Source organism: Hypanus sabinus, chromosome 10 (assembly GCF_030144855.1).
Source record: "Hypanus sabinus isolate sHypSab1 chromosome 10, sHypSab1.hap1, whole genome shotgun sequence".
Classification (NCBI taxonomy): Eukaryota; Metazoa; Chordata; class Chondrichthyes; order Myliobatiformes; family Dasyatidae; genus Hypanus; species Hypanus sabinus.
In genome coordinates, this window is record NC_082715.1 from 93,236,189 (window position 1) to 93,308,277 (window position 72,089).

Below are 72,089 nucleotides of genomic sequence, written 5' to 3' on the forward strand. Positions count from 1 at the left end.
TATGCCAGAGCATTTTGAGGTAACTAAGAATAATTCAGGATCTCCTGAAGAAAATTAATGTGGATAAGTACCCAGAGCCGAATAGGATATACCTAGTGTATATATGTTCTATGTGATATGTACTTCATTTTGTTTTTGTTTCTTTTCATTCACTCAATATAGTCATGTATGGAATGATCTGAATAAATGGCATACAGAGAAATGGTTTCAGTACATGTGACAATAATAAACAAATTACCAATACAGCATCAGACAATTGATGCAAAATGGAACATAGGAAGGATTTGCATTGGTGGAGGTTAAACATCCAAAGTTATCATTCTTCCCACTGTGGTTGAAATTCTATCCAAGCCAAACTACAAATAGGTTAGAACTCCAGCCATCAGCTGGAGAATTGAAATAAGTGCCCTGATAGTTCCTTGCTTGTTAGTTCCATCCACACACTATTAGCTGGAGCAATGGATATGTTTCTGAACATTCTCACCCTTGGAAAGAAGTTAGGGCAATCACAAAATACTCTGAGGGCTGAGGTCCGTGAGCTTATTTCAAAGGGTCCATATCTTACCTGAAATTTGCTCACTGAGGCTATTCTTCACCTAATTTCTTGAGTCAGATTGTATATTATTTAATCCACTGATGAGTTTGTGTGGTCCAGGAAATCTGTAAGCTCCAGCCCTGTACAAAGAACATTGGAACAGATGCTGCTAAAGTATGTCTGCAGATACTGGATATCCTAATCTCACAATGTCATTTCCACACTGTGACAGGATCTTTGTAGTCTGTGGAATTCCCACACAGAAGAATACAGCTGAAATTACTAGGATCATGTGCAGTGCAGCCATCTCTGCAAAATTGGCTGAAAATATGTTCTGTTTTATTACATTTTATTATAAACCATGTCTTGCTTACAAGCTTCAGCTCTTCCCTGGGCTTCTTCCAACTGTTGAAATCAAGATAAGTAAATGGAAACATGGACATTTGAGTGACTGTGATAAATCCCAAAGAAGTAAAACTGAATAGAATTAAGATCTTGGATATATTCTACAAGTGCTAGCTCATGAAAAAATAGGAAAGTAGGTTTGAAGCATTATAAAGTATAAGTGAACACTTTAGGGAACAATCATTCTCAGTTGTCTCCTTAATCACACAGAAAATGACAAGTCTACCTTAAATGGCAAGAGAGCAAACTCTAGTCCATCTAAAACATTGTGGTGATTTTCTCAACAGCTTCACTGTGAACTTTCTCAGATAAAGCAACAACACTGTTTGTAAATGAGACTGATTTATTCTTATTTTGGCATATTGAAATGTGAAACAGAATATCTAATGTAGAGCAGCGCCTTTCTGTAATGAAACTCTCAATCTTATCTTTGGCAATGATACCCATGGACTACAGGTGACTACCCATGTACTACTCTATGCAAGCACAAGGTTTTCCATTATTTTACTTTTGCCCAACATTCATGATCATTGATCTACATAGGCTCCTAACTAAGCAGTACCATCATACTGTTCTCATATCCACCCTTTGCGTTGCTTCATCTTTCTAAAGTCTTCCAGCTCAAATTTCTAAGAATCTTGCACTCCTCAATTTAGAGTCATAGAGTCAGAGCACAGAAAAAGTCCCTTAAGCCTGTCCAGTTCATCCTGAGCTATTATTCTCCCTAATCCCATTGATCTGTACACAAACATATCTCTCCATACCCCTGCCATCCATGTACCAATCTAAATTTTTCACCAATGTTGAAATCATACCTAAGTTCACCATTTCTACTGCCAGCATATTCTCCATTCTCACCACCTTCTGAGTGAAGAAGTTCACCCTCTTGACCACCTTAACCAGTTCACTTTCGCCATTAACCAATGACCTCTAGCTCTAATCTCACCCACACTCAGTGGAAGAAGCCTGTTTGAATTTATCGTGTCTATATCCTTCGCAATTTTTTATACATCTATCTTATAGAATAAAATCCTAACCTGTTCAACCTTTCCCTATAAGTCAGATCCTCAAGTCTGTCAACATTCTTGTAAATTTTCGCTACACTCTTTCAATCTTATTAGTATCTTTTCTGTAGGAAGATGATCAGACCTGCACACAATACTCTAAATTCGGTCTCACCAACATCCTATACAACTTCAGTAGAACATCCCGACTCTTGCACCCAATGTTTTGATCTATGGAGGCCAATATGCCAAAAGTTTCCTGTACAATCCTGTCTACTGCTGGGGGACTGGGAATCAAACTGTAGAGACATAGAAAGGAGTGGTTGGCTCACAAATACAGAAAGCCTGTTGTCAGTGTGAGAGGGAGGATAGGCAGGTGATAGAGAAGGCATGCGCTCAGACTAATGGCTTGAGATGTGTCTATTTCAATGCAAGAAGCATGCACAATGTGAATGAGCTTAGAGCATGGATCAGTACTTGGAGCTATGATATTGTGGTCATTACAGAGACTTGGATGGCTCAGGGACAGGAACGGTTACTTCGAGTGCCAGGCTTTAGATGTTTCAGAAAGGACAAGGAGAGAGGCAAAAGAGGTGGGGGCATTGTGCCACTGATCGAAGATAGTGTCATGGTTGCAGAAAAGGAGGAAGTCATGGAGGAATTGATTACTGAGTCTCTGTGGGTGGAAGTTGAAAACAGGAAGGGGTCAATAACTCTACTGGGTGTTTTTTTTTATATAGCTTACCCAATAGTGAGAGGGACATCGAGGAGCAGAAAAAGAGAGATTCTGGAACGGTGCAATTATAACAGGGTTGTTGTGATGGAAGATTTTAATTTCCCCAATATTAATTGGCATCTTCCCTGAGCAACGGGTATAGATAGGGTGGAGTTTGTTAGGTGTGTTCAGGAAAGTTTCCTGGCACAATATGTTGATTACCCTACAAGAGGGGAGGCTGTACTTGATTTGGTTTTAGGAAATCAACCTGGTCAGGTGTCAGGTCTCTCAGTGAGAGAGCATTTTGGAGATAGTGATCACAATTCTGTCTCCTTTACCATAGCATTGTAGAGGGATAGCAACAGACAAGTTAGGAGGGCGTTTAATTGGAGTAAGGGAAATATGAAGCTATCAGGTAGGAACTTGGAATCATAAATTGGGAACAGATGTTCTCAGGGAAATGTACAGCAGAAATGTAACAAATGTTCAGGGTGTTCTGCATAGGTACATTCCAAATAGATGGGGGAGGGAACCGTGGTGCACAAAGGCTTTTATAGATCTAGTCAAGAAGAAAAGAAGAGCTTATGGAAGGTTCAAAAAACTGGGAAATGATAGAAATCTAGAAGATTACAAGGCTAGCAGGAAGGAGCTTAAGAAAGAAATTAGAAGAGCCAGAAGGGACAATGAGAAGGCCTTGGTGATCAGGATTAAGGAAAACCCCAAAGCATTCTACAAGTAGGTGAAGAGCAAGAGGATAAGACATGAAAGAATAGGACCTATCAAGTGTGATAGTGGAAAAGTATGTATGGAACCAGAGGAAATAGCAGAGTACTTTGTGAATACTTTGTGAATACTTTGCGAATACTTTGTGAATACTTTGTGAATTCTTTGCTTCAGTATTCACAATGGAAAATGATCTTGGTGATTGTAGTGATGACTTACAGCGGACTGAAAAACATGAGCATGTAGATATTAAGGAAGAGGATGCACTAGAGCTTTTGGAAAGCATCAATTTGGATAAGTCACTGGGACCAGACGAGATGTACCCCAAGTTACTATGGGAAGTGAAGGAAGAGATTTCCGAGTCTCTAGCAATGATCTTTGCATCATCAATGGAGACAGGAGAGATTCCAGACAAGTGGAGGGTTGTGGATGTTTTTTCCATTATTCAAGAAAGGGAGTAGAGATAGCCCAGGAAATTATAGGCCAGTGAATCTTATTTCAGTGGTTGGTAATTGATGGAGAAAATCCTGAGAGGCAGGATTTATGAACATTTGGAGAGGAATAATTAGATTAGGAATAGTCAGCATGGCTTTGTCAAAGGCTGGTTGTCCCTTATGAGCCTGATTAAAATTTTTGTGGATGTGACTAAACACACTGATGAAGGAAGAGCAGCAGCTGTAGTGTATATGGATTTCAGCAAGGCATTTGATAAGGTACCCCCATGCAAGGCTTATTGAGAAAGTAAGGAGACATGGGATCCAAGGGGACATTGCTTTGTGGATCCAGAACCGGTTTGCCCACAGAAGACAAAGAGTGGTTGTAGACGGGTCATATTCTACATGGAGGTCAGTCACCAGTGGTGTGCCTCAGGGATTTGTTCTGGGACCCCCTACTCTTCGTGATTGTTATAAATGACCTGGATGAAGAAGTGGAGGGATGGGTTAGTAAATTTGCTGATGACACAAAATTTGGGAGTGTTGTGGATAATGTGGAGGGCTGACAGCGGTTACAGTGGGACATTGATAGGATGCAAAACTAGGCTGAGAAATGGCAGATGGAGTTCAACCCAGATAAGTGTGAGGTGGTTCATTTTGGTAGATTCAAATATGATGACAGAATACAGTATAGTATTAATTGTAAGACTCTTGGCAGAGTGGAGGATCAGAATCATCTTGGAGTCTGAGTCTTTCGGACACTCAAACCTGCTGCGTAGGTTGACTCTGGTTAAGAAAGCTTACGGTGCATTGGCCTTCATCAATTGTGGGATTGAGTTTAAGGGCCGAGAGGTAATGTTGCAGCTATATAGGACCCTGGTCAGACCCCACTTGGAGTACTGTGCTCAGTTCTGGTCACCTCACTACAGGAAGGACGTGGAAACTATTGAAAGGGTACAGAGGAGAATTACAAGGATGTTGCCTGGATTGGGGAGCATGCCTTATGAGAATGGGTTGAGTGAACTTCACCTTTTTTCCTTGGAGCGATGGAGGATGAGGTGACCTGATTGAGGTGTATTTGATGATGAGAGGTATTGATCGTGTGGATAATCAAAGGCTTTTTCCCAGGGCTGAAATGGCTAACATGAGAGGGCACAGTTTTTAAATTCTTGTAAGTAGGTACAGAGGAGATGTCAGAGGTAAGTTTTTTCCACAGAGGGTAGTGAGTGTGTGGACTGGGTTGCCAATGATGATGGTGGAGGCAGATATGATAGGGTCTTTTTAGAGACTCCTGGATAGGTGCTTAGAAAAATAAAGGACTATGATTAACCTGAGGTAATTTCTAAAATAAGTAACTGTTCAGCACAGCATTGTGGGCCAAAGGGCTTGAGGGCCTGTATTATGTTCTAGGTTTTATGTTTCTTTGTTTCTTCTTGTGATGCCACTTTCAATGAATTATGGGCCTGTATTCTCAGATTCCTCTGTTCTACCAAAGTCCTCAGTGCTCCAACGCTCATCATGAAACTCCTTTCCTGGTTTGTGCTTCCAAGGAGCAACACCTCACACTTGTCTGCAGTAAATTTCATCTGCCATTTTTCTAGCTGTTTCAGATTCCTCTGCAAGCTTTGATAGTCTTCCTAACAGCCTACTACACCCCCAATCTTGCTGATCCTCTTTCAATCATTGTCATCCAAATCCTTGATATTGATGACAAACAACAAAAGACCCAGCACCAGTCCCTGTGATACACCGTTATTCACAGTCCTCCAGTCAGAAAGGCAACTATCTACTACCAGTCTGTGGCTTACTCTGTGAAGTCAACGTCTATTCCAATTTAATACCTCATCCTGAATGCCGGACGACTCAACCTTCTGACCAATCTTCCATACAGAACCTTGTCAAAGGCCTTACTAAAATCCATGTAAACGATATCCACTGTCTTGCCTTCATGAACTTTCCAGGCAACTTCCTCAAAAAATACTATAAGATTGGTTATATACAACCTACCATGTTGACTATCCTTTAATCAGTCCTCGTCTATTCAAATACTTATGTAGCTAGACCCTTAGAATACCACTCAATAGCATAGCATAGCTACTACTGATAATCGTCTTACTGACCTATAATTTTGCAACTTATTTTTAGACCCTTTCTTAAACAATGGAACATTAGCTATCCTCCAATCCTCTGACACCTTATCCAGCCTTTATAGCCTTTTAACAATTCCTAATCTTACCTTAACATACTGTCATTTGCCTTAATGCTAATTTCTCTCATAATCTTTCCACATCTCCATTTCTCCTTTAAGTTTTCCCTTCGATTCTTTGTTCTCTACCTAAACAATACATAAGGAGCACAAAGAGCATAGTTACTGGAGAAATAATATTATTCAAGAACATAACAAAAACCTCTGGTAGATGTTGTGTCCAATTGACAAAAATATCAAGACAAGGGCCAATTACAAACAAGCCGACAAGACGATATTCCAACTATTAAATAACATTAAGAAAACCCCTTTAATTTTGCTTGCCATTTTGCTTATTGTGCTATACAAATTAAGTCATTCTGTTTATAATAATGCAGGAAATACCTGAGACAGACCACATGTGTGGAGAAGGAAATGTTTAACATTTCTAGGTAGTGATTCTTTAATAGAACTGGAGAAGTATGAAAAATACATGCTTTAAGTTGTGGAGCTGGTGAGAACAAAGGGGATGTTTATGAAAGACTGGAGAGCAAAATTGCCTTGCTGGCAGAAGTACTACAAAAAGAGATTGATGAATATTAGTTTGTCACTGCTGCTCTGTCTGAAGAGAGAGAAACAAACAAGAACACTAGAAATAAAAATAAAAGAACTGTGAGATATGCTCTCATTGGCCACTTTATTAGGTACACCTATATATTATGCAAATATCTAATCAGTCAATCATGGTCAAAATATTTAGTTGTTGTTCAGATCAAACATCATAATGGAGAAGAAATACAATCTAAATGACTTTGATCATGGAATGATTTTCTGTGCCAGATGAGGTGGTTTGAGTATCTCAAAAAAGACTTATTTCCTGGGATTTGCATGTACATCAGTCTCCAAAATTCACAGAGAATGTTGTGAAATCCAAAATAAATCACCCAATGAGTGGAAGTTCTGTGGGTGAAAGTGTCTTGTTAACAAGGGATGTCGGAGGAGAATGGCCAGATTGGTTCATCAGACAGGAAAGTAGCAGTAATTTTATTAACCACGTGTTACAAAAATAGTGTGCAGAAGAGCATCTCTGAAAGCATGCCACATTGAACCTTGAAGTGGATGGACTAAGGCAGGTTCCCCTCCTGTACCTAACAAAGTGCCTAATAAAAAATTGCTGGAAATACTCAACAGATCAGGTGGCATCAGTGGAGAGTGAATAACTGAGTTAATGACCCTACGTCAAAAATGGCCAGCTCTGATATAGCTGTTGTTTCATTCAATACTGAATTCCAACATGAACAAATGTGTACAGATGTGGAGATGAGACATTGCTCCTCAATCTCATGTTGGGTTTCGTTGAAACAATGTAGGAGGTCAAGGACAAAAGAAGTTTAGGATTTAATCTGACAGGCAACTTCATCCAACCTGAATCAGAACTAATGGAATCTCACAGGCATAGCAGTCTTTATTTCTCTCTCTATTGCCCTCATTCATCTCCTTGTCTTTACGTTCCTGCAGACAGATCAGTTGTAGATGATAAGCAATCATCACCCTCTCCAAGATAGCACCTCCTCTATCTGAATCTTCTCGTTGTCTAACCAATCCTCTCTGCACCGTTACCTTATTTTTTTCACTTTTCCTGCTTTTCAGAAAAAAATCATTGATGTGAAATATGAGCTCTGTTTCTCTCCCCACAGGTGCTGCCACACTTGCCCTCTTCGCTATTTTTGTTTATATTTCCATCGTCCATCATGTGCTTTGTTTGCTTTATTTCTTGTCCATGTGGATAATCTACAGGATCTGTACAGATGACTTCTCTGATAGACACCTTGCACAAATGTACCTTGGCTACAGTGTGGAAAGCTACTGGATCCATTCCCATCTTCATTTCAGAGCCAGTGTCACAGTTAGCATCATACAGTACAGACACAGGTCCATCATTTCTATGCCACACTAATACACATTTTTATTAATTCAATTTACGCGCATCATTTCGTGCTTCATCCTGGCATGTCTGCACCCTTCCTTATTGCCTGGCCCATTCCCAAACACACCACTTTCCCTGTTTCAACCTCTGCCTGATCACTGTTGTGCATTCATTGATTCATTAACTCTTTACTCTGTCTACTGTGTTCACTGGGTTTTCACCCACTCAGGTCTGCTCGTTCTCTCCCCTCCCACTCCCTTTCAGGTCAGTCTGAGCACCTCTCTGCCAGATCCACTCCCAATTAGCTGGATACCTCTATGCTTGTCCCTGCTGCCTGATGCCTCTGCACTCCTGTAACTTATTCTTGCTTAGCCCTGCCTTCTTAGATTTTCCATGATTCGCCTAAATAGGTGCATGAAGTTGTCACCTGCAAACCTTCACATTCCCCGCTCCACACCTGAACAACCCACTCTCCCTTCTTTAACCAGTGGCCTATCACTGTTGCACATTACTTGGTCAGCCGACCCTTTGCTCTGTCCACCCTTTTTCCTGGTTCAGCAAGGCCAGCAGCCTTTCAAATCCGCATCCTCCATAATGTTTTCCTTCCAGGTTCCCTTGTCCTATGTTTTTTTTTTCCCTTTCAGCTCCATCCTAGTGTATTAATGGAAGCAACCTTTCTGGAAAATAATGTCAGACAACTTCCCTGGTCAATTTGCAATGAACAGAAGGAACTTGTCGAACAATATTTTCAAGCTTTAAGGCTAGGAGATCCTGGATCAGTAAAGCTCACCAATGTTCTTCAAAATAAAAATTTTCTTTTCAGGTCACCATTGTCCACCCATCACCATTTTGTTCTCAGTGAAGTTTAACTGTATTTGCAGATTGTATCGTATCAATAATCAAATTTCATTCTCCAATGTTGCACTGAGTAAGCAGAGGCATGCTTATGTCTGAGAATCCAAACACACATGTGTATTCCTCCTCCACGTTCCATGCACTAATAGTCTAACATGTTTAGGAAAGCACAGAGCAATATCTGCACCAGATTCTTTATTACGTGTAGCAGGGGTGGCCAGCCTTTTACATTCCATGTGTCAATTTTTCACGCACGAGTTCAGATACGCCATACAATTCTTGTACCCCCATTCAATTCTTGTAAAAATATGTTAATATAGACATATTTAGCATTTTTACATGATGTATTGATTTAATATAAAAACAAGATAAACATTACTTACCTTCATGAGACTTAACATAGACTTAACATTTTGTCTTCTGATTTCTTCCTTTTTCTTAATCACATATTCTTTCTGTAGCTCAGACCCAAGCACTAGCTTCAGTTTTCCTTCTATTTCAGTCTGATGTTGTGTTTTATAGTGTCTATTAAGATCATGTCTTCTATTATGTGAGGAAGTGTTTTCACAAACAATGGTCAACGGAACCACTATAAATAAGAACTCATTTTCCCACTGTTCATTTTATTCACGCTTACTATAACTTTCTGCTTTTCTTTTGCTCATTTTCACTGTGATCGGTAACTGAATGTAAAAACAAGACTTAATTTTTTAAAAAGTACAAAACTGCAAATGTTCACAAAAGACAAACAAAGCACAACTCCGTGACGTACAAGTGTCAATTGTAAACTGGCAAAAACCTGTGACGCACTGCTGGTGCAGATGCCTCGTGCCTCATGAACAAACAAGTATCAAACATGTTTTGAACATTTATAGAACGACTGCAAAACAAAAGTCCTTTCCTAGTTTGACTCATTGAACATTTTTAATTAAAAACAGATTAATATGAAAGATAATATTTGCCAAAAGATGTGCACAAAATAACAATATCGCTAAAAATATTTGTTAAGTTTTAGATTTATTCTCAGTAAAACCCTTTTCTAGCTCTAAGCTACTTGAATTCCTGTTATTTTTTTTTCTACAAATCAGTTTTTGGTTAATACTTTTTGCATGAGTATGCTTACTTTTTTATTATTATCACTGGAGTGCAATGCGCCGCTTCTAATCATCCAATGTGCCACTTTTGGTGCATGTGACATAGGTTGGCCATCCCTGACATGTAGGTTCCAGATTCATCCAATCTTTGATAAAATATATACTTGGATGGAACTGCATTATTCTCTTCACTAGTCAACATAGGTTGCATTGTAACTAGTGGTGTATAATGAAAGGTTTTACTTTCAGCAGGTGGTTAAATATAATATTTTCAAATATGACATTAATTTTCATATATTGTAATAAATGAGCAAACAGGAAGAATGCCTCCTGAAGTAACTGCAATATATCTGCATATGTAAAATAAAGCAGCCAATCACAATCGTTTTACAATGAGTCACTTTCACACACATCATACTGCTACTTCTCTATTCATTGTCATATGTCTAATATATAGAGGTCCGGTGTAAAAAGTGTTTTTTTAAACATAATATCAAAAAATTATGGTGTACTCACCATGCCCAATGAAAAGGGACCTCCCAAACCTTTGATTGATTCAATAAAAGCTGTTGTTGGTGGTGTTTCAATCTACCTCCCTCAACCTGCCTCTAAGAAATTCCGTTTCCTGCTTTGTAATAAATGTAAAGATCAGTAAATCTGAAATCTACAGCAAAACAAAATCCATCCAGACTTAATACTTTCTCCAACATAAAGGATTACAATCTCTTTCACATTCCCTATCAGGCCAGAAGAGAAAGCTTTTCTTATAGACTGATAGTCTCCCACTGAATTATCTCTCTGTTACACTCATATTCTGTTCTAAATTATCAATCCTGTGCCGATCTTGTTCCTTCCACAACAGCTAACTATTATGCAGAACAATGAATGTAGAAAATCATTAGAGACACTTCACAGTGGCAGAAACAGCCAAAAATCGATGCTGAGCTGAAGGAGGAGTAACTAGGAGAATGTGGCTTAAAGCTTTGTCAAAGACTTTAGGTTTTAGTGCTGTACTTAAAAGAGACAGGAAAATACTTAGGAAGGAAATTAACAGCATGTGGGACAGACAAATGGAAATATGGCCACTTCAATGAGCAATTAGAATCATTTGTGTGAGGACAAGACCATTAATGATGGAATAATGGAGGGAGGAGAATGATGACGTGGGAACTGACTGACTGTCAGCTGTTGAGGTGGGGTCTGTTCAGGAGTGGGGGTTGGGTGTTATGAGGAGTGACTGTAAATGTGGCTGCTAACTCTGTGGACATGAGTGTCGGGTGCCATTGACAGGCAATATCTTTCAGAATGTGGGGGTACAAAGGATTGTGACAGCTTGAGATGGGAGAAAGATCAGGATACTGAATGGTCATAAGAAGGGAGAAGTAAAATGGGATCAGGGAGGGGTATGGTGGTTAGCAGCAGATTGAGAGCTGCTGGGACCTGGGGCAGTCAATTCTAGGGTGGGCTTGGGAGGTTGCAGACAGGTGTGAAACACTAGTGCAATGTAGGTGTATAGAATAAAGAATAAAAAGAAGTCTTTCCTTCATCTGTCTGGTATCCCAGTCTGATTCAGCACAAAAAAAAATTACGGTGTGCTCTGCGCAGAATCAGACCAATGCATGACCAAACACAACTATCTTTTCGCAATATGGTCCAGATGCCCCAATGATGATTTAGAAAAAGATTGGCACACCAGGGACATGCCCTCTTCTCATTGTTATTATCAGGGAGGAGGGTCAGAAGCCTGAAGACCCACACTCAATGTCTTAGGAACAGCCTCTTCCTCTATGCCACTAAATTTCTGAACAGTCCATGAACCCATGAACATTGCCTCACTTGTCCTCTTTTGCACTATCTATTTATTTGATACATTATTGTAAATAGTTTTTAATATTGTCACCATACTGCTGCCTCAAAAACAATAATACTTCAGCTTTTAGCCGTGACAATAAGCCTGATTCTGAATCTGATTTAGACATCTCTTGTGCTTATAATGACTTGTGCCGGTGCAAGCTTTGATATTATCAACCAAACTTTCATTGAAGTAAAATAGCTCAAAAATAGTCCAAATCACATTTTCTTCTCAGATAGAAATTATTTTCTGTAGCCTGGAGCCAGAAACATATAATGTCATGTGATTAAGTATCTCGGAAAATAGTGAAACAAATAAAAAATCAAGCAGCATTAATATGGCTTCTATGCAAATATTCCTTTTCCTATTTTCCATCCCACATTGTATTCTATATTGTGACTTATTGAGTCTTTAAATTGCTTACTTTAGACAATAAACTGCAATGTTGGAGCTCCATTCTTGCTGGTGGTAATGAAACAGATTCTGGAAATGTTTATCAATAATGCATATTACACATCTAGAGAATCCTGACTTTGAGGGCTTCTTGAGTGAGCATCCTACCTACCTTAATTGATGATGATGGTATTTACATGCTCTTCCACAGATTAATTTCTGTTACCATCACATATTATCAGGACATATCTGAATTTAGGAACAGTTTAACAAATGTTGTTTCTCATGCAGAGGTCAACAAGGTATTTTCTGAAAGAAGAAACTTCATATTACCACCGTGTTGTGTTACCTAATCTTCCTTCATACCAAGAATATAGAGCTCGCAGAAATTGTGCAGACATGTCCATTGCAGCTGGCTAGGCTTTGAACTAAGGGGTTCTCACTTGAGCCAATAAAATGATATTTTATAAAAGACAGAAGATAGAATAGTACAGCACAGATGCAGTCCCTCCAGCCCATGATGTTGTCCTGAGATAATTAAGTTAGAGACCTAAAGAACCAAATAATTTCTGCCTGCAGATGGTCTCTATTCCACTATACACCACTTATCCTAGATCCTCTTTAGTACTTCTGTCATATCTGTCTTCTCCACCACAACAGGCAATAACCATTCTGTGTAAAAATACTTGTCCTGCACATCACCATTGAACTACCCTCTCACCTTAAATGCATGCCCTTTAGTATGAGGCATTCTGACCCAGTTCTCTACTCTACCTATGCTTCTCATAATTTTATAAACATTTATCAATTCTCAACTCAGCCTCCACTGCTCCAGAGAAAACAATCCTGGTAAACCCCTTCTATACCCTCTATAAAGCCCTCATTTCCTTCATATAATAGCCTGCCAAAAGTTAATGCATTATTCCAGATGTGGTCTAACCAAAGTTTTATAAGGCTGCAATATAAATTCCTGAAGCTTGAAATCAATACTTCAACTAATAAAGGCAAGCTTGCCATACACTTTCTTCGGGGTTCTTTTCCAGTACTGTCGTGCTCTATAACCTATGTTAATGTCATTTGAGGAACTTTGCAGATACAGACAATAATCTTACCACTTGAGATATGAGGATTCTGGTGCCCGATTCAGCCACAGTGATATGGTGAGCACCAGGATATTAGTCATCTGATTATGAGGCAACTATCCTCCTGAAGTACAAGTAGGTCTGGTCTCACGAGTCAGAAGATCACTTGCTAAGCTGTCCAGAGGGATGGAACCTTCAGGAAGAGAGTTCCTGAATAATAGTTCACACTGCCAATAGAGTCACTAGCTAGGTAGGTTTGGAGTGATGATGGTGTACTGATTGAAGAGTCAGAAATATATTTCTACATATAACTTTGTGCTTAACATGCTGAAAGATCACAGCATAATTTCCATTCCAATGGTTACATTTTAATACAATCCAGGGCCACTATGAGTAGAAGTCAATGACAATTTGTGTAGTATTGTCCAGACACAACATTCTGCCTTATAGAACTGACTGGACATCCAACAATAAGTTTCCTTACAACTGGCAGAAGATAAAAGAAGATACAGAGGTCTCTACATGATATTTTAAGGAAAGACTTCATCCACATAAGCAACTACAGCCTTTCACCTTCTGTACTTGATAGAGGCATGCACTTAACCTTGGTCGTCCTACCAAGAAACTCAACAAACTATATATTTAAAAGATCATGTAAAGCAGCAGTATAAAGATTGGATTAGAAACCAGTTCAGAAATAGAAACTTATGCTGTATTGAATCATCACAAACTAAGAACATAAGGCAGCACATCCACTTGAGGTTAGTGCCAGGCCAACAATTGTTCTTAACCAACAAAAATAAACAGCCCTGACAATGGAGCAAGATGCCAGCTAATTAGATGTTCTAAAGGCTGAGAATACAACAAAACAATAAAATCAGACCATGGTGCTAATCAGCAGATGGGCAAAGGAAAAATGCTGTGCATATTGTCAACGTAAACATGCCGTGGATCACACTGAAATAGCTAATGCTGAAGCTGGAACTGAGAGTTCAATCCTATCTTCTTCAATTACTGTATAAACAGCTTAATTATACAAAGCAACAACGTGTAGCATCTTCAGGGATGCTTGATGAATGTGTACCAAGCCAGAGAATGGAACGTTGGGGGCGGGTAATTAAAAGTTTCATCCTGTGACCTTTATCAGGAGGTAGTGATGGAGTTCTGGACCATAAAATATAGAATTAGAATTAGGTCTTTCTGCACATCTAGTCGACTCTGCAATTTGATTGTAGCTGATTTATTATCCCTCTCAACCCCATTCGCCTGGCTTCTCCCAGTAACCTTTGACACTCTTATTAATCAAGAATCTATCAACATCCATTTTAAATATACCCAATGACTTGGTCTCCATAGCTGACTGTAGCAATAAATTCCATAGATTCATCATGCTTGGGCAAAAGAGATTCTTCCTCATCTCTCTTCTAAAGGGATTTTGATTCTGAGGCTGTGTCCTCACCTCCTGGGATCGTCCGTTATCAGGACATCCTCCCACATCCACTCTTTCTAAGCCTTTCAATATCTGATAAGTTTCTATGAGACTCTCCTCTCATTCTCCTAAACTTCAGTGAATATTCACATAGAGCCATTAAATGCTCCTCAAACATTTACACCTGTATGCCCAGGAGCATTATTCCCAGGTGATTGGACTGTCAAGCTCAGGTAATTGAAAGCAATGTTGGCAAAAGGCAAAGCAAATTGACTCAGGAGACACCAAGACCAGAGCGACTAGCAATACCAACCTTCTACCTGCAGTCTATCACTGATTCCATCCTTAAGTCTATTCATGCTAAACTTGTAGGAAGGGTAAATAAATTCTCCACCTCAAAGAAATGGAATGATATGAATGGTGCTCTAGGATGCCTATCAAACAGACTAGCAATTAAGGCTTATTAAAAATCCTCTTTAAAATTTTAGCATGGTACGAGCAAATCTGTATTAGCAATTACCATTTGCTTAAGCACCAAGGTCTTCCTTAGACACAGAACAGGAGCTATAACTAGTCAACCACACCCTACTGTTTTGCCTAATATGACTATCATGAACTTCTAACTCAAAACTGCATCTTCTTCTCACAGCCCTTGGGCAATTAAGAAGAAATGTGTTGAAATGCAAGCCTGCAGTAATTTTCCCAGAAGTCCTTTGTCATAATTAGCTGAGGAGCATGGTTATGTTCAGGATTACTTAATGAGATGGACTGAAATGAACTCTGGTATTGTTTTTTACCAAGCCCTTCCCAACACTACTCCTTGTTAAATATTAAATAAAGCAAAAATCTTGATACAGTAATTTCAGTAAATGTCATACCAGACTGTGCTGTGGTATAAGCAGCCCTGTGGAAATAACTTACTGACATTATTCCTGAATATCAGTAAATTGTGCAGGTACCCTGCTCAGAAGAAGAGAGAAGTCTGATGGAAATGAACCTAATTGGAAGGAATTGCTCAACATCTTTTTTACCTCTGTTCTTGACATTGTGAAATAGTGGACCTAAAGCTACATTAAAGAAGGATGAACATTCTTCTTTTACCCTTGTGTGGTCCTCATGAATCATTTCACGTAGTGATATTGTAAGCAAGATTCATTCCATGTGTATAAACAGAGGAAAACACAATATGCAGGAATAATCAGACATTATGAGATTATTTTGCATCATTCTAGTGACCTGCTACATAATTTAATCCTGAAACCAAGACTTCTTTAATGTAATATCTCTAATAAGTAAAAGAAATAAAATTCCTGAGCCCTGAGCCTGATAATGAATATTTTAATAAGTAATGTCCATCCCCAAATGATTTTTCATTTCCCCAAGCTCTATGTTTAAAATGTTGAATTGTATTTGAAGTTTCAATTACAGATGCAATTCATTATTTTGTACAATCAGTAATTAACTGTACTTGTTACATTTTAACTTGATACAAATATTATTAAAGGCACAAAAGAAGAGCTAATTTTCTGGTATTATATAATCACAATATTCAATATTATTCTGCAGAATAGAAACAGAATTTCTCAATTTCTTCCTAATCTCTAACAGAAGCCAGCTTTATGGGGCCAGACTTGTTAAGCCATTAATAACAAGCATACAATGGTATTTCAGTGTCTACATCCTCCATTTTTAAAGATTAATTAAAATATGTTACATTACTCTTCTCACTTCTAAAGACAGGATGTGCACCTAATCAACTGTTCTTCCTTTTAGGTCTAATTAACAGTTCCTAACAGCAAGCACCTTAATCACAAGTTTCTACACTGGACAAGAAAGCAATGATGCTGTCAGTTTACCTGAAAGGAGACATTTATAATTTGCAGTATCTTTGTCACTGAGATGTGAAAAGGCCCACTGTCTTGTTTATTTAAAATAGTGGCATTAGAATTTGTCAAAAGAAGCTAAAATTCCATCTAAAGTATTGCAGAGGCTCTGATTTCATAGGGAGCATTTTACTAAATATTATCATTGTTATAAAGTGCTGTTCCAATCATAAATATTTGAAGTTGGTACACCAACATGGAAAGAAAATGGCAATATGCATACATGGGTCATCATTAAGAAGCAATACATTTTTTAGGAACCACAAGGGCCAATTAATTATGAATTGCATAAATATGCAGAACTTTATAGCTTCAATTAAAGCAATAAATGTCATGATATAATGATGAGATTTTGATTAATCCCCATATTCAGTTAGAGGGTAAATAACACATTGTCATAGGATTGTTTGCAAATAAATTTGTCTGGAAATGAAATGCAAGGAATCTGAATGAGATTCAGATTGCGTTACGAAATCAAAGTAGGACTTGGTCATATGACCTCCAGAGCTGATCTACTATTAGGTATGATCATGGATGATCCTGGTCCTCGAATTCACATTGCAACCTAATCCCTAATGTCCTGATCACCTTAGTATTCCAAAATCCATCATTTGTAGCCTTGCATTTGCATTAGAGCCAAACTCGAAAGTAGAAAATTCTAATGATTTATAATCACCAGTGTAAAGAAATATCTTCTCATTGCCATCCTAAAAGCCATATTCTAAGACCATGGATTGATCTCTTGACTGAGAGAAGTCTTTGGGAACTTCAGTTGTGGTTAATGATGAAGCAAATATCTCCACAAGACCCTCTACAATTTTTTCTCTAGCTTCCCACAAAGTACGAGGATGAACTTGGTCTGGACCTGGGGATTTATCCACATGTAAGACGGCAGATACCTCCTCTCTGATAATGAGTATGGCCTCCAAAACATCACCACTTGTGTCTCTTATCTTTTGAGCAACAGTGATTTTCACCTGAGCAATACATCCTCTGTGAAAACACAGAGGAGAAATATTTATTAAAAACTCCATCTATCTCCTGCAGCTCGCAACATAGAAGGCCTTCCTGATCTTTAGGGGAATCTATTATTTCCCTAGTTATCCTTTGAATATAACTATTGAATATAACTTGGGATCTTTCTTAAGCTTTCTTTGCCCTTTTGATATTCCCACTGAAGTGTATTCTCAATTACTTTTTATAGTCATCAAGGGATTCACTCATCCCCAACCTGCTAAACCCAATGTATCTTTCCTTCTTTCCCTTGACCAGAGCCTCAATACCTCTTATCTGGCAAGAACCTCAAACATGCCAGGTATACCTTTCACCCTTACGTGAAGATGCTGCTGCAGGACTCGTCATACCATATTCTTAAAAATCTCAAATTTGCCAGTTGTTCCTTTCACTTTCTGGGTCATTGGAGCTACGAGGCAGCCAACCGCTGTCCCACTGTGCCAAATCTCCACAATGGTATGCAAGCCATGATCCACAATGGATATCTCAGCAAAGATCAGTCAAGTCCGATCACTGCCCTTGCACTCTTTTTTGCGATGTTTATTGCCACAATAATGCACCTCACCTTCAAAAAAAAACTTTCATAGAAAGATGGTTACCAGCAAACAAGGTATCAAAGTAAAATTTCTCTTCCCTGGATCATTGCCAGAAGTGAAAGCTAGGTAGTGCTAGTGTAACAAATGTTATACACTAATTAAAATAAGCATTAATTGCCTTTCAGCTTGATTAACAATAGAGTATGATTGTCATGGATCGGAGTTTGTTAAGCAGTACAGTAGATAATTGCAATGTTCCTAATGTTCTTTTGCTGGCTTCTGACACTGCTAAGGATGACAGGCCAAATTCTGAATTATGTTTGCCTGACAACTCACAGTAAAGCTATGATCAGTAGGTAGCTGCTGGCATTTGTAAACACAAATGCAATATTCAACGTAAAACTGTTTTAATCTCCCATGTCTCCTGCATCCACCTTGCCACATCCAGCAGCCAACATGGGCCCGATTCTGTCATCCACAAAGCCAATCTACCAAAGTGAATGCTAATAAACAGAACACTTGAAGAACTCAAGGAATCAAACAGCATCTGTGAAAGAAAAGGTGTAAATCAAAGTTGTGGGTCAAGATCTGGCATTTGGCATATATACATAATCAGTCTATGTATACAGTATAAGATAATTTTATGAAATAACAGTCACACTCAGCTGCATCATCCACAGAGCAAATTTGGCAATGCGAAGGCAGCTGCAGGGATTTTGCAGATCACTGGAATTTCCCATGGACACAGTCACCAACTCTGTGAGCCATGACTGTCAATGTGAACCACTCAGTGGAACTGGATGCTGTTGTGACTAAGGGAACTGTTGTGTGAAATGTGCATTGGAGTTGAAAGCAGTTCAGGCAACCAGAGCATTATACTAGCAAAAGATAGCCCAGAGGCCAGAACCACTTGTTTAACTTGTAAGCATTGGATGCACACTGTGAAGCAGCTTTTATATGACTACAAACTATGAGAAGCAATATAGAACTGTGATGTTCACAACACTGAGATTAACTGAGAAAGCAGGAAGTTAGCAAGTAAGCAGGAAGCAGAGAGGTGCAAATGCAGGGTAGAGATTCAGTGTCCTAAATTCACAGATGCTTCAAATGTATATTGAGGGTTCACAGTCAAGAAATACCCTAGTAAAGAACTTGGAGTGACAGTTTACATAACGGATAAATGGCCAATGAGATCCAAGTTTAAATAAATGCTGATTAATGGTACAAAAGGGTACAAGATGCATTCTTCTTCTGGTCCAAATTAGTAATCAGGTAGAGTCAACTGGATCACTACCCTGTATTAGTGAAGTTAAATTGAGTATATATTATAAATGGGGGAATCTTGCAGGTTGTGCCAATTATAAGGAAGGCAAAGGCAATGTTAGCATTCATTTCAAGAGGACAAGAATATAAAAGCAAAGATGTAATGCTGAGGGTTTATAAGATATTGGTCAGACTACCCTTGGAGCTTTTTTGGGCCCTTTATCTAAGAAATAGTGTGCTGGCAATGGAGATGGCCCAGAGGCGGTTCACAAGAATGATACCAGGAATGAATTGGTTAATATAGCCTTTGATGGCTGGGGGCCTGTACTCACTGATATTTTGAAGAATGAGTGGAGGATCTCATTGAAACTATAGAATATTGAATGACCTAGAGAGAACGAACCTGGAGGTGATGAAAGAACCAGAGGGCACAGCCTCAGAATGCAAGGACATAACCTTAGAGCAGAGATGGAGAGGAATTTATTTAACCAGTGGGTGATGAACCTGTGGAATCCATTGCCACAAATAGCTATGGAGGCCAAGTCTTTGAATATATTCAAAGCGGTGGTTGATTGGTTCTTGATTAAGAAGGATGTAAAAGTTTAAGGGGAGAAGGCAGGACAATAGAGCAGAGAGGCATAATGAACTAATAGCTGCTCTTACCCAATGGGCTGATGGCCTGACTTTGCTTATTTCTTATTATCTTATGTTATAGCAGAATGATCCACTCTACCAAAGTGAAGTCTCATTTGCTGTTAGTACACAGCAAGTGGAATTGTTTTAATAATGAGATAACATAAAATAGTACAGCAACGAAACAGACTCCTTGGCCCACAATGTTGTGCCAAACCAATTATATGGCTAACTAATCTGTCTATATAATATCCATATCATTCCATTTTTCTCACACTAGTCTGCATATCTAAGCATCTCTTAAAAGTCCCTAATATTTCTACCTCTCCCACCACCCCAGGCAGTTTAATGCAGGCACCCACCACTCTCTACGTTAAAAAAATGACCCTCATAACTCCTTTGAAATTATCCTCTCTCACGTTAAATGCATTCCCTCTGGTAGTAGACATGTAAACGCTGGGAAAAAGATACTGTCTGTCTATTCTATCTATGCCCCTTAAGATCCTCTTATGCAATCTTATAAACCTCTATTAGCCCCCACAGCTCCAGCGAAAGCAGCTCAAGTTTGTCCAGCCTCTCGTTATAGTAGGTACAGAGGAGATGTCAGGGGTAAGTTTTTTACTCAGAGAATGGTGAGTGCGTGGAATGGGCTGCCGGCAACAGTGGTGGAGGTGGAAACGATAGGGTCTTTTAAGAGACTTTTAGAAAGGTACATGGAGATTAATAAAATAGAGGGCTATGTATAAGCCTAATAATTTCTAAGGTAGGGAGATGTTCAGCACAACTGTGGACCAAAGGACCAGTATTGTGTTGTAGATTTTCTATGTTTCTGTTTCTATATAGCACATGTCCTCTATCCTAGTCAACCTTCTGGTAAATCTCTTCTGAACCCTCTTCAAAGTCTTGACATCCATCTTAAGGTAGGGTGACCAGATCTATGTGTATATGCAATACTCCTGATGCGACCTAACTAGAGTTTTATAAAGCTGCAACATACCTTCCTTGCTTTGAATTTAGTGCCTTGACTAAAAAAGGGGAACATGCTGTGTGGCATCTTAACCACCTTATGAATCTATGTAGCACTTTCAAGGAGCTATGAACTCAGAACACAAGATCCCTCTGTTCATCAATACTGTTAAAGGTCTTGCTCTTAACAGTATACTGTCTCTTTGCATTTGACCTATCAAGGTGCAACACTTCAGATTTAGCCAGCTTAAACTCCATCTGCCATTTCTCTGCTCAAATTTGTAAATGATCTATATCTCATTGTATTTTTTGCCAGTCTTCTATACTATCCACAATACCAATAATCTTCGTATCATCTGCAAACTTACTTCAAAGGAATTACAGTGAAGGATTTTAAACTTTACACTTTCAATCTGTAGATAGGATTTCAAGCAGCTGATTTAATTATGTAGCCAGTCGTTATGATCTGGAAAGCATGCTGAAAGAACAGTAGAATCAGTCAAAGTAGTTGCAATTGAACATGAACTTAATAACAATCGAGAAAATCTACAGATGCTAGAAATCCAAGCAACACACACACACAATGCTGGAGGAACTCAGTAGATCAGGTAGCATCTATGGAAAAGAGTACAGTTGACATTTTGAGCTGAGAGTCTTCATCATGTCTGGAGAATAAAAGATGAGAAGTCAGAGTAAGAAGGTGGGGGAAGGGAGGCAGAAACGCAAGGTGATAGGTGTAATCTGGGGCGGGGGAGGAGAAGATGAAGTAAAGAGCTGGGAAGTTGGTTCATGAAAGAAATAAAGGGATGGAGAAGGGAGAATCTAACAGGGGAGGACAGAAGGCCATGGAAGAAAGGAAAGTCGGGAGGAGCACCAGAAGAGGGTGCTGGGCAGGTAAGGAGTTAAGGTGAGAGAAAGAAATGGGAATGGGAAATGGTGAAGTAGTGTGGGGGGGGGGCTCAAGAAACTGAATAATGAGTAAGAGGGAGATAATTGCGGGGCTATTTAGAAAGAGCTGGTAAGTGGCAGTAACTTGCTCTACCAAAAAACCCGCAAAGGTACAAAGTGTTGAAAGATATCATTATTTGCTCTATGCTGACACGCAACAGATGTTTATGGCAATCTAAGGAGGAAACCAAAGAGCCCTGTTGCAGAAGATACAATGGGGTGGTGAGCATCGCAGGCATGCCGAGCTGCTGCTGAATTTACCTTTCTTCTCTCCTGTCTCTCTGGTCAGAGTGTAAACAAGGAATGGAACATCATACCCATGGACCTGGACACATAAGCAGAAAGGATGACTTTAAACAGACGTTCAGAATATCTAAGAATGTTCAATTACAGGAAAAAGGAGAGATAAGACAGAAGACCACACAGAGGAGTGCCAGTACATGAGGTGACTGACAGGAAATAATAAAGTAGTGGGGTTTGGGGGTGGGGATATGGAAGTGTTGATCAGCCTTACTGTTTGGGGAAAGTAACCATTCTTGAGTCTGATGGTCCTGGCTTGAATGTTACATAGTTTCCTCCTTTTTGGGAGTGCGACAATTTGCTTTAAGTATATCCAATGACTTGGCCTCCACATCGATCTCTGGCAATGATTCCCACAGACTCACTATCCACTGGCTAAAGAAATTCTTCCTCATCTCTGCTCTAAATGAACATCTCTCTATTCTAAGGCTGTGCTCTCTGGTCCTAGCCTCCCCCAATATAGGAATCATCCTCTCTGCATCCATTCTGTTGTAGGTCTTTCAATAGTCAATAGTTCTCAATGAGATCCCCCTCATTCTTCTAAACTCTAGCATGTACAGGCCCAGTGTCATCAAACACTCCTCATATATTATCCCTTTGTTTCTGGAAATCATTCGCAAAACCTCCTCTGGACATTCTTCAATGCCAGAGGCCATTTTTAAGGGCAGAATTTCAGAACCCAAAAGACAGCAGGTCAAAAGGAGCCACATAAAGAGTATCGGAAGCTCTCAGTAGGTGCACTGTATTCTGCAAGTTTGATTTCTAAATTAAGATTTTATCTATACTTTTGTCAGTATTAATGCCACGACTCTTATTCATTTAGGCAAGACATATAGATGAGATCAGGATCAGAATCAGCATCAGGTTTATTATGTGTTTTATATGGTGTGAAATTTCTTATTTTTCAGCCACAGTACAGTGCAAGACATAAAATGACTATAAATTACAAAATAAATAAATAGTGCAGAAAAACAAATACTGAAGTAATGTTCTGAGGTTCATTGACATTCAGAAATCTGATTACAGAATTGAAGAATTTGTTCCTGAATCATTGAGTGTAGTTATCTAGGTGCCTGGACCACCTCCTTGATGGTAGAAACAAGAAGAGGCATCTCCTGGATGGTGAGGATGAAGAATGTTGTCTTCTTAGGGCACTTGCTCTTTTAAGATGTCCTCCATGGTGGATTGAGTCCATGATGGAGCTATTCACAATTAGAAATTTATACTGAATCAATAATGATGCATCAATTTAAATATTGATATTTATTGACATTTCTAACTTAGTTGACATACATGTTGTCAGCATGGCTGACAGTATAAATGTTTTGCTTTTGAAAATTATATAACCTCCCTCCACAGGTTACTGCCAACACATAAACTAACCAGTATTGGACTGATAATCTTCCATGAAAATATTAGTTAGTCATAATCTTCTATAGCATTCCAAAGAAAAAGATGGGTTCGCATTTTCACCCTGCAATGTAAACACAGAAACATAAATTTCATGAGATAGTTCCATAAGATATAGAAGCAGAAGTAGGCCATTTGGCCCATCGAATCTGCCTCACCATTTCATCATTTCTGATCCATTTTCCCTCTCAGCCCCAATCTCCTGCCTTCTCCCCATATCCCTTCATGCCCTGACCAATCAAGAATATTTCAACCTCTGCCTTAAGTATACATAAAGACCTGGCCTCCACAGTTGCATGGTAATTAATTCCATGGTATCACTAGTCCTGGTTAAAGAAATTCCTCCTCATCTAAAAGGATTCCCCTATATTCTGAGGCTGTGTCCTCTGGTTTTAGACAGTCCCATGATAGGAAATATCCTCTCACCACACCCATTCTGTCAAGGCCATTCACCATTTGATAGGTTTCAATTAGGTCACCCCTCATTCTGAAACCCAATGACTTACAGGCCCAGAGCCATTAAACGCTCTTAATATGACAAACTGTTTAATTCTGGAAACGTCTTCGTGAACTTCCTTTGAATCCTCTCCAGTTTCAGCACGTCCTTTCTAAGATAAGTGGCCCCAAGCAGCTCACAATACTCCAAGTGAGGCCTCACCAGTGCCCATTAAAGCCTTAACTCATCCTGCAAATTAACCTTTAGGGAATCTTGCACAATTATGCCCAAATCCCTTTGTTTCTCAATTTTGGTATTTTCTCTCCATTTAGAAAATAGTCAACCCTTTAATTTCTTCTACCAAATTGCATGACCAGAATCTTCTCAATATTACATTTCACCTGCCTCTTCATTCCCATTTTTATCTTAATCTGTTTGTCCTTATGTTCCTCTCTACTTTCTCAAAACTATCTGCTCCTCTATCTATCTTTATATTGTCTTTAAATTCTGCAACAAAGCCATCAATTCCATCATCCATTTAATGTGAAAAGAATCTTTCCCAACGCAGAACCCTGTGGAACACCACGGCACTGGCAACCAACCAGAAAAGGCACCTGTATTCCCAGTCTTTTCCTCCTGGCAATAGCCACTGCTTTATCCATGCTAGAATCTTTCCTGTAATACCATGGGCTCATAGCTTGTTAAGCAGGCTCATATGTTGCACCTTGTCAAAGACCTTCAGAAAACCCAAGTACACATTAATCAATTCTCCTTTGTCTATTCTAATTGTTAGTTCTTCAAAGAGTTCCAACAGAGACTTTTCAGGCAAGATTTTCCCTTGAGGAAACCATGCTGACTATCACTTTTTTTATCTTGTGCCTCTAAATACCTCAAAACCATATCTTTAATAATTGTCTCCAACATCTTCCTGACAACTGAGGTCAGACTAATTGGCCTATAATTTCCTTTTATCTGCCTCTCTCCCTTCTTGAAGAGTGGAGTGACATTTGCAATTTGACAGTCTGCCAGAACTATACGAGAATCTAGTGATTCTTGGAAGTTTATTACTCCACAATCTCTTCAGCCACCTCTTTCAGAACCAGGATCTAGGTGACATCTAACTTCAGACCTTTCAGTTTCCCAAGAATCTTCTCCCTAGTAATGGTACCTTCACACAGTTCATGACCCCTGACACTGGGAACTTCCACCATACTGCTAATGTCTTCAACAGTGAAGATTGATGCAAAACGCTTCTTCAGATCATCCACTATTTCTTTGTTCCCATTACTATCCCCCAGCATTGTTTCCAGCAGTTCAATATCCACTCTCACCTCTCTTTTACACTTTATGTATCTGAAGAAACCTCAGTTAAATCTAAATTTCACCTCACATTGCTGTCCATTAGGCACAGTTGTTACATGTATTTTCATCAGCTATCTTTACTCTAATTAAGAAAACAATTCATGACAAGGTTCTTATTAATACAATATTTACCTTAAAACTAAATGTTTGAGTGAAATAACATTTATTGAGTCAATCTTTTTATCTTATTTTAAACTTGTTGAGTAGTTGCTTGCCATTGTTCTCCTCACTTAAGTTAATTGGGTGTATAATTTTTTAATACTCAGGAATGAAAAATCAGCCTGAATGTCCTCAGTTATGCCCTTTTGCCCTGTAACAGGGTCCAATTCAACACTAACATAGCAGCTTCTTCGACTGAATTATACTCTATCGAATGACTTCATTGAGAGCCACTAGCTATCTGCTGCTTGATGTTCAGTTCATTTCTGATCTCTGCCCTAGCAAAGTGTTATGTGGAAAGTCGAGGCTGAAGGTTCAGATATAGATTCTTCTGACTTTCCGATCTGCTGCCAGCTTTAACTCTGAGTCACGGAGTGAAGACAGGGGTCAGATGTGGTGCATCTAATCCCTCAGCCTTACATCAATGAAGTTGGATTAAGAAACAACTGAGTAAAAAGTTAAGTGCTGCCAAGTGTTCCTTATGTTTATCTCCACTTACTTCTAATCCTTTAAAATAATTTTCATTTGATTTTAAAATCACTTCATTTTTATATAATTTAAAAATAGATGTTAGCTCGATCCAGAATGATCCTGTTTGTCTATCTGAGCACTATCAGAGGGTGTATTTAAAAACAGTTCCAAGACCTTGACATCACAAGCTGCTAAATGACTACAGTATCCTGGGTGAGGTCATTTCCCAAAGATCTGGTACCCAAGACATAGTCACCACCTGCAGCACACTCTGCCTCCTCATCCATTTCTATTAAGAATGGCATTCTTGACATTACAATGTTAAACAAACATGTACCATATAAACTACTCTTCAGAAAGCACTGTTAGCTGGCTTGGGTAACTAATTATTGAGAACACTGATATTCAAATCACAAGCAGTTTTTTTGTGATGTGCATATCAATCAGGGCATCAAGTTTAGGAACTAGGACATATTGCTGTCTTTGTTGATGCCACAAATATGTACAGCTTTGGTCACTCTCTTATAGAAAAGACCTGGTTAACACAGTAAGTCAAGTCAAGTCACTTTTTATTGTCATTTCAACCATTAACTGCTGGTACAGTACACAGTAAAAATGAAATAGCGTTCCTCCAGGACCATGGTGCTACATGAAACAACACAAAACTACACCAGACTATGTGAGACAACTGAAGGATACACTAGACTACATAAAACAACACAAAAACTACACTAGACTACAGACCTACACAGGACTACATAAAGTGCACAAAACAGTGCAGGGCAGTACAGTAATTAATAAATAAATAATAAACAAGACAAGGAACAAATAAACAAGTAAAGGAACAGAAAATATTTACAAGAGTGCAGCCAGAACTTGAGGGTAATGATTTACAGGTAGAAGTTGGACAGACTGGGTCATATTCCTTGGAACATAAGAAATTGAGGGGTGACCTTACGGAAGTGTAAAAAAATCATGAGAAGTACAGATAGGATGAATGCACGTTGTCTTTTCCCTTTGGAAGGTGTACTAAAAACTAGAAGGTGAATGATTTATAAAGGAACTGAGAAACAATGACACAGATGGTGATGTCTATATGGAATGCAGTACCAGAGGAAGTTGTTGAGGCAGGTACAACAATAACATTTGAAATACAATAGCATTGTATCATTTTTAATGCATGTATGCATTTCTAAATTACAATAAACAAGGACTGATTGTCCTCATAATCTAACAAAAAGTTATTTAGATAAGGATCTGGATAGGAGGCCTGTAGAGGGATATGGGCCAAGCAGAAGCAAATTGAACCAGCTCAGTGGCAGCATGGTCAACAATGATGGGTTGGGCAAAGGGCCGGTTCCATGGTGTTTTACTCTATGACTCTATCTAACTACTACATGAGTGTATGGAGGAATCTTAGTAGCTAAGACATTATCTAAGACATTGAGTCCTCATTAGACTCAAATAGAAACAAAGCATTTCAGAAAACATAAAGTGTATTCTAACAGGCCAGTGGCTTTTTTTCCCTATCTATACTATTTCTGTCTTCAGTTGAACTAATCTGGGGTGCCAATTCACTAATGCTCACTTCCAGTTTCACCCCCAACTAGTCAATGAAAAAATTACCAAATCCCCTTGAATAACTTTTGTCAGCAGAACAGATTAATTTTCGATAGCATAATAGATCTACCAGCAAGTTGAATGCAAATATTCAGATCACAAGGCATAGGGTGCCTAAGACTTTTTGCTCAGTACTGTATTTGCCAACGTGGAGCACAACGGGAGTCTGTAAATCTGACGGGATCAAAAGGTGTTGGGAATGGCAAGGATTGAGCACTGCAGGAGGGTTGTGGGTTTGGTGGCCAAAGGCAGAGTGTGTCATGGGTGCAGACAGACCCAGGTCTGAGACACCAGGCAAGTTCTTTTGATTCCAGACAGTTGGTTATTGGTCATTACAGAGTACCTTTCTGGTGCTTCCCACTTCCTCCCCTCTCCCTTCCTCTTTTCCCAGCCATGATTTCCCTCTTCCTGCCCTGTTCCCACTTTCAGTTCATATAGACTGAATATAGACTGATATAGAGACCCATATCAGAATTAGGTTTATTATCACTAACATATGTCATGAAATTTAGTTTCCTTTTGTGGTATCAGTACAGTTCAATATATAAAATTACCCCAGCAGTGTATGCGTTAGGAACTCCAGCAACAGTATATATGTGCCTAAGATTTTTACACAGTACTGCACATGTTTGTTGAACACTGTAAGGTCAAAATAGCATTCTTAATAGAAATGGGTGTCTCAGAATGGAGCTCAGGATTTTTTTGATTCCTTATTGATCAACCAAGTTAGCAGAGAAAGACAGACTTTCATGAAATGCTTGATTAAGTAACTTTATTTGTCTTCATTAAAAAAATAAATCAGTAACTCAAGATTTTTTTACTCTTAACTAGAGGTCTAATTCAACTTCTAACTACAGCTACAAATCTATTCTAACTCATCTAAAAGAACAAAATTCCTTATTTGAATCTTCACTTACAAAGCAAGCTCAAGGTTGCATGCAATTCATTGTGATACTCATCACCAGCAATAAACAATTAGTAATGCTGCTTGCATATTTTTACTGTTCAGTCTTCAGCCACCAGGCAGCCACAACACTTGACGATACATGAAGAGGCATCAAAGTCACCAGGTATTGACCATGAACCAGTCCATGAAGAAGCTCCAAGGATACCTTGAAACAAACTACCATACTACAAAGATGCAAAAATCTGCAGATGCTGGAAATCCAAGCAACACACACAAAATGCTGGATGAACTCAGCAGTCCAGACAGCAACTATGGAACAGTGTAAACAGTCGACATTCCAGGCCAAGACCCTTCATCAGGACTGTCCTGTTGAAGGGTCTTGACTCAAAGAATGGACTTTTCTTTTTCATAGATACTCCCTAGCTTTCTGAACTCCTCCAGAATTTTGATTACATTGCAAACAATCATACTGTTCAGGATCTCCCTTATCACCATTAGAAGTGACTAACGACTCCATATAAGGCAAGACCGCTGATTATGCAATTGATTGGAAACTACCACATCATTTCCAGTAAACTGTCTCTGACAGGCTTTCCTGTGTAACCAAAGCTCAAAATCAAACTTGAGTAAATTAACATGTCAACATATTCAGCCAGTTTATAGCTGTTGCAACATGGATAATACTAATGGTCTTTCATCTTACCACAATATATAAAGGATAAAGGGAGTGTTGAATGTTGTTGTTAAGTGATGGTGAGATGAACTTCTCTTTGAGTCAATTACAAAATCATTAAATATTTTTTCTAAGGCAGTGGATGTTGTATACATGGACTTCAGTAAGGCCTTTGACAAGGTCCTGCATGGGAGGTTAGTTAGGAAGATTCAGTCGCAAGGTATACATGGAGAGGTAGTAAATTGGATTAGACATTGGCTCAAATGGAAGAAGCCAGAGAGTGGGAGTAGAGGATTGCTACTCTGAGTGAAGGCCTGTGACTAGTGGTGTGCCACAGGGATCAGTGCTGGGTCCATTGTTATTTGTCATCTATATCAATGATCTGGATGGTCATGTGGCAAATTAGATCAGTAAATTTGCTGATAATACAAAGATTGGAGGTGTAGTGGACAGTGAGGAAGGTTTTCAAAGCTTGCAGAGGGATTTGGACCAGTTGGAGGAATGGGCTGAAAAATAGCAGATGGAGCTTAATGCAGACAAGTGTGAGGTATTGCACTTTGGAAGGTCAAACCAAGGTAGAACATACAAGGTAAATGGTAGGACACTGAGGAGTGCAGTAGAACCGAGGGATCTGGGAGTACAGATACATAATTCCATAAAAGTGGCATCACAAGTAGATAGGGTTGTAAAGAGAGCTTTTGGTACATTGGCCTTTATAAATCAAAGTATTGAGTATAAGAGTTGGAATGTAATGGTGAGGTTGTATAAGACATTGGTGGGACTGAATTTGGAGTATTGTGTGCAGTATTGGTCACCTAATTACAGGAAGGATATTAATAAGGTTGAAAGAGTGCAGAGAAGGTTTACAAGGATGTTGCCAGGACTTGAGAAACTGAGTTACGGAGAAAGGTTGAATAGGTTAGGACTTTATTCCCTGGAGCGTAGAAAAATGAGGGATGATTTGATAGAGGTGTATAAAATTATGATGGGTATAGATAGAGTGAATGCAAGCAGGCTTTTTCCACTGAGGCCAGGGGAGAATAAAAAAGAGGTCATGGGTTAAGGGTGAAGGGGGAAAAGTTTAAAGGGAGCATTGGGGGGGCTTTTTCACACAGAGAGTGGTGGGAGTGTGGAATGAGCTGCCAGATGAAGTGGTGAATGCGGGCTCACTTTTGACATTTAAGAACAACTTGAACAGGTATATGGATGAGAGGGGTTTGGAGGGATATGGCCCAGGTGCAGGTTAGTGGGACTAGGCAGAAAAATTGTTCCGCACAGCCAAGAAGGGCCAAAGGCCTGTTTCTGTGCTGTACTGTCCTATGGTTAATTGAACACCAGCCCCAATGGTGCTATCAGCGCCTGTAATGAAGCCTGAGCTCACAAGACAATGGGATACCTTGTGGCGAAGATGAACTCCTTCCTTGTTATTTTCAATCACTGCCTCTAAAGAGGCCTCTCAGGAGTAAAAAGAGACAGAGCAATGGAAGCTGTGGCTCATCTCTATTTATCTTCCGCATTCTCTCTCACTCTCCCTCAAGTATTGTTTTATTAAACTACTCCATCAATGAGGCTGCAAAAGTATGAGGCTTCCATAACAATGTCAGAGTCATAAATAAATCAGTTGTTCTTATGTGAATTGCAAGAATTTATTGAATCATTCTGGGATTGAGAAAGCATTGTATCGTGACATCTGGGTGTTATAGTGATTAAGAGTCATTCTATTAAATTAATGTCCTTGACATTTGTATTAGATTAAAAATAGGTTCAATATAAACCTGGACAACTAGTCAAGTAACTCTTGAATTTTGGGTAATGCAAGTTCATAAGAAATGGAAGCAGGTGCAGCCAATTGGATGCTGGTGCCTTCTCTTTTATGCAATAAGATCATGACTGATCTTTTTATCTCAATACCATTTTGCAGAACTAGCCACAATGAAATGATGGGAGCTGACTCGATGGGCCAAATGGCCTAATTCCGCTTGTATATCTTTGGTAGTGTGGTCTTAAAACATGGAGAAACCTTCAGGAACTCCCACAGACCCCAATGCTCCTGTGATTATAGTCTCTGAGGCTAATGTGACAGCATCCTTTAGGAGGGTGAACCCATGGTAAACATCTAGCCAATACAGGGTACCTGGCCAAGTACTACAGCCCTGTGCCAATCAACTGGCTGGAGTTTTCACCGTTACCTTTAACGTCTCGCAACAACAGTGATTTCTTGTGATACCCACCTGCTTTAAGCAAGCTTAAAATACACTGGTGCCTAAGAAAGACATGGTAACCTGCCATAATTATTATTGTCCATTAACACTTAATTCCACTGTGCTGAAGTGCTTTGAGAGGTTGCTGATGAAACATATCAATTCCTGACTGAGGAGCACTTGGATCCACTCCAAATTGCTTACCATCAGAACTGGTCGTTAGCTCTTCACTCAACCGCAAAACATCTTGACAGGTAGGATCTTCATTATTTACATCTCTGACATTCAATACTATCAGCCTATCAAAGCTAATCAATAAGTTTCAATACCTCCTTGTGCAATTAGATTCTTTATTTCCCCAATCAGTCCAGACTGGCCACAACATCTCCACCACAATCTTCATCAGCACAGGTCCACCACAAGGCTGTGTGCTTAGCACCATGTTCTACTCTCTTTATACTTGTGACTGAGGTTAAGCTTAACTCCAATACTATCTTTATTTTTGATAATGACACCACTGTCACTGGCCAAATCAAAGATGGTGACAATTCAGCAGATAGGAGGGAGGATCTGGCTGAGTGGTGCCATAAAAACAATCTCTCACTTCATGTCAGCAAGACCAAGGAGCTGGTTATTGACTTCAGGAGAGGAAATCAGGGGTCCTTGAGCCAGTTCTCAAAGGGGATCAGAGGTGGAAAGGATCAGCAACTTTAAATTACTTGGTGTTATAATTTCAGAGGAACATAAGCTCATAAGCCATTACAAAGAAACCACAGCAGCACCTCTACTTGTTTAGAAGTTAGCAAAGATCTAGCATATCATATAAAACTTTGACAAACCTCTACAGATGTGTGGTGGAGAGTATATTTTGACTGGTTGCATCGCAGCCTGGTAAGGAAACACTGATGTCCTTGAATGAAACAGCCTGGAAAAAGTAGTGGATACACCCAGTTGATCATGGGTAAAGTAATCCTCAGCGCTGAGCACATCTACATGGATCACTGTCGCAGGAAAGCAGCATCTAACATCAAGAATCCCCATCATCCATTTCGTGCTCCCTTCTCACTATTGCCATCAGGAAGAAGGTACAGGAGCCTCAGGGCTCACAATATCACATTCAGAAACAGTTATTACTCCTCACCCATCAGGCATTTGAACCAGAAGGGATAATTTCTCTGAACTTCACTTGTCCCATCGCTGAACTGTTCCCATAACCTATGGTCTCACTTTTAAAGGACTCTTCATCTCAAATTGCATTTATGTATTTGTTCACTTACTGAGATGCAGTGTGTAAGAGACCTTTCTGGCCATTTGAGCTTCGCAGCCCAGCAACCCCTGATTTAATTCTATCCTAATATGGGACAATTTATAGTGACCACTTAACCTACCAACCGGTATTTCTTTGGAATGCAGGAAGAAACTGGAGCACCCAGAGGAGAATGTATATATTCCCAGCAGTGAGAATTGAACCCCAGTCACTGGTACTATAAAGCGATGTTCTAACCACAATGCTACTGTGTCACCCATAGTTTCAATATTTTCTGCTTGCTTGCTTATTTATCTATCTACCTATTTAACTATCTATTTTTTCTTATTTCCTTATTTATTATTTTTTTTCTTTTGTATTTGCACAGTTTATTGACTTTTGCACATTGGTTGTTTGTCTGTCCTGCTGGGTGCTGTTATATTTCTTGGATTTACTGTGAATGCTCACAAGAATGTGAACATTTAAATGAAACTCACGGTTGTATATGGTGATGACGCATGTACTTTGACAATAAATTTAGTTTGACCTTTGAAACTTCTTCACACCTTATCCAATTCCAACTCGTTTCTGGCAACACATTCCTAAGACCTCTGAATAAACAATGTTTGCTTCATAAAACTCCTTTAAACTACCTCTCCCACTCCATACCTTAAACCTGTGTGCTCCAATGATTGATATTTCTACCCCAAGATTAAAGACCTACTGTCCACCAGATCTATGTATCTGAGTTTTATACAATATATTCAGTAACTGAGCATTACAGCCCTCTTAGATGGGAGCCTAGAAAATAAATACTCGTCACTGGATGAACACATGCTAACAAAATCAAGTAACACAACGGTGTATAAACATCATCTGACATTTGTTACCAATGCATATACTATGAGTATAGAAGTCAAGTTTCTATACCTTTGCCATTAGATTTCATTGGCCCATGAAATCACAAACACTGCCTCACTATTCCTCCTTTTGCACTATCTATATATTTAAACTTATAGTTGTTCTGCTATGCAAAACAACATATTTTATGACATATGTCTGTGATAATAAATCTGATTTTGTTTCTGATTCTGAACATGAAACATTGGTTTTATTTATGGTAAAATAGTAATATTCTCTGCCACAGTTCAAAACAGATCATTCCACATTGAGAAGCAGATCTTATTAAAACTCTGGATTGAATTCTTCTTTTTGTTGAACAAGCCATTTTAGGTCACGGAATGAAAACTCAACAGCTTTAAGAGCAGATTCAACATACATAGGTTTTTAATGTGAAGTACAGGTACATGTTTTTCGATTTGGTACTTTCTAAACACATTTTCTCAAAATACACATACTACCATTACTGGATAGATATAACATTATCAATTTGGGCTCACATTGCAGTGTAAACTTAGTCATATTGATGTGTTTTCAATTGCTCACATTCAACACAGATGTCCTTAAATTTATCTTGCCCTTAAGGTGGGATAGAATACAGTACTTCGGCTGAAAATTGTAATTTTTTGCTGCCTGTTTCACTGGAAGTAATAAGCATACTCGGTTCTATACATGGCTATGGACTTACAATTTTGTCTCCTCATATTATTGGAACATTTCCATCTCCAAGGAATCTCAGCAAGAGAGATGCACTGAAATGAAAATTGAGAACACAATCGACTGTCACCATTCTGATGAAGAACCATCTGATAATATTAAATCTCCTTTCATTTATTGATATCAATGGAAATAAATATCAGCAGCTGATGCTCACAACTTGCAGTTGGGATATTTTAGGTCTAAATATAAACCAAGGCGACAAGCAGTATGGTGTGAGTAAATAATCACATAGTATGTGTTTAAATTGTTGACTTGTTGCATTTTATGTGCATGGAAAAGGTCAAAGATTTCAGATTGAATGCATGCAGTAAGTGATTATAACTTACAGCTTCCTGCTTTCATCTCTACATTTCATTCTATTTGTGACTGAACATTCATCTGGAGTCAGTGAATGCAATGCCAGTTAATGACAAGAAAAGGCCATCCACTCAAAATAATGCTACTTCTCCAGTCCTCTTAAAATTCATTGTCTTGCTTCTGATTTCATTGCTTTTAATGCCACTTGATTGAAGTTGTCCTATTTGCTATTTTAACATGGTCGCCTAGAAACCAGATCCCGTGGTCCCTTGTTCTTTATACAATAATTGATTCAATTGCAGTAAAAAAAATCAATTGCATAAGGAAAAATGATAAAATAATCAAAAAGCTGCAGAGGTGTGAAATTCAAAATAACTGAAAATGCTGGAAATATTCCGTATAGCAAGCTTTTGATCAAAAATATTAACTCTTTCTCCACATTTGCTGGCTGACCTGTAAACTGTTTCCTGCATTTCCTGCGAAGGGTATCAGGATCTTCACTGTTCAGGCGATGCTTCTCCTTCATTATAAGAGGTCTCAAGTTGTGAGGTATGGTGCAAGAAATTATTTCTGGTATGTCCTCCATAAGTAACATATTTGCACTTAGTTATGGTCTTAGGCCACCTTCTGGCACCTGTCCAGGCCTTATGCTTCTGGTGCTTAGCTTTGAGGCTCTCCTCCACTTTGAAGATTTGTGGACCAGAGGTTCCTGAGAGTCAATCCTCCTGTCATTTACCCTCCACCCAGCTGCTCCATGATCTCCTGCCTTTTCCCATTCCCACTGCTTACCCTCCAATGATTGCCTAACTCTTATCCTGACCTGACAGCTCCCCACAGTCTCACGCCAAGGTAACACCTGAATGGTTGCAATCTCTGATCTAAAGACAAACTTCCCCCTCCCACCGATACCACTTCAGGTTTTTGACAATTTCTTTACTTTCCAATGAGTTTATCCATCCAATCAGCTTCAATTTCTCCTACCATTTATGGTCTAACCTCATCCCATGTTCTCTGTTCCCATACTCCACCATGACAATCTATTTACCAAGGTTTGAACTGCCTTTTTCTGCTCAATGTTTGTGTACTCCAACAAGGCAGAATACTCTAAAGATCTGTAGCAGCCAGCCTTTGACAATATTTATCAAATCCGTGTGCATCTCCTACTTAGAATTTGCATGGAACTTGCATGGAACTTGCAAAGGTATTTTAAGACATCGTTCATTTTCTTAGGCACTCCCTTGAACAGAGAATGATTTTATTTCCACTCTATTTTGGTGATTTCTGAGGTGACAGATGAGGCCAATGTGGTTTCACATGGCCAACCACACACTATCATAGAGGAAGTCCAGGCTCCTTCTAACACTCATTCAGTATTGTGTGCTTCTGATCACACCATTGAGGCGGTCCTCCCTGATGAATGTTTGTAGAGCAGAGGTTCCCGAGAGTCAGCATGGCTCCAATCCTTCCAGGAAACTTTCCTCCATCTTTGAATCTTTTCCTCCACCAACATGGCAACCTCTTCTCATGATGGAGCTTGAAGAACATGTTTCAGGAGTCTTGTGTTAGGTATGCAAAGTATATGGTCTGCACAAAGGAGTTGGCTGAGTATAACTAGAATTTGGATGCCTGAGAGAAGACACTTGGACCTTGGATCTCTTTTCCTCCCAGTTTAGGAGGATTCTGTTGAGACAGAATTGTTGATATTTTTCCAGTGCCTCAGGATACTTGCTGTCAGAATTCAAGATCTCAGAAACATATAGGAGGGATCAATGTTGCCACTCAACTACAAGCTTTGTGCAAGATCTGCAGTCATGATTTTTAAACAACTTTCCCCCTAATCAACTGAAAACATGTTGAAGATGGTGGTAAATTTCCTCACTGATATATGCCTTCCCTGACAGATGGTTTCCAATAAATAAAAAAAAAACCTCGTTTACAGCACTGAACTTTTATTTTCGGAGTTGGACTGCACAGCAGAGGCAGTATCTTAGAGAATTTTAGTCATGCAGATTTCGAATGTTAGTTTTATCTTCAAGTGTGCTTCACTGAACAAGTTGACAATGTGTTACAGCTCATCCTCTGAACACATTCAACCCAAATAATGTATACATTCTGCACCTCAACCACCTTGGTTCTGGAATGTAACTGCCATAGATAGAATAGTTTCCCATAAGTACTAAAGATAAGCTTCAATCTCAAGAGAAGTTTGTTGGAGAGATGTGTACAATGTGACAGGTGAGACTGAAAAAGTTTAGCCTTGTTTCCATCAGCATTGGTGCTATTACAAATTGATTGGAGCCATCATGAAGAAAATGTAAGGAAACAAGTTTTTTGGGCAGCCAAATTTGGGCAGCATCGGTGCTCTATTTGAAAGGGTCAAGAGCTTTAGGATGCCACAGAATCCCATGTGTAGATGTCAGTGCTGCTCCCTGCATTTCCCATGGAGATGTCATGCTGTTAAAATCATTTTTACTGCATACATGGAGTTCATTCATACTGCATTTCATAGAGCAGCTCTTTGACCACTGGAAAAAGACGGTTGAAGGGAAGTTGGGAAGTGACTTTCCTTGTGGTGACAACCAGCCCTTGAACAAAATCATTGACACCCAATACATAATGTATCTTTATAATTACCATATATTTTTGAGGTCATCATGAATTAACTGTTAACCACCTCCTCTAATGGCAGCTAACCTCAAATTATTTTTTGGTCTAACACAGTTTACGACATGGTGAAGAGGGGTGTGAAGTTAATACGGAATTACACGTCTTTCTTTTAGTTAAAGATACCGGAAAATTTATGCGATGTTCATTCAAGTAGCAGCAGTGAAATTTCCACTTAAACTAAAATAAATTTATTATGAACCACAGGCAACACAGTTTTTAAATCACATTGCTGGAAGTTTTACTCCAATTCCTTACTTTCCTTTGTTTCCTTCTTGCCATGTCATTGCCTAAGAGTAATTTTTCAATTTTTCCTTTTCATTTTTGTTCTTAATTGTTAATAATTACTTCACATCTAAGAGATGCCCCAGGAACTACCTTCACTAAGGAATGGGTGAAAAAAAGTTGAATCTTTAGAGATGTCTTAAATCAAAACATAACAGTGATTACCATAGTGGGCACAAAGAAATAATTACACAGTGACGCAATGAAAGAATTGACTTACTGTGTTTGTTGTTTTTAAGTGAGGTAAAGGCCAACCATTCAAGATTAGATGCTTTCAGAATGATGTGTATGCAGCCTATAATTTCCATAACTGTAGGAAACCTTGAGTTTGTTGTAGTATTTTCTCTTACAGTAAAATTAGTGGCCATGGGATAAAGATGATTTCATGACATTTTCAGCAACATCTAATTTGCATAATAATAAGTTATACTACAATTTGACCTTCTTAAATAATGTTCGTTATCAAGAAATGGTTGATCATTAGACCCATTGCATTACTTCCCATTTAGCAATCAACAGTAGCTTCTGTCATATTTCAATGGAGTTTCCTAAAATTATCCTACTTTTGAAACTACCAGTTCACAAATAACTTTCCACTACTTTTTGCTTCCCATGTTTTTACCTTGCTTCTTCAATGCCACTAAAGTCTGAAGAAAAAGTATTAATGCAGTCACTAAAAATGGAGGATCTTAAAATATACTGCACACAAAGGGACAATAAGGACCAAGACATTCATTCAGGACGTAGCTTTGCTTCCCCTGGTACTAGACACAGGACACTAGAATAATTCAGCGCTGTACAGGCTCTTTGGCCCTCGATGTTGTGCCTACCCAAATATTCCTTTAAAAAAGTACTAAACCCACACTATCCCGTAACCCTCTATTTTTCTATTAATCATGTGCCTGTCCAAGAGGCTTTTAAATACCCTTAATGTTTTAGACTCCACCACCATCCCTGGCAAGTCATTCCAGGCACCCACAACCCTCTGTGTAAAAAACTTACCCCTGATGTCTCCCCTAAACTTCCGTCCCTTAACTTTGTACCTATGCCCTCTGGTGTTTGCTATTCATGCCCTGGGAAACAGGTAGTGACTATCCACCCTATCTTCGATGTCAGTGGTGGGAAAGATGCTGGAGTTAATTATAAAAGAGGAAATTATGACACATTTGGACAGCAGTAGAAGGATCAGTCCAAGTCAGCATGGATTTATGAAGGGAAAATCATGCTTGACTAAACTTCTGGAGTTTTTTGAGGATGTAACTATGAAATGGACAAGGGAGAGTCAGTGAATGTAGTGTACCTGGACTTCCAGAAAGCTTTTGATGAAGTCCCACATAGGAGATTAGTGGGCAAAATTAGGGCACATGGTATTGGGGGCAGAGTACAGACATGGATTGAAAATTGGCTGGCTGACAGGAAACAAACAGTAGCGATTAATGGGTCCCTTTCGGAATGGCAGACTGTGACCAGTGGGGTACTGCAGGGTTCGGTGCTGGGACCGCAGCTGTTTACAATATACATTAATGATTTAGATGAAGAGATTAAAAGTAACATTAGCAAATTTGCTTATGACACAAAGCTGGGTGGCAGTGTGAAATGTCACGAGGATGTTATGAGAATGCAGGGTGACTTGGACAGGTTGGATGAGTGGGCAGATGCAGTTTAATGTGGATAAGTGTGAGGTTATCCACTTTGGTGGCAAGAACAGGAAGGCAGATTACTATCTAAATGGAATCAAGTTAGGAAAAGGGGAAATACAACGAGTTCTAGGTGTTCTTGTACATCAGTCAATGAAAGCAAGCCTGCAGGTACAGCAGGCAGTGAAGAAAGCTAATGGCATGCTGGCCTTTATAACAAGAGGAATTGAGTATAGGAGTAAAGAGGTCCTTCTGCAGCTGTACAGGGCTCTGGTGAGACCCCACCTGGAGTATTGTGTGCAGTTTTGGTCTCCAAATTTGAGGAATGACATTCTTGCTATTGAGTGAGTGCAGCGTAGGTTCACAAGGTTAATTCCCGGGATGGTTGTATACACTGGAATTTAGAAGGATGAGAGGGGATCTGATTGAACCACATAAGGTTATTAAGGGATTGGACACACTGGGGGTAGGAAACATGTTCCTGCTGATGGGTGAATCCAGAACTAGAGGCCACAGTTTAAGAATAAGGGGTAGGCAATTTAGAACAGAGATGCGGAAACACCTTTTCAGCCAGAGAGTGGTGGATATGTGGAATGCTCTGCCCCAGAAGGCAGTGGAGGCCAAGTCTCTGGATGCATTCAAGAGAGAGTTAGATAGAGCACTTATAGATAGTGGGGTCAAAGGATATGGGGAGAGGGCAGGAACGGGGTACTGATTGTGTATGATCAGCCATGATCACAGTGAATGGCAGTGCTGGCTAGAAGGGCTGAATGGCCTACTCCTGCACCTATTGTCTATTGTCTATTATCTATACCTCTCATAATCTTGTAGACCTCTATCAAGTCGCTTCTCATCCTTCTATGCTCCAAAGAGAAAAGTTCCAGCTCTGCTATGCTTGCCTCATAAACCTTGTTTTCCAATCCAGGCAACATCCTGGTAAATCTCTTCTGCACCCTCTCCATAGCTTCCACATCCTTCCTGTAATGAGGTAACCAGAACTGAACACAATACTCTAAGTGTGGTCTCACCAGAGATTTGTAAAGTTGCAACATAACCTCTCTACTCCTGAACTCAATCCCCCTGTTAATGAAGCCTAGCATCCCATAGGCCTTTGTAACTATCCTATCAACCTGTGCAGCGACCTTGAGGGATGTATGGATTTGAGCCCCAAGGTCCCTCCGTTCATCCACACTCTTAAGTAACCAACCATTAACCCTGTACTCAGCCTTCTGCTTTGTCCTTCCAAAAAGCATCATCTCACACTTATCTGGATTGAACTCCATCTGCTACTTTTCTATCCAACTCTGCATCCTATCTATATCCTCTTTGAACCTTTGGCAACCTGCAGCTCCATCCACAACTCCTCCATTCATCATGTCCTCCACAAATTTACTCACCTATCTTTCCGCCTCTTCATCCAAGTCATTTATAAAAATCACAAAGAGTAGGGGTCCCAGGGGTACTTGCGACACTCCACTAGTCACCGACCTCCAGGCAGAATAACTTCTTTCCACTACTACCCTCTGCTTTCTTCCTGTAAGCTAATATTTTATCCGAACAGCCAAGGTTCCACTGATCCCATGTCTCATGACTTTCTGGATGAGTCTCTCATGGGGGACCTAGTCAAATGCCTTTCTAAAATCCATGTAGACCATATCTATTTCCCTACCCTCATCAATTTCTTTTGTTACCTCTTCAAAACACTCAATTAGGCTCATGACTTTCCCTTCACAAACTCATCCTTGAGACTGTACTTCTCCAAATGCTCATAGATCTTATTCTTAAGAATCCTTTCCAATAGTTTGCAGACCACCGACGTAAGATTCACCACCCTATAGTTCCCAGGATTCTCCCATTACTTTTTTTAAACAAGGGAACCACATTTGCCATTCTCCAATCCTCCAGTACCTCCCCTGCAACCAAAGAGGATTCAAAGATCATAGCTACTGCTCCAGTGATCTCTTCTCTCACTTCCCACAGCAATCTGGGGTATATCACATCCAGCCCTGGGAACTTATCAATCTTGATGTTTTTAAGAAGATCTAACAACTTCTTCCTTAATCTCCACATTGTCCAGCATACAAGCCTGTTTTATTTCGACCTCACCCTGATCAAGGTCCTCTTCACTTGTGAATACTGAAGAAAAGTATTCATTTAGAACCCCCCCAACCTCCTCCACCTCCAGGCACCTGTTGCTTTCTTTATCCTTTAGCGGCCCCACCTTAATTCTTGGCATCCTTCTGCTCTTCACATATGCATAGAATGCCTTGGGGTTCTCCTTAATCCTACATGCCAAGGCCTTCTTATGCCCCCTTCGAGCTCTCCTAAGTCCTTTCTTAAGCTCCTTCCTGGCTACCCTATATTTCTCATGAGCCCCTCAAGCTTCCTGCTTCTTATATCTATTATATACTTCCTTCTTCCTCTTGATAAGTTGCATCACATGTTTCGTCAGCCATGGTTCAATTTTCCTACAAATTTTTCCACGTCTCAGTAGGACAAACCTATCCTGAACCCAGCACAAGTAGTCCCTAAAAGTGTTTCATACTTAAGCTCCCTGAAAATCCATTTTCTGATTTCATCTGGGCTGATGATAAACACTTTTACCTGTACCCTCCAATTATTTGGAATTTTCATGTTTCTCAATTGTTTTACTACTGAATAATTAGAAATGATCACAATTAACTGGAGAGTACAAACTATTGGTTCAGATGTTGTTGGTAGTTGCCAGAATTCCAGAACTTCCATGCATGTGTTTCAAATGTAGAAGTCATAACTTTATATTAGATAGTGCAGTGTTTCCACATTGCTGAAACTCTCCAAATCTTAACCATTATGGTAGGGGAGGCAGGGACTAAATGGAGGAAGTCATTTCTTAGCAGATTAGACCAGAAGCAAAAATAAATAAATAAATGCAATGCAAAAAATCTAATAATGCAATAGTTACCCCTTCTCATAGTGTCCTGTTGTGATGCTTGGTTCATTGGGCCCATCTTGTTCCCCGACCAGCTGAATTGCAAATCACTACATACAGTGCCTATAAAAAGTACTTACCCCCTTGTAAGTTTTCATGTTATATTGTTTTACAGCATTGAATCACAGTGGATTTAATTTGGATTTTTTGACACTGATCAACAGAAAAAGACCTTCTCCTATCAAAGTGAAAACAGATCTCTACAAAGTGATCTAAATTAATTACAAATATAAAACACAAAATAATTAATTGCATAAGTATTCACCCCCTTCAAGTCAGTATTTAGTAGATACACCTTCAGCAGCAATTGCAGCCTTGAGTCTGTGTGGATAGGTTCCTATCAGCTTTGCATATCTGGCCACTGTAATATTTCCCCATTCTTCTTTTATACAAAACTGCTCAAACTTTGTCAGATTGCATGGGAGTCATGACTGAATAGTCCTTTCCAAGTCCAGCCACAAATTCTCAATTGGATTGAGGTCTCGTCTCTGACTTGGGCACACCAGGACATTAATTTTGTTGCTTTACCTTTATGCTTGGAATCATTGTCTTGCTGGAAGGCAAATCTTCTCCCAAGTCACAGTTCTCTTGCAGACTGCATTAGGTCTTCCTAAAGGATCTTCCTGTATTTGACTACATTCATTTTACCCTCTGCCACCACCGCATGCAATCACCATCATGCCTAACAGTAGGGATGGTGTGTTTTTGATGATGTGCAGTGTTTGGCTTAAGCCATAAATAGTGTTTAGTCCGATCGCCAAAAAGCTCAATTTTGGTTTCATCAGACCATAGAAACTTCTCCCAGCTGACTTCAGAGTCTCCCATGTGCCTTCTGACAAACTCTAGCTGAGATCTCATGTGAGCTTTTTTCAACAGTAACTATCTATTTGCCACTCTCTCATAAACCTGCAACTGGTGAAGCACCTGCACAACAATTGTATGCAGTCGCTTCCATTTCAGCCACTGAAGCTCATAACTCCTCTAGAGATATCAGAGGTCTCTTGGTGGCCTCCCTCACTAGTCCCCTTCTTGCACTGTCACTCAGTTTTCAAGGATGGCCTGCTCTAGGCAGAGCAGATTTACATCTCTACCAAATTCTTTCCATTTCTTAACAGTTGACTTAACTCTGATAGGCATCCGTTAGTCTCGTGAGACCATGGATTTGCACTTTGGAAGGTTTCCAGGGCAAAGGCCTGGGCAGAGTTGTATGGGAGACCAGCAGTTGCACGCCTTCCACGCCACGCCACCGATATTGTCCAAGGGAAGGGCACTAGGACCTAAGCAACTTGGCACCGGTGTCAACACAGAGCAATGTGTTATTAAGTGCCTTGCTCTAGGACACAACACGCTACCTCAGCTGAGGCTCGAACCAGTGACCTTCAGATCACTAGACCGATGCCTTATCCACTAGGCCATGCGCCAACACTACTTAACTCTACTCCAAGGGATATTCAGCAATTTGGAAATTCTTTTGTATCCATCTTGTGCTTTTCAATAGCCATTTCGTGGAATTGCTTGGAGTGTTCTTTTGTCTTCATTGTGTAGTTTTTGCCAGGATACTGACTCACTAACATTTGCACCTTTCCGATATAGGTGTATTTTTTTCTGCTATCAACTGAAACACGTTGACTGTGCAGAGGTGATCTCTATTTAACTAATTATGTGACTACTAAAACCATATGCCTGCACCAGTGATGATTTGGTAAGTCGTATTTAAAGAGACCTGTCCACACGGAGTCAAGGCTGTAATTGCTGCCAAATGTGCATCTACTAAATACTGACTTGAAGGGGGTAAATACTTATGCAATCAATTATTTTGTTTTAAATTTGTAATTAATTTGGATCACTTTGTAGAGATCTGTTTTCACTTTGACACGAAGAAGTCTTTTGCTGTTGATCAGTATAAGAAAAAGCCGAATTAAATCACTGCGATTCAATGCTGTAAAACAGTAAGACATGAACATTTACAGGGAGGGGAGGTGAATACTTTTTATAGGCACTGCATGCTGGAGGTCTGAAATAAGAATATTAAATGCTGTAAACCATTGCACTTCGAGCCCAAGTCCCTTCTTTAGAATTGAGAAGGAGACAAAATAAGTTAATTTAGGGCAATTGGCAAAAAAGTTGACACAAATGACACAATTCGCTACATGTTTTGATATTTTGATGTACATGTGACAAATAGGTAAAGGACAAAGTTTTTTCTTAAACTCATCTAATGGGATTTGAATGCATGCCCTGAACAGAGTGGTAAAACCAGACATAACTGTAAACTTCAACAAGAAGTTGGCTAAAAATATAAAGGCAAAGCAGGAGAGCATAATTATTTGGCTTGTTGTTCTAAAGAGTTAGCACTGGCATAAATAGGTTGAATGGACTTCTGCAGTGAATCATTTTATAACGTTTTGATTTCAATTCAGCACAAGGAAACAATCTCAGTAGCAGAGTCCAACCATGACTCTATAAAAAGGTTACATGTGAATCTTCTTTTTGCCCTTTAGCTATACTTCCAATCAATTTCCAGTGAGCTGACTACTTCCAGCCTGTTCACTGGCCTGTGGAAAACATAATCCCATGGGTCTTCCTGTAAGCTGCAAGAAACCAAATACCACCCATAATGAACAATACTGCAACACGCTCTATCTGGATTTGAGCAAAACAATAACTACTTGGAGACTAATGCAAGCAATTTAATGAAATAGTCCCAGCCTATGACATTGTTGAATTCAGGGGAAAACAATCTTGAATGGAAAGTAAAACATAAGTAAAGCCCTGATTACTTGCATAAAATTGCAATCTCAAAACTTAATAAAAGGGTTCTGAAGTGGATATTAACAGAAAAAGGCACTATAATTTTGCTGTAGAGAATGAGGCAGATGGACTTGTTTGCACTTCCATCATTTTGTTACATTAAGAGAGAAGATTATACATTATGTTACACTCCAGTCAGTCACAGCACAATGGCAATCTAGACTGGTCTACTATATTCTTTACTTTCTGCAGCAGTTGTCCATAGCACAGCTGAAATTTGGATCTTGCTGCATAATGGCTTTATTATTATGGTCCTGGCTTGATGGAGCAGCAGGCCTGTGCCCATTCTCAGAAGATTCCCTAAATGTAAACATCACTTCTGTTTATGCAGAGCACAATGATACTTGCAAATTCAAAAATCTTTGTTTTAACTTTACCTTTTAATGCTCATCAAATTGAAACTGAAACATGCCAAATTTATAAAACTCTGGAAAATCTCTTACCTGGTAAAATTCAAGCTGAGGCAGATATTCAATATTTTTTTGCCTTACTTAAATAACTACGTAACATGTTCTAATTGTGAATTTGCTTGGTGACGTTGAAGAGCACAGTCCTGACATTCAGCTATCTCCTGATAAAGGTCTGGCCTGATAACAATGAGGCCAGTTCTAATATGGAGGTGATTGAGTTTGGTCTCTGCCAATTTTGATGTCCCATGTTCTTTTAAAGATAAGGATCTCTATCCACCTCCTATTCCACACTTATCAATAGCAGACGAAGGTGCTCCTTATAATTTTAGTTCAAGATGCATTACTTGAAAGCGTTCCAACAAAGTATAGAAAGAAAATGTTATAATATGGAGATGTAATCCTAATGGCAAGAAGCTAGTCATACATTCTATTTGTCCCCTCTGGTTAATGTTAGTTTCTTTTCTCTGGAAGCTAGCCAATGTGTTTGCTGACCAATATGTCCCTTAATGCTTCATGTAGAAGCTTTCCGTGCCCAGCTCGGAAATGTATGGAATTATGTGTGATAATCAGAATCCTTTTCCAAGACTGAGAATCAATATGACTTGATAACTTGAAGAGCTGGGAGATGTCTTCAATCACTGTTCAAATCCCAACTGACCACCAGATGAAGTGGAACAACTAGACTGTAATTAAAAGCTGTTTCGCTAATATGGCCAAAGTTTCACACAAACAGCAGGAAGACAGAGCTTAAAACTACATGCAGAGGTACAATTGTAGAATGAATACAGAAGCATTTAATGAGCCTACAACTTTAATGATCGAGGTACCATTAATCATGAATCATCTCATTGAGGTAGTTTTGTCAACAGCAAATGAAATTCACTATTTAAGAGTAAATGCTTTCTTCAAGAAGTATTTGTCAAAGATGTCATTCCACAATGAGAATGAATGAGACAAAGTATTTGTCTTTTTGTCATAATAATTTCAATTGCATGTGTTACGTACCCCGTAACTGGGTCACTTACCAGCAAAGATAGAGAGGTCCGTTGAAGTCTGATGGTACTATTTTTAACAGTGTTTATTGATAAAATACACAAAAATAATATCAATGCAAACATACAGATAATCTATGTCATCAATACTAAATCTAAAAGCGCGGGTATAATAATAATAATCAATAAGAAATAGCTCTATCGTTGTCTAGGGGATAATGTATTGTCCGATGGAAATATAAAAGTCACTTTAGTTCATTCAAGCTGTAGGCTGCAGCCTTTGGTTGGAGTCAAGAGAGAGAGTTAAACTTGCCCATTCCTTTTATGAGGTCAATCCTTCGAGACTCGGTGGCGGCTGAATTTTCCTTTGTTGTTAGCTAAAACCGTTCTTCCGTGGCAAGACCCGCCAATTCCAAGGCAAATGGAAAAGGACGCACGTGGGCTGTTTCCACCGGCTTTCGCTATTACGCTGTTACAGGAGTTCTAGCATTTCTTCTGGTGCATCTGAAGGGCAGTTCCCCAGAACCTCTTTTATCCTGACTCACAGGGTCTCAGATGTCAATCAGGTTGGGATGATGCAATCCCTCCACCAACCCCCCCCACTCGGTTCATTGCCTGGGGGCTTTGATGAATCGTACAGTATCCATTACACAATTCCGTCTCCAAGAGACATAGCCGTTATCAATGGTTCCGCCTTTTGGAGGCCAGGACACATTCCAAACTCTTTGTGAATTCTGCATGTCTTTCCCTCATTTCCTAGATCTCCTGAACTGACTTAATAGTGATCGTGCAATTCTCAAAAAGGAGGGGGCTACTTTGTACCCTTCGGCCCCTCAGAGTTGTGGCACATTCGTAACACATGCGACATAATGGTGCAATTTAAAACCAGTTGTACCTTCTTAGGTGCTGAAACATGGATATTGGCAATCACTCTTCCCAGGAAATTGTTCTTTAAATTGGGGAGATTCCTTGACAGGAGTTTTCTATTTCCAAATCTAAAGGAAGGAAGCAATATAGACCGATGCTTAATCTGCGGTCAGCATGTAAACGTGGAGACCAAACGTGATTTCCTCCAGTCTCAACAATTACCCATTATCATCCTGAAAGTAATCAGGCAACATATAATCTATTTGCCATAAATCAAAGAAGATGCATTTCAAATAGTGGTTGCAATGGCAGATGGAAAATAAGGAGGAAGAATATCATCCTAAAATCATCACAAAGTTGCTGTGAGGTTCTGGCTAATGAGAATTAGAATTTTGGTCTAAATTGTGTTCCAGAGTTATAAGCAGGCAAGAAAAATACATAGGTATTCAAATTGCTGTTCAATTGTCTAATTATACCTTTCAATCTAAAAAGCTAATAATGTAAATAAATAAAGTGAGTTTATGTTACAGATGTACCAGACAGTGTATCAATCTTCAGACAAAGACTGATACGCAGCAAGTAAATTTTTTGGCACAAGAGTACCAGCCAAAGATTAACAAGAAACAGGATAACCTGGGACTCCTGACATTTAAAGATATTACTGACCCCCATCATCAACATTCTAAGTTTCACCAATGCCCAGGATTTCAGCTGCTTTAGTTGCATAAATATTCTGATTGAAGGAGGCCGGATATCCCATGGCAAGGGTCACACCTCCAGACACCCACTGGCCTTTCCATTATCTAGAAGGTACAAATCAAGAGTGTGGCTGAGTACTCTTCACTACCCTAGATGAGTACAGAGTCAACAGCCTTTAGGAAGCTTGATCCCGTCCAGGACAAAGCAGCGCATTGACCAACCCTGTTTCCCCCCCCCCCAATATTAATTCCTTCCACACTCAGTCTGCAATGGCTACAAAATGTACTGTAGTCACTTACCTGACCATACCCCTTAAGTCTCCAACCTCTTCTGCCAAAATAGACGGAAGATTCATGGGAAATTCACAAACTACAGGGTTCCTTGTAAGTCTGAAGAAGTGATTGAGGTAAGTATATTGACACTATTTAAAATAAGCTTGGAAATATCCTTGGATGGGAATGGTTTAGAAGGTTACAGGCCAAAATTGGGACTTAAATGGGCATTTTGGTCAGCATGGACCAGTATAGCCAAAGAGCCTATTCCTATGCTGTGTTGCTCGATCTCTCTAAGTCACATGCCATTCTAAACTGCAAACATATCACCATTCATTCATCAATGCTAGTTCTAATCCTGAAACTTACTGAAAAAATACAGAGGAAGGAGCATGGTCCAAGAAGGGGGTTCAACACAACCTGCTGAAGTAAGTTAAGAATGAGGAATAGATGTGGGTTGACAGGTCTGCAGAGGTACCACAAATGATTGAAGAAGAAAAGTTGAAGTTATATACAGTGTCAGTGAAAGTTTTTACAACAGTCAGGAAAAACTAGTTGGTAAATATTATAAAATTCCTTTTGAATTAAGAGCTAAATTAAGTAAAAAAAAATAGAGCCCTGTACTAAATTATTAATTGAAGCAAAATAGAGATTCTAAAAAAGGAGTAGACTTTAAGTAATGGATGAGCAGCTGAGGCTTTGACTGCAATTCCTGCAGCATATAGAGACTCTCAGTACCCTCAGGATCTATAGCTTGCCTTCAGTTGCTTGGTGTCATGTTCAGGATTTTCAAGCTTGAGGGGCAATTAAACACACAGTGGTTCATTAGAGACACTCTGAGTTTCTAGAAACTGACCATGCAGAGAGAGTACAAGGATAGTAAGTGGGTCATGACATTTATTTTTAAATGTGTGTCATGAATTGTATATTAGACAATGTATTTTAATGACTGTAATTGCAAACATGGAAGTGTGAAAAATGTCTTAACAGATGGAATTTAATGTAGGCAAATCTGCATCGATGCATTTTGTCAGAAAGGATGGGAAGAGATCCTACCCTTAAGGAGTTTACAAAAGCAGAGGGGCCTCTACATTCTTGTCCAATAATCATCGATAGGAAGCCAAATTGAAAGAGTCATAAGCAAAGAGGTGAGGCCTACTGGAGCATAGAATGAGGAAAGGAGACTTTTCTTTTCACAATGGTGCCCAGCTGCAATGTCTGTGGGTTTGTGGCTCAGATTTAGCTTTTTAGTTTTGTAGGGATGGATTTTGGGGACAGCATAGGATGTTCAATTTCAGGTTAGGGGCTATGGGTGGTGACTAGGGAAGTGAGCTGTCAGAGGCAGTAAACAAAGAGTTAGGAAAAGGAGACAAATGTTGGAATTCATAGTGAAGCACTCCGAGGTAAGTGGGCTGCAATTCCCAAGGACAGAGATCCAAAGTTTGCAGGCCCCAAAAATGAGACTCGGAGAACCTTGAGGTCAGTGAATACTGGAGCCGGAGATGCAGGGGCAGTGAGTCCTAGGGTTGCAGGTCCAAGGTTAGTTAGCAAATCCTGAGGTTGGAGGCCTGTGATTGGTGACACCTGGGGTTGAAAGCCAGAGGTTGGCAAGTCCAAAGGTCAAAGGCCAAATGTCCGAGCCCTCAGTTGATGAGACGTAAGATCAGTGGCCGGAAATCTGTGAGTCCAGGTCCACAGTCTAGAGATTGGAGGCCTTGGTGGTGACCTGTCCTGGTGTTGAAGACACATCTGTGTGGGTAGCTGTAGTGTGAGGAAGGGTTTGTTCAGCTTTTGTCACTTGTTTTATGTTGGCTGTGTGATGTTCTGCTGAATTTTCTGAGCATGCCATGTTGGCACTAGAATGCGTGATGACACTTGTGGCCAGAGGCCAGCATTGATGCTACCCTCACTCACACGATCACTGATGTTGCCCGCACACACATCTCCACTTCCCAGACATCCACACTCACCCACGTTTCCACTGCCTTAACATGATAGAGTTCCACTTGTCCTTACCTACCAGCTCATGAACCTCTATATCTGACACATTATTCTCTGCAAATTCTGGCATCTCTAAAGGGATCCTACCACCAAAGACATCTTTACCTCACTCCCTTACTCTCTGCTTTCTGCAGGGATTGCTCCTGTGTGATTCCCTTGTCTATTCATCCATCCCCTTTAATCTTTCTCCCAGCAATTATCTCTGCAAGTAGTACACCTGCCCATTTACCTCACCTCACCTCTCTTCAGGACCCCAAACAATCCTTCAAGTGAGGCAACACTTTATCTGTGAATTTGCTGGAGTTGTCTATTAGATCTGGTGCTCTGGATGTGGCCTTGCTACATTGGCAAGACGCACCATAAACTGGGGGATCGCTTCATTGAGCACCTCCACTCCATCCACCAATTCTGATTCCCATTCCCGTTCTGACTTGTCAGTCCATGGCCACCTCTTGTGCCATGATGAGGCCACCCTCAGGGTGGAGGAACAACACTTTGTATTCTGTCTGGTAAACTCCAACCTGATAGCATGAATATTGACCTTCTTTCAGTTAAAAAACATTCCCATCACCTCCCCTCTTTATCTCTTCCCCACCCTGGATTTTTACCTCTTTTCACCTGCCTATCACCTGCTTTTGGTACCTCACTTCCTTCACTTTCTCCTACCCTCCTTTCTGCTCTTGTATCAGATTCTTTCCTCTCCAGTCCTTTACCTTTCCCATCCACTTGGCTTCACTATCACCTTCCCACTATCCTTCTTCCTCTCCCCCCACCTTTTTATCGCGATGGGAGTAGGTAGTTTAAATGGTTTTGGCATGGACTAGTTGGGACAAAGGGCCTAATTCTGTGCTGTACTTCTTTATGACTGTATGACCAAGTATTAATGTGACTACAGCTGGAATGCTCCCCACACTATAAAGAGCGTACACTGGAGCGGATGCATATTATATTGACCAGGATGTTGTCAGACTTGGTATGCTTCAGCCAGGATGAACTAGGGGACAGCTTGACATCTGTTCTTTGGAGCAGAGAAATAATGATTTGACTGAGATACTTAAAGTTGCAAGTGTTAAAGATAGTGAGAAATTAGACTGAGGTGTAAAAGACTATGACTGGTTTAAACAAAAAAGAGAAAGGCTTGTTTTTATGGAATTAATCACTTCAGAATACAGATATAATGTTTTGAGCAAGAAAGATAGAGGAAATCCCATGTTATGCAGAGAATAGTGATGGCCAGATATTCTCTGCCTAAATGCTGGTGGAAGCAACGATGATCAATGATATCAAAAGCAAATTGGACAGGCCTGAGGGAAATTAATTTTTAAGATCTAATGTGGATCAAACAGGAAATGTGACTCACTGGATCATTCTACAAAGTTGGCAAGGACTTGTTAGACTGAAAGGCTTCTCTCTGTAGTGTTATGACTCTGACTGACTAAGACTAAAGAATTAACGGTACTTTGCTCAGCAGTTAAATAGGATGGAGCTACTTCAGGAACTGAGTCACAGTTGTTTTCTTACGAGTATAAAGAATAAATTAGAGCTTAGCATATACACATTGGGAGGATAGAAAGTCACCACTGAATACACTCATAAATTTGTCAGTGGCTGATTGTGTAGTGCTTTTGGCATGAGGCTAGGAATATTTGCTTCTAAGTGATGATCCATATCAAGGTGTAACTTTCCAATGTCAGCAATACTTTACAGATAAAAGGGAATAAAAAAGGAGACAAATAAAATTTGAAGTGCAGAAGCTGAAGCAAACAATCCTCAGTGGAAATATAAGAAGCTTTCAAATCACTCGGTGAGCAAGTCAAAACCTTGGAAGGAGGAAAAGAAAAAAAATTGCCTCACGGATATAGTGAGCTGTCTAGAATATTAATTTCTTGACTCCAGCTATTAAAATTTAATGAAAATTGCAGAAGCCCTGACTGGGTCAGTTAGGGCCAACAGCAGAAGCTAAGGCTGCTGAGTAAACGGACTTCTGAAACAGTTCTTCCTTCAATAATCAGATGTGCTGGATAATGTACTGTTTCTTTGTAGTTGATGGAAAGTTCTAGCTAGGATGATCAAGAATGGATGCTTGAAGATCTCATGTGGCCAATGGTAGTTGTTGCATGATTTTGCACATCAATGCAGGATCAGATTCCATGACCTAATCAGGTTCAGGAAAGTGAGAGTCCTCAGATGTGTCCTTTCAACCCCGTCTACCTACTGTACTTTCTATAACACATCATTCCTGTTGTCATTCCTTATAAGTTCCTCTCTACCCATTTGTCTGTGCTGTCCTCTCATTCCCATCTATCTTTCCCCCACTAAATTCTGCCTTCATCCTAATGCAACATTTTGCCTCTCCCTCATATTCACCCTCAGTGAATCTTCTTCAAGCAATAGGTCAACACCATCATTACTCTCACCTTATTAGTCTCATCTTTCTTTTCTTGCAAGAGCAAAATGAATACCATGACACAATAACCCTTCCATTGATTCTGTCTGTGCTTCCCACTGACACGGGAAAGCAGCAGATGTAATCAAGGTCCCTTGAACTCCATCATTCTCTTGTCTGTCTTCTTTTGTTGAGCAGAAGATACAAAAACTTAAGAACAATTACCACCAGACTCAATGACAGCTTCTATCCCACTGTTATCAGCATCTTGAACAGACTTCTCATACATTAAAAGATGACCCCTCAATCTCACATGTCATAGCCCTTTGCACTTTACTTATCTACCTGCACTGCCCTTTCTCCAAAAATGTAACATTATATTATGTGTTCTGTTTTTTTTTCTTACTATTTTGATGCACTTATGTATGCCATGACCTGATTAGATGGCCCACAGACAGTTCAGTGTATCTCGGTACATGTGACTGTAATGAACCAAAATCATTACTGGAAATGAGTAGTCTCAACATGACTGATCTCTGGAAATGGGAAGAAGGGTGAATCTCAGCTTCCCAGAACACAAAAAAATAGGAATAGAAGGCCATTCAATCCCTCAAACCTTTTGTATCATTTAAAAACACGAGGCATAGTATACAGCTATACCATTTTCTACACACTCTCCATGTCTGATGATTACTTTAATACCTAAAACCCAATCAGAGTGATCCAGTATGCAGCACAGAAACAGATCACTCAGCTATCTATCCAGCCATGCTGAATTTTTACTCACCTATCTTGCTCTGAAATGGATTCTATATTCTTGCTTTGCTTTCCAGTGATAAATCTTTTTATCAGGAAACTTGGTAAATCCATGCCTCAAGTTAAGCAAAAAATCTATAGCAATATTCCTTCAGCGGAGTAATTAGTAAATTAACATCGACAGCTTCTCTCTCCTGGGGAGTTGCTTGCTCACTGATTAATATGGAAATTGTGAAATTTAGCTATTGGGCACATAATGCTTTTTCTTAAGTTATCTTCCATCCAGACCTAAAACTATATGAACCATTCATGCATTATTTTGAGGCAGGAGATTGTTATTTTTATCCTTTGTGATAAACAACAGTCTGCATTTCAAATGTAGGCCATGAAATCACAATTGTGAGCATTTGCAATGTGGACATTGCGCGTATATTGGTAATAATCTGCCATCTTGTTATGGTATGCTAAAACTGATTGCTCTTCCCACCACTAAAATAGTGATTGCTTTTCAGTCATACTTGTAGGCTATAGACAGCTTTAAGGTTTCTTGAGATGATGCAAAAGGTGCTATTTAGATTTAAATCCTATTCTAAAACCATGTAGTTCTATCAACTACCTGCTGAAGGGTTTCAGCCCGAAATGTTGACTGTGCTTTTTTCCATGAATGCTGCCTGACCTGCTGAGTTCTTTCAGCATTTTGTGTGTGTTGCTCAGATTTCTAGCATCTGCAGGTTTTCTCCTGTTTGTTGTTTGACTAACAGCTAACTTGGTGATTTATTAATTAATTACATTGAAGCCCAAGGCTAAATTGTGCTCCAATCTGCTTTATCTTCATCTAAGCTTTCTGATAAAGTACCTCACAGCAATGAAGCATTGTGCACAGAAGAGGTTAAACTGGTCCACTGGGGTCTGCCTTAGAATTCAAACTTAAGTCGTACATGTGAGATTTTTTGAGTCACTTACAGTACGGGAACAGATTAGGTAATCTCTCCTATCCTTCCAAACAGAGCTCGACAGGGTGGATGCAGAGGGCATTATTCCCTGATTGAGGAACCTAGAATTGAGGGTCATTCCAACAAACTAACAGGTAAGCCATTTTACAATACTGCTGAGAAGGAACCTTTTCACCTAGAGAGTGAAATTTGTGGAATTCTTCACCTTGGTAGAGTGTAAGTGTTAGACACTGACATGATTGAAAACAAAGATTATGTATTTCTGGAACTCAATCCAGACCATGGGGATAAAACTAACAATTAGCACTAGGCAATCTATGATCCTGGATAATGGAGAATGTTTAAAGAACCATTTTTATGTTTATCAATTTTTATTTGAAACCAAGGCTGAAACGCATGCAATTAGAATGGAGGGATCTAAGGTAACCTGCACTCTTTTGGCACATGGCCAGAACTATCACTTACCAGGATTGAACTCAAATCTACTGACTTGGAGACAGAAATATTAAGTCAGGTCATTCTGAACAGCCAATCTTCATGTTCCCCCTCCTTCTTTATGGGGTCTCACCCGAAACCTCACCTTACACCTTTTGACTCAATAGATGTTGCTTGACCTGCTGATTTCTTCCAGCACTCTGTTGCATGAGAAAACAAAAAGATACCACTGTTGGAGACATTCAGAATAAAACAAATTTCAGCTACACAATTTCACACAATCAAAGATCTTTCTTTCCCTACAACAGAGCACAGACAGGAAGTCATGTATTGGCGACACCAAATAGAAAGACTTTCCAGGTAATTATTATACTTATTTTCTTTTGTTGTCTACGGAAGGAATTGAAAGCTTGCAGAGAATCATTGATATTTCTTCCGTGCAATCATGCATATGACTGCATAATATTAGTAGACTGTTGGATCATGAAGCAATCAAATTTTAACAGTCTTTATCTCTCCATGTCATTGAGTCATGAAATTGTAAAATGTCTATCTCTTTTTTCCATCCAGTCATCGTTTATGTGGAAATTAATGCATTAACAGAAGTAATTTACAGAAAGCAGTAGTTACACCTCCACACATTTTATTGTTCCTTTCCCATGATGCCAGTACCAAGATCAAAGTTCATGGCCCGAGGAAAGATGAAAACCTAGCATCTTTCTGATAAATGTGCCTCACTGGTCATTGTGGTCACTTGATAGACCAATAGCTTATCATAAAACAGAGAATAAAATATAATGTGGTAGTGAGAGATCAATTACACTTAGTACCTCTGATTTCATGAAGAGATATCTTCAATAGATCATTGTTATTTAACTGAGTGTCACTGCTGAACACAAATCTGTTTAACCAGTGTTCCCTATGAATATTGCTGAGCCTGGAATATCCAAATGTTTTCAGCATATAAATTAATGTTGATGTGTAGTGATAATCATGTGGAGAGGTCCCAAAATCAAACAAATCATAACAGATATTAATTACTCATATAACAATAGTCCAAGTAACTTAGTAAAACAGAAAGCAGATGAGACTTTAGAGAAACAAGAGATTCTGCAGCTGCAGGAAATCATAAGTAGTGCATATAAAATGTTGAGCAAACTCAACAGGTCAGGCAGCATATATTACGATTGACTTGGGTTCACTGTCCACAAAGCCATAAATTCAAAAAAGTTGTTAGGTCCTATCTGATATAGGTATCTGTGAGTACCCTCGCTATATAGAATTTGTAGTGTAGCCCCCCACTCTTCAAGGACTAGTTTATTTTCCTATCTAGTCTTTGTTACCAATACCCACTGCTTGAGAGGTGGGTTCCCACTCTCTTCCAAGGAGGAGATACTTCCAGCTAACAAAGCAGTTTAAACACAGTTTATTTTATTTTTAATGATACACAATTAAGTTTAGACATGTAGTTCTTAACACACATTTAAGACTCAAGTATTTCTGATTTATAAAAGATTTCTGAATTACAATAGGTTCACAAGTTACAAATGGTTTCAATTCAAACATAGGTACAACTTTTAATAATTAAAAGAACATACCAACAAGTTGTCTGTCACAGAAACTGAAAGCTGCGGAATGAATTCCAGTTTTTCTTTCTGTCACTCTCCTTGTCATTCCTCACAATGGCTAATGCTCTGTATTATTCATACTGTTTTGCTACTAGTTGATATTATTTGCATGTGATATTTCTCTGATACCTTTGACAGACAGAGAGACAGACATACTTTATTGATCCCGAGGGAAATTGGGTTTCGTTACAGCCGCACCAACCAAGAATAGTGTAGAAATTTAGCAATATAAAACCATAAATAATTAAATAATAATAAGTTAATCATGCCAAGTGGAAATGAGTCCAGGACCAGCCTATTGGCTCAGGGTGTCTGACACTTTGAGGGTGGAGTTGTAAAGTTTGATGGCCATAGTCAAGAATGACTTCCTATGATGCTCAGTTTTACATCTCAGTGGAATGACTCTCTGGCTGAACGTACTCCTGTGCTTAACCAGTACATTATGGAGTGGATGCGAGTCATTGTCCAAGATGGCATGCAACTTGGACAGCATCCTCTTTTCAGACACCATCGTCAGAGAGTCCAGGTCCACCTCCACAACACCACTGGCCTTACAAATGAGTTTGTTGATTCTGTTGGTGTCTGCTACCCTCAGCCTGCTGCCCCAGCACACAACAGCAAACATGATAGCACTGGCCACCACAGGCTCACAGAACATCCTCAGCATCATTCGGCAGATGTTAAAGGACCTCAGTCTCCTCAGGAAATAGAGACAGCTCTGACCCTTCTTGTAGACAGCCCCAGTGTTCTTTGACCAGTCCAGTTTATTGTCAATTCATATCCCCAGGTATCTGTAATCCTCCAGAATGTCCACACTGACTCCTCGGAAATAGGGGTCACCGGTGCCTTAGCCCTCCTCAGGTCCACCACCAGCTCCTTAGTCTTTTTCACATTAAGCTGCAGATGATTCTGCTTGCACCATGTGACAAAGTATCCCAACATAGCCCTGTACTCAGCCTCATCTCCCTTGCTGATGCATCCAACGATGGCAGAGCTATCAGAAAACTTCTGAAGATGGCAAGACTCTGTGTTGTAATTGGAATCTGAGGTGTAGATGGTGAAGAGAAAGGGAGACAGGACAGTCCCCTGTGGAGCCCCAGTACTGCTGACCACTCTGTCTGACACACAGTGCTGCAAGTGCACGTACTGTGGTCTGCCAGTCAGGTAATCAATAATCCATGACACCAGGGAAGCATCCACCTGCATCACTGTCAGCTTCTCACCCAGCAGAGCAGGGCGGATGGTGTTGAATGCACTGGAGAAGTCAAAAAACATGACCCTCACTGTGCTCACCGGCTTGTCCAGGTGGGCGTAGACATGGTTCAGCAGGTAGACGATGGCATCCTCAACTCTTAGTCGGGGCTGATAGGCAAACTGGAGGAGGTCTAAGTGTGGCCTAACCATAGGCCGGAGCTGCTCTAGAACAAGTTTCTCCAGAGTCTTCATGATGTGGGAGGTCAATGCCACTGGTCTGTAGTCATTGGAGCCACTGGGGTGCAGCGTCTTCAGTACAGGAATGAGGCAGGACATCTTCCACAGCACAAGAACCCTCTGGAGACTCAGGCTCAGGTTGAAGACATGGTTAAGTACTCCACATAGCTGGAGGGCACAGACTTTGAGCACCCTGGGGCTGACACCATCTGGGCTTGCCGCCTTGCTTGGGTGGAGACATTTCAGCTTTCTTCTCACCTGTTCAGCAGTGAAGCCCACTGTGGTGGTTTCAGGTATGGGAGGGGTGTAGTCATGAGAGCAGGTTGGGGGGCTGTGAGGAGGGTTAGGAGGGGAGAATGAAGTATGTGTTAGTTGGGGGCTGACAATAGATGAATCATGTGGGGGATGGGCAGGGGCCACAGTGTCAAATCTGTTGAAGATGTCATCAAAACATTACTTTGCTGGGACAAAGTAATACACACAGATGGTCTAAACACTTCTTTGACAGAGATCCCAGACACTCAACATTAATGCTGTGAGAGCTAATGCTCTGAGTACATAAATATCCCAACTAATGATTAATCATACTGTGACCACGTTTGGTGTATTAATTGACATGACCCCATTGACTTGCATTTAGCTAATACAGGCAAGAAGTTTTGTGGTCTCTTCACCCTGCAAACCATACCCCTAGAGCAGCCAACCTCTGCTGTGAACCCACACATCCTGTACTTGTAAGCAATGCTGTTTTCAGAGCTGTGCTTTTGACTTCAATCTGATTTCTGCTTGTAATTTACATTAACAGCTGAAGACTAGTTCTTGTTTACAACAGGTAGCTGAGCAAGGAATAAAAGCGCAACCACGATAATTCATCCTGATGAACAGTCTCAGCCCAAAATGTCGACTGTTTACTCTTTTCTGTAGATGCCACCTGGCCTGATGAGTTCCTCCAGCATCTGGTATGTGTTGCAAGGAATAATGGTTAGAAGTTTAACCTTGGCACAAACAACTCTTGGAAAAGTCATGCTACTATGCTAGAAAGCTGTGGTTGGCATTAAGTCTCTTGGCCTGAAAAGTGAAAAGCCATCACACTATAGAAGAAAATAAACAGTCAGCACTTCAGGCCGAGATCTTTCATCACAACATGAGGCTTTGGTTTGGTATTTTGCCTCAAAAAAAATCTTATCTAATGCAGTACCTTTACTAGAGTATCAACCTATATACTTTGTTTTCTCTTTTCTTCAGAGACTTGTGTGCTCACGATCCAGCAGTAGAGCCTTTACTATAATATGGGCCGAGATTCATTCATTTTCAGCACTTTCAGGGAAAAGAATTTTCTGTTTTTTTGTTTTAATTTTCCAGCAAGAATATATATTTTTTAAAGTTTCTGCAAAAGTCTTTGGACTATCTAAATCAAATTAACCCACTGAAATATTATAATCTACAATCCTGCACATCACCCTTTAAAACAGTACTATTGGTACAGTTGTTTTGCATTTTCTTACAGCAATGCAGACTTCCAAACTCAGGGCCTTTACTTGTTTTTTTAAAGAATGCAGCAGGATTCAGTTTTGTATAAATATGCGGAAGGCATTTTGCCAGTATCATACCAGCAATTTAGCATCAAGAGCAGCTTGAGTGTTGACAGAATTTAAAAGAGAATTTTCCATTAATATTTGCTGAGAAGTACAACTTGATTGTCCGTTTCACAGCAGGAATTTGTTATTTTTTGTGGAATTTTCCTTTGGCTTTGATGCTGTCTACTGGCTGAACTAATTGACTGCATAGAAGACTTAGCAATTTAATGATGCACCTCTAGATCAGTCATTTATTTGAGCTGTGGATCAGTGATACTACAACGTTTTTAGCTTGTCAGCTAATAATTACTGGCTAGGATTGGTGAGATGGGGGAGGACTGAGGATTCTTTCTGGAACTCTAAATTCCATAACCATTCATCCTAATACCCAATATCATGGAATCCCAAGAAAGACTTTCACATATGGTCGAATACACACTGAGAACTGCTGGCAAGGTGCCCTTCATGAGTCACCTTGTCTCTGTGCCCTGTGCCTTCAACACAGAAGTCAGCAGAATGTCAGGAATGGAGCACATGTAAACACAAATGAACATCTGGATACATTTCAATACCACCTCCTGCATCATCTGCAGGTTAAATACCTGATGCAGCCCCAATCATTTTAGTGTAGTCATCAGTCTCCTTTGAGAAATTAAATACAGATTAATGTTACTCTCTAAATCATTTCTTTTGGTAAATATTAATATTTTAAGTTAATATGTTTTATCTTTTAAATGAGCTTTGAAGCAAATACATATACCTGTTCAGAAGACCACTGGGAATCAGTCCTTAAGATTCAACATCTGAGGTTGAGCTGCTGACCTTTCCATTTTATGGGGCCATTACAGATTGAAAAAATGTTTGAAACTGCACGCCAATGGACTACCAAGGGCAGTGAGAGAGAAGGCTTGGCTTTTTAACTACAACAAGACTTCTTTATCGCTTGTGTCATTCACCAGCAGCTGCCTGATTTCACTAGTAATTTTGGCACTAATGGAGGTTAGGGGGCTTGGAATGCCTCTTCATTAGCTCTCAAATTAAGCTTCAAGCCACCTGCAATGGACACTTGGTTGATATTAGAGTTGCCAGATGGGACTGATGAAGCTTTGGGCTGATAAGCCACTGTTTCCATTGAATGACTCTTGGGAGTGATTAGAAGTGACCTATGTAAAATGACTCACACTACTCAACGTGACCCAAAGTAATGCATGAAGATTTAATAAGCTCAGGTAAACTCTATTGTTCTGCTTTCATTTACAGAAAACAATAACATCTGCTGAATAGAAACCTAAAGGGAGTTTTTTGTCCTTCAGTCACTAGTGAAAGTTTTCCTTTCATTGTAAGTGAAGAAATGATTCCTGTCTTGAATCTTATTAATTTATGTTGCTTAAGGGAATATCTTCATTACAGATCTCCTGCTGCCATCAATGAGATTTGGTTAAAACAAGGGCTATATTCACATTGTTAATTTTGAAATCTTTCAGATTTTGAGATATGTCAGGTCATGGTCAGTAACAGGATATTGATCAACAGAGAATTATCCATGATGATATCCCGCAGCACGAAAATGGCAGGATCAGATTATCCTTAGCTTCTTGGAAGTAAACTGATTGTGACATACATCGAGAAGCACAGCATGGTGTTCTACAAACAGAAATGTTCCATACTACTCTCTTTAGAGAAATATCTCAGTCTGCTAAGCCTGAAGCCAATAAAAAAATGTAAACACTCTTAAACTAGGTATCCTACATATAAACGTGAAAAATAATTCTATCTTTAACTCATGCAGATTTAAATTGGGTAAAAGAAAACATTGACCTTTTTATAGTGGGGTATATTCAACTCTTGCTTTTAATGGAATGAATGAAACTGCATTTAATGTTGTTACAATTTTGATGTGGTTTATAGATGTTGATAAAACAGAAAATGATAGAGACACACAGCAGGCCTGACAGGAGCTTTGGAGAGAGAAACAACATTAACAGCATTTTCAGTTTTATTACAAATTTCCAGTATTGCCAGTATTTAAGATGCTAATGTTGCTTCAGCTATTTTAGTTCTGTACATTTTCCTTTGCTCTCAGACTGCAATATGGTGGAAGACCTGTACAAAAGAGATTTAAATAATTGATCAAGAATTGTTCCAAAAATTGCTTTGGAAAGCTTTGACAAGATTGTAATATTATTTCTGAATGAAGAGTGCCATTCAACTCATCGTAACTCAAACATCCTGAAAAACTTATGACTAATTCATCAAATGATTCCAGAGCTGTATTTTCCTCAGTCTCCTCAGAAGTTTATTTCAAATGTTGCACTCTTTCTGTTGAACCTCGTGATATCAGTTCCTTTCAATAGTTTTAACTGTTCTTTTTAGCCTATAACTTTAAATGAGCTGGCCTTTTCCTCAACCAGATTAGTTTTTCCTAAAACACTTATTATCATATATCTGTACCATATAACCCTATGACTTTACACATCTACTTGATTTAATCTTGTGTCTCCATTAACTTAAAGCTGTTTAATAATTAGTTTTAGCTTTATTGTACATTAAAGCATATAGTGAAATGCATATATTACGTTAACAACCAGACTGAGGGTTGTGTTGGTGCAGCCCATTGGCGTCACCATGCTTCCAGCAGCAACATAGCTTGCCCATAGCTCACTAACCTTAACCATACACCTTTTGAATGTATGAGGAAACCAGGGAACCTGAAGGAAATGCATACTTGGTCATGGAGATAATGTACCAGCTCCTTACAGATAACGGCAGGAATTGAACATCAGAGATTGCTGGCGCTGTAAAGCAATTGTGGTAACTGCTATGTTACCATCCTGTCACTGATTATTAAGGTTACTGTAGCTTCAGGAATTTAGGATCAAAATGTTGGTATCCTACTTAGGAGCCCCTGCTCCCCATCACACCCTTACCTTCCTACTTCCATTGTGCACCTTAAACGAGTGCTGAGTCTACACATTTAGTGTTGAGCCCAGAGGTTGTAGTGCCAATTAACTCCAAAGTTTGTGAGTCTTCTTGAATTCCATACTGCCAAGCCAAAGCGTAGTGAGCCTTCTCAATGAACCAGTGTTATAGCACAAAGTTCAATCAACTCTTTTAACCCTATGCCAGTCCCATGCAAAATCAGTCCAGCTCACTCACCAACCATTCCCACATAGTTCTGCAAATGTTCTATTTTTTTAGATATTTATCAGTTCTCTTTCTTCTATCACAAATGAAATCTGCCTTTATACACAATACTCCAGCCGAGGCCGAAAGAATGTTCCATAAAGATTCATCATTACTTCCACAATTTTATCTCTGAGCTTATAATGTCAACATGTTTCTTTAGCCTACCATCTTCAATTCACTATGTATGAATAGCATGCCTCCACATGTCTGTTCTTCACACTTGGTCAAGGATCATTCTGTAATGATGGAGAAATGTAAGGGACCAGGTGGGCTAGTCCTCTGCTATTTTGTTGTGTTTTTTGGCTTGGAATATTACAGACATGGCTCTTGCATCATCTTCTCTCACTCCCTTCAGCTATCTGAGATGCATTACATTTGAACTTGGGCTTTTGCCCAATATGAGTACAGCCAGCCAGCCTTACTATAACCTCCTCTTTAGCAAGTTTTACCCCATGTTGAATTGTAGCTTCTTGTCCCTTTGTTAGGATTCTAACAGCATCATCAATGCTGTTTGGCCTGACTCTGTGAGTACTATATTATGCTTGCTCTGCCCTATATCTCTTCATACATTTTCCCTTTTTAAAAGTCTCTAAAATGGAATCAGAATCAGGTTTATTATCACCGGCATGTGATGTTAACTTAGCAGCAGCAATCCAATGCAATACATAATCTAGCAGAAAGAGAAAAAATAAATAAATAAACAAGTAAATCAATTATGTTTTGAATAGATTTTAAAACTGTGCAAAAACAGAAATATTGTATTTTAAAAAAGTGAGGTAGTGTCCAAAGCTTCAATGTCCACTTAGGAATCAGATGGTAGAGGGGAAGAAGTTATTCCTGAATCGTTGAGTGTGTGCCTTCAGGCTTCTGTACCTCAAATCTGATGGAAACAGTGAGAAAAGGGCACCTGGTGCTGGAAATCCTTTATAATGGATGCTGCCTTTCTGAGACACCACTCCCTAAAGATGTCCTGGGTACTTAGTAGGCTGGTGCCCAAGATGGAGCTGACTAGATTTACAATCCTCTGCAGCTTCTTTCGGTCCTCTTTTCAGCTGCCTTGCCTTCTTTATAACTACATCGATACATTGGGACCAGGTTAGATCCTCAGAGATCTTGACACTCAGGAACTTGAAGCTGCTCACTCTATCCACTTCTGATCCCTCTATGAGGATTGGTATGTTCTCTTTTGTCTTACCCTTCCTGAAGTCCTCTTTCGTCTTACTGACATTAAGTGCCAGGTTGTTGCTGTGGCACTATTCCACTAGTTGACATATCTCACTCCTGTATGCCCTCTCGTCACCACCTGAGATTCTACCAACAATAGCTGTATCATCAACAAATTTATAGATGGTATTTGAGCTATGCCTAGCCACACAGTCATGTGTATATAAAGAGTAGAGCAGTGGGCTAGCACACACCCCTGAGGAGTGCCAGTGTTGATCGTCAGCGAGGAGGAGATGTTATCACCAATCCACACAGACTGTGGTCTTCCAGTTAGGAAGTCGAGGATCCAATTGCAGAGGGAGGTACAGAGGCCCAGATTCTGCAACTTCTCAATCAGGATTGTGAGAATGGTGGTATTAAATGCTGAGCTATAGTCGATGAGCAGCACCCTGAGGTAGGTGTTTGTGTTGTCCAGGTGGTCTAAAGCCGTGTGGAGAGCCATTGAGATTGCATCTGCCGCTGACCTATTGTGGTGATAGGCAAATTGCAGTGGGTCCAGGTCCTTGCTGAGGCAGGAGTTCAGCCTAGTCATAACCAACCTCCCAAAGCGTTTCATCACTGTTGATGTGAGTGCTACTGGGAGATAGTCATTAAGGCAGCCCAGATTATTCTTCTTTGGCACTGGTATAATTGTTGCCTTTTTTGGATACATTTTTTTATATTTAACACCACCCATTTTAACGCCTCAGATGGCTGGCCCTACAGTTTTGATTATCAGGGTTCTTCCCGTAATGCTTCCAGCACTCTAATCACTACCTTCTCCCACTTGATGTTCGTCAATTATATTATTTTTCAGCGGGGTGCAGACAACAGGTTTTTTTGTCATACAGCTGTTTTATTTTGAATCCAGCTCAGCCAAATAACTTTAAATTTTGGATTAAATCCATGATTATAAATTCAATCCACACTCAGTCAGTTACAAATGACTGCTGGCTGCCTTTACATTTGTCTTCAATCCTGAGAGCCGGCAGATGGTTTGGGTCTCATCTAACTGATACGGTCTATTAGATACCCACCAGCTTCAAGTCAATATTTTTAAAATGTGGTCAACAGCCTTTTATTTTATCCATTGTAGAACATCGAACATAGAAAATGTACAGCACATTACAATAGACAATAGACAGTAGGTGCAGGAGTAGGCCATTCGGCCCTTCTAGCCAGTACCGCCATTCACTGTGATCATGGCTGATCATACACAATCAGTACCCCATTCCTGCCCTCTCCCCATATCCCTTGACCCTGCTATCTATAAGAGCTCTATCTAACTCTCTCTTGAATGCATCCAGAGACTTGGCCTCCACTGCCTTCTGGGGCAGTGCATTCTACATATCCACCACTCTCTGGATGAAAAAGTTTTTCCGTAACTCTGTTCTAAATGGTCTACCCCTTATTCTTAAACTGTGGCCTCTAGTTCTGGACTCACCCATCAGTGGGAACGTGCTTCCTGCCTCCAGTGTGTCCAATCCTTTAATAACCTTATATGTTTCAATCAGATCCCCTCTCATCCTTCTAAATTCCAGTGTATACAAGCCCAGTCGCTCCATTCTTTCAGCATATGACAGTCCCACCATTCCGGGAATTAACCTTGTGAACCTACGCTGCACTCACTCAATAGCAAGAATGTCCTTCCTCAAATTTGGAGACCAAAACTGCACACAATACTCCAGGTGGGGTCTCACCAGGGCCCCGTACAGCTGCAGAAGGACGTCTTTATTCCTATACTCAATTCCTCTTGTTATAAAAGCCAGCATGCCATTAGCTTTCTTCACTGTCTGCACTACCTGCATGCTTGCTTTCATTGACTGATGTACAAGAACACCTAGATCTCGTTGTACTTCCCCTTTTCCTAACTTGACTTCATTTAGATAGTAATCTGCCTTCCTGTTCTTGCCACCAAAGTGGATAACCTCACATTTATCCACATTAAACTGCATCTGCCATACATTTGCCCACTCACCCAACCTGTCCAAGTCACTCTGCATTCTTATAACATCCTCCTGACATTTCAAACTGCCACCCAGCTTTGTGTCATCGGCAAATTTGCTAATGTTACTTTCAATCCCTTCATCTAAATCATTAATATATATTGTAAACAGCTGCGGTCCCAGCACCGAACCTTGCGGTAGCCCACTGGTCACAGCCTGCCATTCCGAAAGGGATCCGTTAACTGCTATTCTTTGTTTCCTGTCAGCCAGCCAATTTTCAATCCATGTCATTACAAGCACACAATGTTGTGCTGACCATATAACATAGTCTAGAAGCTGCCTAGAATTTCCCTACCCCTTATCTAAATTGTAATTTAGAGAAACAGCACAGCAGCAGACCCTTCTGACACAACAAGCCTGTGCTCCTCAATTACTCCCATGTGACCAATTAATCTACAAACCAATACATCTTCACGATGTGGGAGGAAACTGCAGCACCTGGAAGAAAGCCATATGGCCATGTACATGTACAAACTCCTTACTGACAGCGGGGTAGGTCACTGGCACTGAAACAGCATTAAGCTAACCGGTATTCTACAGAACCATGCCCTATTCAATTATTTAAGTTCTATACATTTAATTTGAAATTAATTTTGTTAATAAACATTCATTGCAGTGTTATTTTGTCTCAGCTTCTTTGAGCCAAATGCTGTATCTTTTGATCAGTATCTCTTTTTTTTTCCTTTGGAATTATTCTTTCTTTCCCTCCTGGCAAAATTGTAACAGATCAATATATCAAAATAATCCTGCTATGTTTTGTAATGTTAACCCTACACAGCATTAAGTCAGTTAATCTTTCAGTATGGGGTTAGTTGTACATTGTGAGATATCCTAAACAGGAGTAAACTGCGGGACCATTTCTTCAAGGACCTTTGCTCTATCTGTCAAAAACAAACCTTCCCAGTGCTAAACCTTTTAATTCCCATTCCCATTCCTGCTCCAACATGTTGGTCATAGCCTCTTATTGTGCCTCAGAATGGAGGAGCAACACCTTATATTCCATCTTGGTAGCCTCCAACCTGATGGCATGAATATTGATTTCTTTTGGTAAAAAAAATCTCCATCTCCCTCCCCTCTTCTTCGATTTCCCACTCTGACCATCACCTCCCCCTGGTGTCCCTCCTCCTTCCCTATCCCTTATGGTCCACTCTCCTCTCCTGTCAGATTCCATCCTCCCCAACCCTGTCACCTATCAGCAAGCTATCCGCTTTCCCCTCCCACCGCCTTTTTATTCTGGTGTCTTCCTCTTTCCTTTCCAGTGCTGATCAGGGTCTCTGCCGCAAACCTTGACTGTCCATTCATTTCCGCGGATGCTGCCTGACCTGCTGAGTTCCTCCAGCATCTTGTGTGTGCTGCCTTGCATTCCAGTTTTTTGTGTTTAAGAGAATAATGGTCTGTAGCAACATGTTTGAAACTAAAAGTTATTACCTTTATGGCTTAAAGTTATATATTCTGTTAATAAACATTTATTGATTAACATTTCCAGGTAACATTCTCTTTTGTAGGTATACATTTTACAAATTACCTTCAGTATTCTCCATTTGGCTAATTTCACCAGAGGTCTTGTCATGGTTAAAGCCACACATTATTCAACATTACCCTTAATCCTATTTCTTGAAAAATACCACTTTCTCATTTTATATGCAGCAATTTTTAAATTAAAATAAAATTATATTTTATGTTTCATAACTAATTTCACTCAGCACTTAATGCATTTTCTCTATTTTAATGTAATTGAATAAATATAAAGTTTCTGTGTTATAACCAATTAAGTTATAGTTCTCAATGAGTTATAGTTCAGATGCTGTACATAGACTTCAGTTCAGCATTCAACACAATCATCCCTCAGAAACTGATTGGAAAGCTGAGCCTACTGGACCTGAACACCTCCCTCTGCAACTGGATCCTAGACTTCCTGACTGGGAGACCTCAGTCAGTCTGGATTGGGAGCAGCATCTCCAACACCATCACGCTGAGCATGGGGGCCCCCCAGGGCTGTGTGCTCAGTCCACTGCTGTTCACTCGGCTGACCCACAAATGTGCTGCAACCACAGCTCGAACCATATCATCAAGTTCGCCAATGACACGACCTTGGTGGGTCTCATCAGCAAGAACGACAAGTCAGCTTACAGAGAGGAGGTGCAGCGGCTAACGGACTGGTGCAGAGCCAACAACCAGTCTCTTAAAGTGAACAAAACAACAGAGATGGTTGTTGACATCAAGAGGGCACGGAGTGACCACTCCCCGCTGAACATTGACGGCTCCTCGGTAGAGATCATTAAGAGCACCAAATTTTTTGGTGTTCACCTGCCGGAGAATCTCACCTGGTCCCTCAACACCAGCTCCACAGCAAAGAAAGCCCAGCAGCGTCTCTACTTTCTGCAAAGGCTGAAGAAAGTCCATCTCCCACCCCCCCATCCTCATCACATTCTACAGAGGTTGTACTGAGAGCATCCTGTGCAGCTGCATCACTGCCTGGTTCAGAAATTGCACCATCTCAGATCGCAAGACCCTGCAGCGGATAGTAAGGTCAGCTGAGAAGATCATCAGGGTCTCTCTTCCCGCCATCACGGACATTTACACTACTCACTGCATCTGCAAAAGAAACAACATTATGAAGGACACCATGCACCCTTCATACAATCTCTTCTCCCTCCTGCCGTCTGGGAAAAGGCTCCGAAGCATTCGGGCTCTCACGACCAGACTATGTAACAGTTTCTTCCCCAAGCTATCAGACTCCTCAATACCTGAAGCCTGGACTAACACCTTGCCCTATTGTCCTGTTTATTATTTATTGTAATGCCTGCTCTGTTTTTGTGCACTTTATGCAGTCCTGTGTAGGTCTGTAGTCTAGTGTGGTTTTCTCTGTGTTTTTATTTGTGTAGTTCAGTCTAGTTTTTGTACTGTGTCATGTAACACCATGGTCCTGAAAAACATTGTCTCATTTTTACTATGTACTGTACCAGCAGTTATGGTTGAAATGACAATAAAAGTGACTTGACTTGACTTGAATAATGTGACTCCAGCATGTGAGGCCATTATTGTTTTTATTCTGGTAATATATTGTGACACTCTGGGGTGGGGGCATTGTCAACAGCCTGCTGCTGCATTTCTAATAACCAGTACCGTTTATTGTTCTTGTGTTAAAACGCTTTTGTGGGATTATGGTGGGAAGTTCCAGTTCATTTTAGTTTGGATTTTCAGTTATTTGCTTGTGTATTTGTGGGTGAACCTAACTGTAACTGGAGTGTGTGATGGTCACCTCCTCAGTCTGTGTGAGACTAGTTGGGTTCACTCTCCGGTCATGGTACCCAGTCTGTTTTGTGTTTATTGCAATGAAACGGTTGTTGAGTTAAAGAGCTTCCTCGGCTGTCACTATGGAACAAATGCTCACCACAATATGCTTTGCAAATTCATGGTGATTGTCATTGTGTATATCATATTTGTTCAAAGATTCATTCAGATAGCTTTTGATAACAAATTCCTGTATCTTCAACACGATGATGTTAAATTGAAAGCTTTTCAGTTTGTTTGCTTGCTTCCTTAAACAGTTGATATCTGCAACAGTGATACTTGGAACTTTTAAGTAACGTCATTTTAAGAAGTTTAAAAAATATCTTCCAACACTTAAAATTGACGAACCTCAGAAGACAGACTCGGGTCGCAAATGCAGTTTCCTTTAAAAAATACAGATGTGTAATGGAGTGCCAGTCTACAAGTGCAATTGAAAAACGAAGGCTTTAGACACATCCCCTCCCCCCACAATTCCTGTCTATCCTAATAGCAGATGCACAGTGTCTGGAAATTAAAATTAAAGACCTCAGAGCAAGACCTGTACCAGACGGACATCAGGGATTGCTGTATAGTTTGTTTCACAGAAACATAGATATCCCCACCATTTTGGGTGTAGTGCTGCAGCTCAATGGCTTCATGATTCTCCTCAAAGACCACAGAGTTAAGTCTTTTAAAGGCAGAGGAGGTGAAAAATGCTTTATAATTAACTCACTTTTGGTGCACTTTAAAATTGGTGCACAAACATTGCAGTTCTGTCTCAGTCCTGCTCACCAGACCTTGAATATCTAGCAGTCAAATATCATTCATTTTATCTCCCAAGGGAATTTCCCACCATCATTCTGGAAGCAGTGTATAATCTACCTCAGTCAGGTGATGGAAGAACTGAGCAACATAATCAACAGGCACAAGATTGTGGGAGATTTTCCCTATCATTGTGGAAGATTTTAAACAGACTTTCTTGAAGAAGTCTGTGAAAAACTACCACCAATATATAACTTTTGGAACTAGAGGAGCCAACATGCTTAATCACTGTAATATCACCATCAAAATGTTTGCAGTGCCATCCCACCCCCACATTTTTAGAAGTCCAATCATCCTGCTGTACTTCAACTCCCAGCATACTGGAAAAGACTAAAGACCGCAGCATCTGTGATGAGGACCATGAAGATATAATGAAGGGAAGTAGAGAAAGGATTTCAGGACTGATTTGAGATAATAGATCAGACAATATTCCGGGATTCATCTTTGAATCTGTTACAAACCCTGTAACTGGGTTACTTACCAGCAAAGATAGAGGCGTCCGTTGGAGTCTGGTGATACTATTTTTAACGATATTTGTTAGTAAAAATACACAAAAATAATATCAATGTATCAATATCAATATCAATAATATACGTCGTCAATACTAAACCTAAAAGTGCGGGTATAATAATAATCAATAAGAAATAAGCTCTATCGTTGTCTAGGGGATAATGTATTGTCCGATGGAAATATAAAGTTCGCTTCAGTTCACACAGGCTGCCGTCGTTTGTTTGTCACTGTGTTGCAATTGTTGGAGAGAGAGAGAGATAGAAGAATGGGAACAGTTACCGCTAGGTGTTTAGCCAACCTTCCTTTATGAGTTCGATCCGTCAGTGTCTCGATGTTGTGCCCATTCAAGTGTGACCTCTCCTTTAGCTAAACCATTCTTCCGTAATGAGCCCACCACCCAGGCAAGGGAGGACGCACACGAGCTCCCACTGGCTTCGCTATAAAACGCTGTCACTGGATTTCTAGCGTTTCTCCTGGTGCATCTAAAGGGCTTGTTCCCCAGACCCCTCTTTTATCCTCACTCACGGGGTCTCAGATGTCAATCAGGTTGGGATGTTGCAATCCCTTAACCAGACCACTCTGGTTGCCCCCTGAGGGGTTTCAATGAATAGTACAGTACTCAGTACACAATTCCTTCTCCAAGAGACAATAGCAGTAATCAGTGGTTCAGTTCTGCTTATGTCAGGCGACATTCCACCTTGTTGTGTATTCTCATTCTCTCTCTCTCTCTCTCTCTCTCTCTCTCTCTCTCTCTCTCTCTTTTTTTTTTCCTGGCATGATGTGTATCTCTCTCATCTCCTGGGTCTCATGCCCAAAATACTAGCGATCTTGCGATTCTCAAAAAGGACGGGGCGACTTTGCACCCTTTGGCCCCTCAGAGTTGCTCCACATTCGTAACAGAATCTGACTGAATATGGCACAGTTGTCACAAACTTCATCAAGATCTGTGCGGATGGCTGTATGCCTTAGAACATACAGGTCATACCCAAACCAAAAGCCATGGAAAAATCAGAAGGTTCATACTTTGCTAAGGACTAGATATGTGGCATACAATACCAGCGATCCAGAGATATGCAGGAAGTCCAGGGATAAACTGCAGAAGCCTATTTTAAGGGTTAAAGAAATTGTATTGTGGTTAGAGATGGAATTGGATGCTCATCAGCTCTGGCATGGTTTGCCACAAAGTGAAACCTAACATCGTGAATGGCTGTGGTGCTTCATTCCCAGACGATCTTAATGCCTCTTATGCACACTTTGAAAGGGAGAATAAAACTATATCTGTGAGAATCCATGCAGCATATAGTGACGATGTGATCTCTGTCTCAGGCTGGCATTGGAACATCTTTCAAAAGAGTGAACCTTTGCAAGGTGTCAAGCCCTGTTGGTGTATCTGGTGGTGCCATGAAAACCCATGCCAACCAACTGGCAGGAGTTTTCAAGAACATTTGCAATCTCTCACTGCTGCAGTTGGAAGTTCCCACCTGCTTGAAAAGGTCGACAACCATGCCAGTGCCCAAGAAGAGCAGGATGAGTTGCCTCTATGATCATCTCACATCTACTGTGAAGAAATGCTTTGAGAGGTTGGTCATGGCTAGAATCAACTCTTACCTAAGCAAAGATGTGGACCTCCTGCAATTTGCTTTTCTCCACAACAGGTCTACAGTAGATGCAATCTGATTGGCTCCACGTAACCTTGGATCACCTGAACAATACAAGTGTGTCAGGATGCTGTTATT